The sequence below is a fragment of the Salarias fasciatus genome, chromosome 6 (assembly GCF_902148845.1).
Source record: "Salarias fasciatus chromosome 6, fSalaFa1.1, whole genome shotgun sequence".
NCBI lineage: Eukaryota > Metazoa > Chordata > Actinopteri > Blenniiformes > Blenniidae > Salarias > Salarias fasciatus.
Window position 1 is genome coordinate 30,468,385 of NC_043750.1, and position 63,437 is coordinate 30,531,821.

Sequence of the window (63,437 nt, forward strand, 5' to 3'; positions counted from 1 at the left end):
TTCGAACAGCATACTTACTTTTTTTGTGAGGGCGAGCTGTTGTTTATTCAGAGGTGAGTCGGGGAAGGTTTTCGGGATGGACACAATGGAAGTGGATGGTATTTTGGTTCCCCCTCGTCAAACTCATCAAATACACAATCCAACAACCCCAAAACACTTTGGTGGGCAAATTATAATCCGCACATTCACTACGCTGTGGAACACCAACAAATAATATTGTAGCGTTACGACACTGAAGCAAATACTAGGAACTACTTTTTCTTTTGAAATCACTACGCCCAGACAAGTAGTTCCGTCTTAGCAATCTTCGCATAAACAACTCAATCTCGTAATTTTGCATTAATATTTCACAGCGTAGTGAATGTGCGGATTATAATTTGCCCACCAAAGTGTTTTGGGGTTGTTGGATTGTGTATTTGATGAGTTTGACGAGGGGGAACCAAAATACCATCCACTTCCATTGTGTCCGTCCTGAAAACCTTCCCCGACTCAACTCTGAATAAACAACAGCTCGCCCTCACAAAAAAAGTAAGTATACTGTTCGAAATGACTAATGAATTTCGCTAAACGGGCCAATTTGCCAAAATGTTGAAGTATCGCTTTAAGAAATTCTAGCAGTAATGGAGGAGCAAGAAGAAGAAACAGTTGAACTACAAAAAATGCAGGTAGAAAACTTAACAAAGCAGCAAGAAATAGAAGAGCAGCGCAGAAAAATTGAACGCTTGGAAGAAGTCAAAAGGTTGAACGCTGCCAAAGCTCGAGCTAAGGTTTATGATGAGGCTGAAAATATTTCTGAAAATCGAAGTTCATTGCACAACATTAAACCAGCGAGTAACTTCCAAACAATCCCAATCACACCAATCACACTTCTGTGTTTTATTTTAACATGAAAGATTGTATCATTGAAGTATCATTGCATCACATAACTATATATTATTATATCGGAGAACCCAGTAATATTTTGCTGATACAACGTATAAGAAATGTAACTATTTGAGTACTCTGACTCTTCTGTGATGCTTTGAATATATTTCATGTTTTTTTTGTAATTGATGTTACAATGAAAATTCAATTAAAATATTGTTGATAAAAATCTTTCAAAGATTTTATTTGTTGTTCCATCAGACTGTCAATAGAATTCAGTCTAAAGGATTTCTCATGTGATTTTCCGTTTTTTTCTCCAAAGTGAAGTTTTTGTTTCTCTCCTGAAATCTTTCAGTCTGATGAGAAAAACAGGAAATATTCATTTCTTGCAGAAACCAGGAGAACGCTCTGCAACCGCGTTGGCTTGAGTTTATTCTTTAGGTTTGTTTTTACTTCACAGATGTGAAAAAAGCCATTTAACACTAACATCAGCTCTTCTTGAACCCTGAAACTGAAAACATTTGTTTGATTTTACAGTTTGCTTGTCTTAAATTCACAGTGAGTATGAAAATAAAATGAATTAAATCGAAAAATAATACATAAACTAATGAAAATAAAATGTTTTGACATTGTTCATTAGAAAAAATGTTTTTCCACATTTGTACATTTACATGATTTTTTCTTGCATTGAGGAAAAAAAATGTTATTGAGGTCTGCAAGAATAATATGGAAATGTTTACTAAAAAACAAATATATTTTCAAGAACAAAAATATAAATATGCATTTATACAATTATATGACTGAAGGAGTGATTAAATAATCCATCCTTCAGGTTAAAAATTTAAAAAAAAAAACATGAAAGAAGCCTTTTTGTAAAGAAAATGTGAACAGAAATGTCTCGTCTGCTGCTTTTAATAAAATAAAAAAGATCAATGAGCCTCAAGCAGAATGAACACAAACATTCTTGGTATTAATTTGACTTGATGCAACTTGTGACGCTTCTTCTGACTCATTTATTGTAAAAACTCACCGAAACAGAGGAAGAAGATCGATTCCTGAAGATCCATCATCGAGTCAGAGACTCAACAAGAGTTCACAACAAGAACTGAGGGAGAGAGAGAGAGAGAGAGTGTAGTCACCAGGAAATATGATCAGAGGTCTTCCTCTGCCCCCTCTGGACCGGGGCTTCCTGGTGTGGTGGCTGGGATCTGGAGCCGTTGTTGGATCTTTGTCCTCTCTCTCTTCTCTCGCTGTCTTCCTGTCCCTCTGTCAGGTCCAGCAAGATTATGTACAAGTATTCAAAGTCAATAAAATAAGGTAAGAAATCAGATGATCAAGAGGAGCCGTTCATTAACAAGCAAACAAAACAAACAAAAGAAGTACCGTATTGGCCCGAATATAAGACGATATTTTTTTCCAGAAATTGGATCCTAAAAAGTGGGGTCGTGTTATAATCGCGGACTTACGGTAGTTGGTCAATACGCATCCGCGCCGCTAGATGGAGCCAAAGTATCACTGAGCAGAGAGCGAGTGGAGCGATGAAATGAGATCAAATGATCTGATGAAAAATGGCGGATCATCTGGAACAAAGGGGCTGAACGCTGGACAACTGAGCAAACAACAGAGGCGAAGTTATGATACCAACTTTAAACTGATGGTGATCAACGCAGCAGAGTCATCAAACAACTGCCAAGCCGCCAGGAGATCTGGTGTAGCAGAGCCTCGTTCTGATTGGAGAGCACAGAAAAAAGCGCCTACAGATGCTAACACTATGAGAAAAGCTTTCCGTGGTCCCAAGAGCGACGCTTCAGAGAGACTGATAGAAGGGTGAGTGAATATGTCTCTGAAAAACGGAAAGATGGAATGTCCACCACCAGAGCCTGATTCAGCTGAAGGAGCTGGAAAGTTATTTACATCATTTATGCAGTTTTGACCCCTTGAGGCTTCTTGTTTGTTGCTTTCTTATTTTGAGAAAGAGAATATATTTTTTTCATTTTATATCTCGTGAAATGTTATCTCAGTTGTGAGTTTTTGAGTTTATAATAATTGTATAATAAAAAGTTGTTTTATGAGTGACCTTACTGTCTTCAGCATTTTTTTTTTTTTTTCACAAAATGATCTTTGAAAAATAGGGGTCGTCTTATAATCGGAGTCGTCTTATATTCGGGCCAATACGGTATAATAGACATTATTTTAGTGTGCAGCTATATTTCAGTCATAGACTCGATGCAGAAAAGGACTAAACTGTGAAATCTTGACTTCCAACAGTGTTTCAGTCCAGATCAGATCAGCTGCTGCTGTGTCTGTAGAGAAACACTGAAAACTGTCAGAAGAAACTTCAGTGATGTTCCTGCTGGTGACAGACGCAGTGTCCTCTGTGTAAACCACAGCCTGGTTTTTACCACGGTCAGGTAGAAAACAGCTTTTCCTGTCCTATTTAGAAGAAGCAGCTCTCTGGCCTCACACTTCACCACAGTGCTGAGAGGAATGAGTCATCAGGAGCGTCTTCAGAGCAGCGTTCATGCAGTCTGCAGCGTCTCACTTTGACTCTTAAAACTCTCAGGCTGAAGAAACTACTCACAGTTCAAACCTGCTGTTTGTGGCACAGCCTGTAAAATAAGTGTTTCTTTCCTGTTTTTAATATAAAACCACCTGGATGTAAATTCAGTGTGATCTAAACTCCTCCAAACCGCACCGACACAGGAAGCTGCTGTGATGAAGCGCTGACCGGTCCTGGTCCCCACAGGAGAAATCAGCAGGTTTCCTCACACTTTATACATCCGACACCTTCAGAGAGGAGAGACTCAACCATGAAGCTTCACCTCAGCATCCTCACCACATGTCAGCACTGGCTCAAAAAGCTCCAAAGACAGCAGGAATCAAACCTTTTTCAGTCTGGATGCATCTTTAATTCACACTTACTGCTTCATATCAAACCTCTTCTGAGGTGAGATCATTGAAAAGAGAGTTTTTATATGAATGAATGTTTTTATGACACAATACAGGGCCGTACGGTGGAACAGTGACCAGCACTCTCTCCTCACAGCGAGAAGGTACTGGGTTCAAATACCGGCCATGTTCTCCCCATGTGAGCACGGCTCTCCTCTGGGTACTCCAGCTTCCTCCCACGGTCCAAAAACATGAACGTGACGTTAACTGGTGACCCTGAACTACTCCTCAGTGTGAATATCAGTAAGTCTGTGTCTGTGTGTGTTTGCCCTGCAATGGACTGTCAGCCTGTCCAGTTAAATCCTGCCGTTCCCCATAAATGAGCTGGAACTGACTCCAGTGCTCTGCAGCCCTGAACAGGATCAGTGGTCCAGAATGTTAAAAGGACTAGAGTGCACTTCACATTCACCCAGTCACCCTCCAGTGGAGGCATCTGTACATGGTGAAGTAGGTGGAGAACTTGACGTTTTCAAGTGTAAAACTGATGGTTTTACATTCCACTAGTTCACTAATATGCTGTGTCTCCTCAGTAAAGTGTCCTGATGGATGGACAAATTTTGGCTGCAGCTGCTACCTTCTGGAAAACTCCAGAGACTCATGGGAGAGGAGCAGGATGCTGTGTCAAAGAAAAGGAGGAGATCTGGTGATCGTGACCAGTATGGAAGAAATGGTACAATGTGTGTGTGTGTGTGTGTGTGTGTGTGTGTGTGTGTGTGTGGGAAGACATTAAATTCCTTGTTCTTCCTGTTTCAGGTGTTTCTCAGTAAGTTCGGAGTTAATGGTACTGGATTGGTTTGAGTTCAACGACTGGTTTTTGGACATGGACCGATGGAAAACATCTAGAAAACTCGTGGGTGTTAAAACGTTTTTGTCAGAACGCTTGTTTAAAAAAAAAAAATCAACTGATACAGTGTCTCTGTCTATCAAGATCAGATTCACATAGTTAATGTGAAAAGCTGTCAAACAAGAAGCACACGTGTCCCAAATATTCCCAACATATCTACACAATAGATACTGATAATTATTCTTGTTTTTCGTTACTAGAATCATGGGCTGCTTCTGATGTTCAGTTTTATGCATGTTTGAAGTTGTAGATGTGCCTCTGACACCCACCAGGAGGCGCTGCAGCACCTTCAGCCTCTCCTGCTTCCCACAGCTTGAGCCATTGAACACAAACTTTACACACACGGTTTTTTCTTCTTTACTTTTTATTATTTATGTGATTTCAAAGAATTATTTACATCTTAAGATGAATAGGGGAGGCTTATTCCCATCACCAACAAGATCAATAACAGCAAAGGATGGAAAACATGAAACATTTTGAATGATGAATTGGAGAGATGATGACAGGTGGGGTTTCATGGTGGACTGGAAGTCTGTGCAGGGTGTAGTAGTGATGGGAATTCCGGCTCTTTTTAGGGAACCGGCTCTTTCAGTTCGGCTCACTAAAAAGAGTCGGCTCTTTTGGCTCCCAAACAGCTCTTCAGATTTTTTTTGTTGCTTTAATCGATATATTACCGATAATAATGTAACGTTATGCACAAAATGAATTAATAATTAATAAAAAAATGTATTATACTACTATATTATGATAACCTTTATTTTTTCACTCTGCAGTGAACTTTCAACTAATTTAACCTTTTAACTTTTTTATACTAAGCAACTTTAAAGTCAAGCAACACAGAATTCCTGAAAAACACATGACACAACAAAATGTAAATTACAAATATTGCAACAACAAATAAACTATGAAATACAAGAATAAACTTTTAGCTTTTTTATACTTAACAGATTTAAAGTGAAACACAGGATTCCTGAAAAACACACGAAATATAAATTTAAATGGTAAATGGTAAGTGGACTACACTTGTATAGTGCTTTTTACCCTGCATGACAGAGCCCAAAGCGCTTCACACTGCAATATCACATTAACCTGTTCACACCATACTCGGTGGTGGTAAGCTACTATTGTAGCCACAGCTGCTCTGGGGCAGACTGATTTACAGATCTACAAAAAATAAATTCTCAAATACAAACAATTTTAGCTTTTTATACACTCAACAAATTTAAAGTCAAACAACAACACAGAATCCCTGAAAAAAATTCAAAACAACAAAATAAAAATTACAAATATTAACTCTTCAATGCTATAAATAAACTATAAAATACAGGAACTTTTATCTATTTACAATTCAACTTTTGACCAATTTAGACTGAAACAACACAGAACCCCTGAAAAACACGCAAAAAAAAAAAAAAATTAAAATTAAAATGTGGAAAACAAAGAAAAAAATCAGCACTCTCGACTGAAGATTGGCATTTAGAAACGCCAAGTGCCTCAGCTTTGAGCAACTGATTCGGCTTCTTCCATCGGTGATTATCTGACCTGTTTAGAGAAGATTCTCTCAGAGGGGACTATATGACATTTTGGTCTTGCAGACAATGCACTCTGCTTTTGGAGCCATCAATATAATTAAAATGAGTCCAAATTTGGCTCCTTTTCCTGATATGACTAATTTCTTTTTTACTTTCTTTCTTTTTGTCCCCCATATTGCTCTCTCTCTCCTCTCTTGACCCGTTCCTGTGCTCACTGTGCTGCTGCTGTGTGTGTGCGCTCGGCTGCAGCCCCTCCCCCCTCTGCTCAGCACAGGAAGCAGCGCAGACAGAGAAAAAAAGCGTCTCGAAGGGAGCCGGCTCCTGATTGGTGGGGAGCCGGCTCCCGTCGTTCACTTCAAAGAGCCGGCTCATAGAGCCATTACGTTCGCGAACGACACATCACGAGGGTGTAGCAATAATGTCAACAGCAGTCAGTGTTGATCCTCTTCAGAGGCCAGATGCTGACACCAAGGCTACAGGAAGTAAAGGTGTTTTCAAGCTGTTGGTAAACCGAAGAAAGTTGAATGAAACCACATCAGACTGGACTCACAAGAATTAACAACACAAGTTCAATGTTGTTTTACTGACTGCAGCTCTGACAAATATTAATGGCAGCAGTCAGAACGACTGAAACCACTGGACCGCTGTGATCCACCGTCGTTAAACATGACTGATTTCCTGCTGCTGATCAGAACACTCAGCTCTGTCTGTGCTTCTCTGTCTTCAGCTGCAGGTTCATGTTGAAGTTCTGCAGAGTGTTGAACGCCGGCTTGTAGCAGACGGAGGTCAGGATGGGGTTTCCAGATTCTTTTGGTTCCTGTGAGATGTTCTCTGGAGGAAGAGAAGGAGGAGGAGGAGGAGGAGGAGGAGGAGGAGGAAGAGCAGCCAAACACAGCAGTTAATGATGGTGGTTCAGCTTCATGGTGACTCAGGTGAATCACCTCAGTTCACCTGGAGGAGTCACAGGAAGTGCTCACCTGAGAGAAGATGTTGATTTTGGTGTATTCTACCTGCAGAGACAGAAGGAGACAAACTTTAAAGGCTGCTGGGCTGTGACTGGAGCAGAAGAAGGAAACAAGCTCATAAAAAACTGTTAGTCTCTGTTTTTATTGCTCACTTTGTCACTTTCATGTTCAAACAGGAACTTCCTGGGAATGTGGGAGAGTTCTCAGAATCTAATGTCACATCACACAACTAGACTTCAGGACAGAACGTCGGTTTGAAACATTCACTATTGAGAAAATCAACTCCGAACACATGACTGTCACTGTTGCTCATCGAGCTGCTGAACAAGTGGGATTCATTCATTTACTGAGTTTATTTATCGCTGGACTCAGAATCACTGTGAAACTGTCACAAATCAAAGATCTTCAGTTTTAGATGACAAATTTTCTCACTGCGATCAGAAATCCACCAGGAGCAGAATTTAACAGTCCTGTTCAGAGGTGGACTGAATGTGAGCAGTGAGCTTTATGATGGAGAAAGTAACAGAAGAGGAGCCTGCCTGTCTGTCCTGCTGATGAATCCTGCTGACGACTAAACCTCCAGACGGCAGAAACACAGAGGATGAAGATGATACTACACACCATGGGGATGAGAATGATGAGGATCAGATCTGTTAAAACGACACAAAGACCACATTTTATAAACAACCATGATGACATGAGTCATTGTTCCAGGTCAGGGTCAGAGGTCACTCACGATGCCTGGAGTCTGTGGAGCTGCTGGGGTTCCCTCTATGGTTCAGTGGACAGACTGTCCTCACATCAACTGACACTGTTTTATTCTCTGCAGGGTTTTCAGCCACACATTGAAGAGGAGAGTCCAGGTCCTGCCAGTAGAATAAAGTCAGAGACAGAGAAGCAGCAGAGCGGTTCTTCTTCAGGATCTTCAGGTCTTTGGACCACAGCAGCGTGGTGTCCTCCTGAGCTGAGTCCACAGAGCAACTCAGAGAGCAGCTCTCAGAGCTGCTGTTCAATATGCTGACATTAGGAGTCTGTACAGAGTCTGCAGAGCAACGACACAGAATCACATCACAGTCAGGAAACAATGAGAACAATGATACAGTGAGAATAATGACAGAGTTTAATGAGAAGACGACATTAAAACTTGCTTAATGCACATGCTTTTTTATTGTGTGGATGTTTTTTTCCCAGTGAGATCGATATATTGCCAACATGCTTTACGTTGTTTTCTATTCAAGCAGAAAACTATCGAGCTGATATGGTCACAGAATGATTATTACACTGATCAATCATCGACACCAGTTCACCCAGCTGAGGGTCTCCTGGTGAGAAAGTTGATCGCTGCTCACAGGAAAAACCCAGAGAGACTCACATCACCAGACTGAACTCTGATCAAACCGTTCTGCTCGTTTGACTGATGAAGCCACAGATGAAGACTGGAGCCACATTCTGCCAGGAGCTGGAGGATTCTCTGCTGAGCCTGACTGGAGCTTCACATCCAGAGATTCCCAGAGTGATCCACTGGAGGAGCAGGCTTCACTGATTCTTCTGCCTCACCAGCTGTGTGGCGGCACAAATGAACACTGGCACACTGGGACTGATTAATAAAAGGCCCCAAACTGATCTGTGTGATTCAGACCTGTGTGTCCAAGAGCTTGTGTTCTGTGTCAATATTGATATTCAAGAACACTGGTTCTTAATCTAGTGTCTTCTGATATTTGTCCATTTAATATCATTCACAGATATCCACCTGTGCCTCGTTATTATACTGTATTAAATGGTTACATCCACATGTTTCTCTCTGTTGTTTTCTTTCTTCTTCTTGTCATTAGTTCATAAATGTGTTTTTTCCAAACTTCCTGAGTGAATCAGTTCTCAGACTGACCCACAGTGCTGACAGCTCAGTGAATGATAATTCTAACACTATAATACAGACATGTGCACACACTGAAAACACAGATCAAAGATAAGAAATGCAACGTACCGTACACCATCAGTTTATATTCTACTGAAGCACCTCTTCCTTCCTTCGAGTCAACTGTGTAGATCCCAGAGTCACTTTTCTGCAGCCTGGTGAGAGTAAAATATCCTGTGTTCTGGTTCCAGTGAAGTCTCTCCTTGTAAGTTTCTCCATATATATCCAACAGGTTCTTCTTGTCCACCTGAGCTAAATTGTTTCTTTCATATAACAGAAATCCTTTCTCCTTCACAGCATGGGGCAGAGTGATGTTTCCTCCTACAGAGGCTCTCAGGGTCTTCAGTGGATCAGCAGCAGCAGAGATTATCACTGTGGAATAAAAACACATTCACCCATCAGAAGGAACATCAGCTGCAAGCTAACGAGAACTGAATCAGACTGTCAGAAAAGCTCCATCAGCCTGGAAACTTCTGCAGGTCAAAGTGGAGCAAAGAACTTTCTTCATGTCTGAGAGAAGAAAATCCTCCATCAGAGGAGGTGAACTTATAAATATGATCCATTTCAGTCTGTTTCTGTCTGCCTGCTCTCTCTGAGTGAAGATACCTGAAGAACCTGAATCCTTCACAGCAGGAAGATCATCAACCTCTTTCTGTCAGCAAAACCTCACACATCACTTTATCTGCAGGAATCATGTCACAAACATTTGGTCAAAGTTTAAAGACATTAAAAACAAGTGAAACAGCAAAAGGAGAAACTGATTCCTGAAAAGCATGAGATTATAAACCTCAACAGTCAAAAAACTTTTGGGCTTCTGGCAGCACGCTAGATGGACACGTTTCACCTTCAGAAAATATTGGCAATTTAAAGTGCTTGACGACAAAACAGACAATAACATCACTTATGGTTCCAACAATTTGAAGACAGCCTTCTCCTCTGAGTAGTCTAATGAGACTGGACCTCAAGTTATTTTGACTGAACGCTAACTGGAAGGCCATAATGTAAATAATACTGATTAAATGTTCATCAATGTAAGCTTTTATATATAAGGAAAGTGGACAACTGCTGTAGCCTTAGAGAGAACAGGGAAACCAGATGTTTCTTTATGGTTCAGACAGATGTGTGCATGTCTACCAACATATTATCTCAAATACAAACTGGGAATATTTCAGACAGTGTGTGGAAGATTTAATCAACACATTGATCACAACGACCTGTCACGTTTGATCAACAAGTCTGTAGCGGATTAATGGCGCCCCCTGCAGGACCTGGACTTCATTGTGAATTATTGCCTGGACGCTCACACATTATTTATTCACGCGGACTCGAGCTGCCATGTTTTGAGTTTTGTTTCAAAGAGAAAGATTGTCTCATTGAAATATCATTGTATCACATAACTATACGTATATTGTAGCGGCTGCTGCAGCGGACTCGTGGGCCTGCCTGAGAGGCGTGAACCTTCGTGGAGGGACACTGGAGTCGTGGGTGTTTCCATGGTGAAAGGTTGTTCTGATTGTTCTTTTGTTGACAAGAAGTTATGCGTGTTCTGAACCGCACTGAGCTGAACCGTATATGCCAATAAACGAGTCAAAAATTGGATATTCGACTGAGCCTCTGTTTCCTGGAATACTACAATATTATTATGTCTGATAACCATGTCCCAGTAATGTTGTTGACATGACGTATAAGAAATGTAACTATTTGAGTACACTGACTTTTCTATGATGAATGCTTTGAATATATTTAATGTCTTTTTGTTGTTTTTGATGTCACAATGAAAATTCAATAAAAATACTGTTGATAAAAATCTTTCAAAGATTTTTTTGTTGTTGTTTTATCAATAGAAATAAATCCAAAGGAATTCTCATGTGATTCTCAGTTTTTTATCCAAAGTGAAGTATTTGTTTCTCTCCTGAAATAATCTTACCGTTTGATGATAAAAACAGGAAATATTCAGTTCTTGCATAAAGCAGGAGAACACTCTGCAGCCACGTTGGCTTGAATTTATTCTTTAGGTTTGTTTTTACTTCAGAGATGTGAAAAAGGTCATTTAACACTAACATCAGCTCTTCTTTAACCCTGAAACTGAAAACATTTGTTTGATTTTACAGTTTGTTTTTGTCAATTCACATTGAGCATAAAAATAAAATTAATTAAAATGAAAAGTAATATATAAAGTAATAAAAAGACATTTTTTGGCATTGTTCATTTTAAAAAGATGTTTTTTTTCCACATCTGTACATTTACATTTTTTTTCTTGCATTTAAGAAAAAAAATTGTTACAGAGGTCTGCAAGAATAGGAAATGATTACTAAATAAAAACAAACATACTTTTTAGAACAAAAACATAAATATGTATTTATAAAATTATATGACTGAATGAGTGATGAAATAATCCATCCTTCAGCTTGAAAAAAATTATAAATAAACATGACAGAAGCCTTTTTGTAAAGAAAATGTGAACATAAATATCTCGTCTGCTGCCTTTAATAAAATAAAAAATATCAATGAGCCTCAAGCAGAATGAACAAAAACGTTTTTGGTATTAATTTGACTTGATGCAACTTGTGAAGCTTCTTCTGACTCATTTATTGTAAAAACTCACCGAAACAGAGGAAGAAGATCGATTCCTGAAGATCCATCATCAAGTCAGAGACTCAACAAGAGAGAGAGAGAGAGAGAGAGAGAGAGAGAGAGAGAGAGAGAGAGAGAGAGAGAGAGAGAGAGAGAGAGAGAGAGAGAGAGAGAGAGTACTAGTACTCACCAAAAAACATGATCCTGGAGCAGTGATGGAGGGGGGACATTAGCAGACAGGGAAACATGCAGAAAACTGATTAATGTGTAAATGTAATGTATCAGCACCAAATCGGCATTAACAGAGCAGAAAGTTCCACAGTGGAGCTCTGTGCTCTGTATCCAGCAGGGTCCTCAGCTGCTGATCCTGGTCCTCCTGACTGCTGGGGGTCTGGCTGGGGTCTTCCTCTGCCCCCCTCTGGACCGGGGCTTCCTGGTGTGGTGGCTCGGATCTGGAGCTGTTGTTGGATCTTTGTCCTCTCTCTCTTCTCTTGCTGTCTTCCTGTCCCCCTGTCAGGTCCAGCAAGATTATGTACAAGTATTCAAAGTCAATAAAATAAGGTAAGAAATCAGATTATCAAGAGGAGCCGGTCATTAACAAACAAACAAAAGAAGTATAATAGACATTATTTTAGTGTGCAGCTGTATTTCAGTCGTGGACTCCATTAAATGATTAAACTGTGAAATCTTGACTTCCAACAGTGTTTCAGTCCAGATCAGGTCAGCTGCTGCTGTGTCTGTAGAGAAACACTGAAAACTGTCAGAAGAAACTTCAGTGATGTTCCTGCTGGTGACAGACGCAGTGTCCTCTGTGTAAACCACAGCCTGGTTTTTACCACAGTCAGGTAGAAAACAGCTTTTCCTGTCCTATTTAAAAGAAGCAGCTCTCTGGCCTCACACTTCACCACAGTGCTGAGAGGAATGAGTCATCAGGAGTGTCTTCAGAGCAGTGTTCATGCAGTCTGCAGCGTCTCACTTTGACTCTTAACACTCTCAGGCTGAAGAAACTACTCACAGTTCAAACCTGCTGTTTGTGGCACAGCCTGTAAAATATGTGGGGTTTTTTTCTTCTTTTTAATATAAAACCACCTGGATATAAATTCAGTGTGATCTAAACTCCTCAAACCTCCTGAAGAACAAGCTGCTCCTCCTCCCTGATATCACCACCAAACCGTACAGACACAGGAAGCCCGTGTGAGGAAACCTGCTGATCGGTCCTGGTCCCCACAGGAGAAATCAGCAGGTTTCCTCACACTTTATACATCCGACACCTTCAGAGAGGAGAGACTCAACCATGAAGCTTCACCTCAGCATCCTCACCACATGTCAGCACTGGCTCAAAAAGCTCCAAAGACAGCAGGAATCAAACCTTTTTCAGTCTGGATGCATCTTTAATTCACACTTACTGCTTCATATCAAACCTCTTCTGAGGTGAGATCATTGAAAAGAGAGTTTTTATATGAATGAATGTTTTTATGACACAATATAGGGCCGTACGGTGGAACAGTGACGAGCACTCTCTCCTCACAGCGAGAAGGTACTGGGTTCAAATACCGGCCATGTTCTCCCCATGTGAGCACGGCTCTCCTCTGGGTACTCCAGCTTCCTCCCACAGTCCAAAACATGAATGTGACCTTATGTGGTGACCCTGAACTACTCCTCGGTGTGAATATCAGTAAGTCTGTGTCTGTGTGTGTTTGCCCTGCAATGGACTGTCAGCCTGTCCAGTTAAATCCTGCCATTCCCCATAAATCAGCTGGAACTGACTCCAGTGCTCTGCAGCCCTGAACAGGATCAGTGGTCCAGAATGTTAAAAGGACTAGAGTGCACTTCACATTCACCCAGTCACCCTCCAGTGGAGGCATCTGTATCTACTGGAAGCAGTTAAGGGTTCAGTGTCTTGCTGAAGGGCAAAGTCTGGAAACAAACTAAAAACTAAACTAACAAACTAAAACTGAAAAAAACCCTGAGAAACTGGATTCTTCACTCTATTAACTTCTCAGCATTCTGAGAAGAACACCATGTGATCAGAGGTGAGCTATGTAAGCTTTGAAATCTGAGATGTGGGAGTGCATGGTGGAGTAGGTGCAGTGGGAACAGCAGAACTCGATGTTCTGCAGGTGGAGCTGATGTTCCTCATCTTCTTTGTCTCTGCTGATGGAAGCTGTGGTTGGATCTGACTTGTTTCAGTTCATGGAAAAGAAGCTTTGGATACCTGGATTTATTTTATTTGAACTCTTGGTTTCTTCCTGATTGATAAAATGCAATTTATAGAACCCCAAATATAAAGTAGCTTATCTTAAAGTAACATCAACATTTCCCGATGTTTTTTATGGTGACAGAAGAAAACACACAGAACATGAGAAAGAGTAGTGTGTTCTTTTATTATTGTTGTGCCTCTGCATGAAACTCTCTGGGTTCAACTTCTTCCAGTGTTATCTTTGACAGCGAAACACTGAATCAAATCAAATCAACATTGTTCCAGCTGAAGTTACCACAGAGAGCTAAACCACATCCTGAACCAAGAACAGTTCAATAACCAGGTTAACATGAACAGTGTTTACTGAACCTACACAAGTACAAACAAATAAAAAAGCCACAACAGACATAAGCTTACATTTTTATGTTTTCACACAAATTAAACCAAAAAGACATTTTTTTGACAGATGGATGAATGCTCTGCTTCAAATGGGAGACACACAAACAAGTGTATTTTTCTCCTCTGTAACCCTGTACATCAGATTCACACCAATCTGTTCCCACTTTTACAAGGATACCATTAAGTCTCATCAATAAACATCATGCTGATGATGTGTGTTAAATAAAACATGAGCCATTATGAAATAGAACTGAAATCATCATCCATCCATCTGATATTTTTATTCTAATCTTTTTGATTTTGCTTTGAAAAAGAGCGATTTTTTTTTCGTTCTTGATTTGCAGTTTTATGCCTGTTCTGAGCGGTACATGTGCAGGTCCTCTGACATCCACCAGGAGGCGCTGCAGCACCTTCAGCCTCTGCTGCTTCATTCAGCTCCTTCCAACAAAACTTTACACACAGCAGTTAATTCCATCAGAATCATCTCAGCTGTTTCACCTCAGTGAGGCTTGGAAGGAAAAATGCTCAAACAGAAACACAATAATAGTAAATATGTATAAAAATGATAACTGGATGAAAAAATAAAACGACCATCAAAAGGTCCAAAGCATGACTGATCCCTCAGTCTGAGCGTTGCTGTCTGCTGATCAGTTCTGGCCCGCAGCCCATATGTTTGATATCCATGAATTATACAGATTTCTTTAAAACATAATCAGGTGTAACACGTGCACCACATGAACACAGGTGAATGTGAGTCTGCATTTGCGTGTGACCTCATATCAAAGATTCGCTTCCTCTTTCCTGTGAGGAAAACTGAACTCAGCTTATCTCCTCCACCTGCCCAGTAGATTATCAGTCAGCAGGTGGTGAACAGTTCAAACAGACCAGTGAGCACAAGTACAAAGAAAAGCTTTTTGTTGTCAGACGTTGGGGTTGGGTTCTTAACGAATATTATATTGCATCATCACGAAGGAATGAGCATGTGCAGAACAACCGGAGTGAAGTTATCAATTAAACCTAATTCCAAATAAAGATTTCAGGGGTTTACATGGTCATCTCAGAGCAAAACTGACTTTTATTCAGACTTAAAGAGGAATTAAAAGCCCCATGTCAACAGACCCATTCAGGAGTGGAATTATATGTAAATTGGACATGACTTCATTTCGGTCGTCTGTTTACTTCCAGTAGAGGTCAGTATGTCATTTCCGCCCTCTGTCCAATCAGAATGCTTCGCAACTCCCAGTATGAAAGTGGATTTAATGCTTTGATTTTCCCATGTAAATATGAAGCCAATAATTGCAACTCAGAATTATTTCATTCGGAATAAAATAATTTTTAATTAAAAACACCATGTAACCGTGGCCACTGTCCAGTGTTTGGATCCTTTGGCCCAATCCTATTTCTCTTTCTAGCCCTCCCCCTTAGCCCTCCCCCTTGCCCCTACCCCTTTGAAATGGAGTGCTCAGGGGTAGGGCTGAAAGTAAACCCCTCCGAATTGGGACACCCCTTCGACAATCGCGTACGTCATCAGGAGTCGCTGCTGCTGATGACGTAGGCAGATGCCACAATTGTTTGCCGAAGAAGAATGTTTTTCTTACATGTTGAAACTTTACTCATTGAGAAAATACTCACATTTCTGAACTTCTTTCGTTACAGACGCCGCCATCTTGCCGATCTTGCAAGGCTTTCTGGGAAATCTGTCATACCCCTCCATTTGGAGTGTGCCTCGGGAGAATCTCCGTTTGGAGGGGTGCATAGCCCTACCACTTCCCCCCCGCCCCTCCGTCATAATGACAATTGGGACCCCCCCGCCCCCCACGTGAACATGCAAAATGGAGGGGTAGGGCCAAGGGGGAGGGCTCAGGGATGAAATGGGATTCAGCCTTTGTCAGTTTAACGCCATACATGTTCAGCAGTCTGTGCGACTGAAGGTCAGCTCATCATAAATGGTCGTCAGAGTTGGGCGCTCCGATTCTGATGGTCGTCGTGGGAGCTGAGGAGGAGGAAGAGGAGGAGGAGGAGGAATTAAATTAAAACAGACAACTTGAGTTTGCTTTGGTAAAACGGCAGCAATGTATGTGTGTGTGTGTGTGTGTGTACGGGTTTTTCTATGCTTGTGGGGACCAAATGTCCCCACAAGGATAGGAAAACCTGACCCGACCTGCCTCGTGGGGACATTTTTTGGGTCCCCATGGGGGGAAACAGTGTTTTCTTGACCATGTTGTTGTTACTAAAAAAAGTAAAAGAGCAAAAACATTTCTTTAGGACTGCGCTTTGTTTTGGTGTGGGTTAGGGTTAGGGTTAGGAGTTACACATGAATGGGAGTCAATGGAAGGTCCCCACAAGGATATAAATACAAACATGTGTGTGTGTGTGTGTGTGTGTGTGTGTGTGTGTGTGTGTGTGTGTGTGTGTGTGTGTGTGTGTGTGTGTGTGTGTGTGTGTCAATGAGACAATGTGCTCAGCAATGACTTTCTAGGTGGAGTGAAAATAAACAGAGCAGCTATAGACGGAGGTATGAGGCTCTTAGTTACATATTTACAAGGTAATGACCACAGTCACACATTCCTCTGAAGGCGTTAGAGAAATCCCCACCTCAGTGTATCTGTTGTCACGGATCTGGACGTCAGCGTACTCTACTTCTGTAGAAACTGGAAGACAGTAAAAGATGAGAGGAGTTCAGTGTTCACTGCAGTCTTTAAAGAAAGGTTCTCAGTATGAAATGTGACTGCTGGAGTTGAAGTCTGGAGCAGGTGAAGCTGGTGAATTAGCAGCTAATCTGAAACCAGCTCATGAGTCACTGATTAAAACTTCCACAATCTGTTTCACTTCCTGTCTGATTCATGTCGTTTCCTGCAGTCCGTATCAGCAAATTCTTGTGAACAATGTTCAAGACTCAGTGACAGAGTTGAAGTTGCGCCGGGGCTAGATACTTCAACACGCCAACGACCCGAAACACTGCTCAAACTCTACTAAGGCATTCATGCAGAAGAACAACTACAACGTTCTGGAATGGCCATCTCAGTCCCCAGACCTGAATATTATTGAAAATCTGTGGTGTGATTTAAAGCGGGCTGTCTTTGCTCGGAAACCATCACACCTGACTGAACTGGAGATGTTTTGTAAAGAAGAATTGTCAAAAATACCTTCAACCAGAAACCAGACCCTCATTGGAAGCTACAGGAAGCATTTAGAGGCTGTTATTTCTGCAAAAGGAGGATCTACTAAATATTGAAGAATTTTTTCTGTTGTGCTGCCCAAACCTGCCTACTGTTGTTTAAGTAATTATTACACACTTTCTGTTAATCTTATACACTTCATTTCACTTCTCAAACATCACTGTTTGTCTGCTGTATGATGTATTTCACTGAAATTGCTGATCTGAACAACCAATGATTTATAAAGGAAAATCTTGAAAATGATCACGAGTGCCCAAACTGTTTCATACCACTGTACATATAAATAGTGTTAAAGTACAAATCAGCGTACAGAAAGAAGACATGTATAGAGAGGAGGTGGTAGATATTAATTGTAAGAAGTATCATGTTTGCCACAAGTTTGTTCATCAGAAAGTTTTTTTTTTGTGTCTGTACAGGTCATCACTCTCAGCTCAGCCTTTAAGCATGTGACTGGTTTTATATTTCACATTATTCAACTCTGGAAAGCACCAAAGAAACCAAATGCTATGAGATATATCATGTCACTAGTCTGTTCTTTTGTTTTGTTATGACTGAACACGACTCCAGTCACACAAAAGACGAGCCAGCGGCAGATCAGAAGATCAAATCACTATGTTGAGCTCGACTTTTGTTCATGAAGAGGCAAACAGTGAGAACAGCTGCAAACTTAAAGGTGCTGCAGGCAGGATTTTGCTCGTCAATGCTAATTTTTCTGTGTTTTCTTTGGATTAAATGTTAGAGTATCCACTGGTAATCCTTAAGGAGTGTAGCATAATTGCTCTACCACGAGGGCGCAGCGTTTCCATCTGTCTCTGTTCTGAGCTGAAAAGGAATCTCGACAGCTCCAGGTATCTTTGACCAATCAGACGAGCCCCTGAGGCTCTAACCGTGATTGGTCGAGGGGCGTTCGTCGCACGTTCTTGTGGGAGGGGCTTAACTTGCGTAAGGGCGTGATGTCAGAGAAAACAGGACAGGATTGGCTGTGCTGGGTTTCAAATGGCCATCTTAGATGGGTCAATTCGCCATCTTGCTTAGGTAAACCTAAGCAAGATGGCGGAGATGCGGAATCCTGCCAACAGCACCTTTAAATGGATGAGTGTTCAATAAAAAAAACCCCATCTATTTAAGAGAGTTGAATCAATGTGTGAATAATGTCAAACATTTAAAGTTAATGAAGATCTGTCAATGTGTTTTGTGATGAAGAAAAAAGTGAAGGGTACCTGCCTTCTGTTTGTCTTACTGTCACATTTTTTGGGTGAGAAAACCTCCAGATGACAACAGAAAGTAATAAGATGAGACCACACACTGTGGGGATGATAGTGATGAGGATCAAATCTGTTAAAAAACACAAACACCACATTCAGTGAACAAGCTTTAAAAATATGAGTTATTGTTCCATGTCGGGGTCAGAGGTCACTCACGATGCCGGAAGTATGTGGAGCTGCGGGTCTTCCCTCTCTGTTTCAGTGGACAGACTGTCCTCACATCAACTGACACTGTTTTATTCTCTACAGGGTTTTTAGCCACACATTGAAGAGAAAAGTTCAGGTCTTGCCAGTACCATAAATTCAGAGACAGAGAAGCAGCAGAGCGCTTCTTCTTCAGGATCTTCAGGTCTTTGGACCACAGCAGCGTGGTGTCCTCCTGAGCTGAGTCCACAGAGCAGCTCAGAGAGCAGCTCTCAGAGCTTCTGTTCAATATGCTGACATTAGGAGTCTGTACAGCGTCTGTAGAGCAACGACACAGAGAATCACATCACAGTCAGGAAACAATGAGAATACAGTGAGAATAATGACAGTGTGTCATGATGATACTCTTTCCTCTAATTGAGTAAAGCCACGTTTAGACCGAACGCGTTTTTTGCGTCAAAAAACGCCAAAAATGTGTTCAGTCTGAACGCAGCTTTACGGTCTTCACTATTCATATCCTTCCAGATCTCAAAGAGAGCATCAAGAGTGAGGCACTGAATTAACTAATACTATCTCCATTGCACTTCACACAACCCACCTACCCCTTAGCACTCAGTTTCAAAGGGGTAGGGCTAAGGGGTCGGGATGGAAAGAGAAATGAGATTGAGCCTAAATACTGGAATCCTCCTCCGAAGTCTGCTGACCTACAGCTGCACACCTTCAACCAGCTCCAAAGACTTCAAGTCTACGGACAACATGACTGTAGTGGTTCAGTAGTTTCTCTTTGGTCTTTGACATGTGAGCTGACTTACCCTTGAGTCTTTATCAACGTACGCTGGTGTCGGGGTGGTGCTGCATGCAACGGTTTGGAGCAGATGGTGACAAGTGGTTTGAGATCTGTTATCACAGTGAACGACTTTCCGTATATATAAGTATGGTACCTCTGCATTCCATATACTACTGCGAGCATCTCACGTTCAGTGTTGCTGTACTTTGATTGGCAGTCTGTCAGGGTTTTTGATCCAAATGCAATAGGTTCTCCCACAGGGCAAGTTAGGTACAGCTCCAAACCCCTTTTAAAGACTTTACTGTATTTATTCATTGTGACTATAGCATGCCGGGGAGTAAAGCGGTCGGGTTAGCGCCGTCCTCCAGAACGACCTGCAGTCCCTGCCAGGTTTGTGGTGATTGTGGTCCTTCGTAGTGATGCCTCCTGTACAGGGTGACAGCGTGTCTGTTCTGAGTGTCGTGCCTTCAGCTGTAAGTTTAGTCCTGTTCAGTGTGTGGTGGGGTCATAGTGGGAAGTGTTGAGAATCCAGTGCGGTGCAGTGGTTACTTCCCACCGTTACTCCCTTTTTATGTGTTTCTTCTGATTTATGTTTATTATTAAAGGTCCATTTATTGTTAATTGAACAGTGCTTGTGGTCATTTTCTAAGGTCCTGATAGATTGGCAGAGATTTCCTGCCAGGTTACAAAAAGAACTAAATTCATTAAAAATGCAACATAAATTACAGTTTCGATAAATACAGCAGAATTTTATATATTTTCTCTATTGTTTTGTTTTCATTCAGATGTTCAAATATTTTTCATGGCACGAAAGAAATTTATTTGGGAGAATAGAAACTATTAACGTAACGATGATCTTTTTTTTTTTTGATGAAGTAAAGGTCAATTAAACAAAATCTTGCCAATGTGTTATACATTATTTTAGCCAACAACTGTCTTGCCAATAATTTCTTAAGTTTAGCATAATATAATTAACTATATGATTAAAAAAATATGATCAAATGTCAGTGTCATTATTTGCAGTGTTGGGCAAGTTACTTTGAACAAGTAATTAGTTATAGTTACTTCCACAAAAATATAACTAAGTCGGTAGCAGAGTATATGAGAATATTTTAAAAGTAATTACTATGCAAAGTAACAATTGTGTTTCTTTAAAAATGTGTTTAAATATGTCAAAGAATTTAAATCCCTTTTTATATAACTTAATGATGCATATTCAGCTGTTATAACACTGAATAAATAATTACATTAAATTAAAATTAAATTAAATTAATAAATGGATATTTGACAGAATAAATTACAAATAGAACACACTACACTAATCTAATTTATTGAAATGTTGCTTTGTGTTAAAATAGGAGACAAGATACCAATCAAATTTGATTTGTAGATGTAGATTGCAATTCTACATTTGGAAAAAAAACTTAACAAAAACCCCCCACATTAATAATTATAATTAATAAGATGAATTATGAAATAGCCTGGAGTTATTGTGGCTGCTGTCTTCAATCACCAACCCGTTACTGTCAGAACTGGAGATGGACCCAAACACAGAGTCAAACAGAAGATGGCTTTTCAGAAGTTTATTAAAATCTTGATTCAATAACAGAGACAGAAGAGGCTACAGGGAGTCCGGAGCACATGAGGGTGGGTACAGACATGCAATGATCTGACGAGGCTAAATACGCCTAGGAGGGAAGGAGTTGGTAGGGGATTGGCTAATGGGAAGATTAAAACAACATTTTGACAGACAGACCACAGGTGGAAGTAAAGACACACAAAGGAACGAAGGAGAGACAAGAACAGGAGAAGGATGGGAGGCCTGCAACACACTGAAAGAAAAGACTGGATCCTGAAGGCCAGTTCATACTCCACACCAAAACAAACTTCATCTGGCCAAGGAGTCTGTGAGCAAAATTTTGATCATGCAGCTCCTCCTGAAAGAACGTTCCCTCACCTGTCACCCTCGTCCTGCACGACCTTTCTTTGGCTGGGTGGTCTCTGAAGTCCTTCGTCACATTTTCCTGGTTTACTTCTGCATCCTGTCATTAACACCCAGGTAGTGTTTGTGCTGGTTAGATTTTGCTCAGTCTTCTGTTAGTTCAACACCTGGCCTGTAATTTTTTTCTTGTAGTGTTTGCCAGTGTTATCTGCCAGTGTCCTTGGCTAGCTATCAGTTTTTGTCCCTTAAATCTAGTATCTGTCCCAGGCAAGTTTGAGTTTTGACCCTGATTTTGCTGTGTTGGATTCGTTCTTCGTAAAATATTCTTTCAAAGCTGCTGATCTGCTGTGTCTCTGTTCACGCCTGAGTCTCTGAGTCTGAACTGTGGCGTAAGTTCACCACCAGCCCTGTACGCAATGTTGCAGTGGCGAGACAAACACATGACACAATGTCCCATAACCACAAATATGACTATTCAACAGGATGAGGCAAACAGTGCTGGCTGGAGAATAATCCAGAAGAATGTTGCAATAATTACTATTTTGACATGCTCATACAATCATACCCAGAATTATTCTAACATTTTACATAACATAGAAACATTTTTTTCAGTCTAGCAAGTGCAAACATTGTTTATATGGATGTTTACCTATTTTGGAGCTCATTAATGAGTCAGACCCTGGTGAAGGTCCATCAGTCACCTCATTGAGCCATGCAGGCCATTAACTGCCAGCCAGGAGTTTTCCACTATAAGCATAGAAGAATCTGGCAGTTCCCACCGGCCTCTCCATCCCCACTTACATCTACATCAGGACCACTTCCATCTTCTGCTGAAGCCTCACACACACCACCACCTGTTGCACACACTCCCAGGAAGAGGCCGAGTGGGAGGCTGTAATGGAGGCTGCATGGCAGAGACGGGAGAACATCCTCCAACTGCACGATGATCCCTGCAGCAGATGAGCCCTGCGCAAACTCAAATAAGCACTGTTCTCTACGAAATGGAGCAGAAAGCTGACGAATTTGCAAAGAACTGATCATAACTTCAGCAGCATGTAGATATTTGCAAATTGATGCAAATACATTGATTCTGTTTGAGTTCTCATTTGTCACAATTTGATTTTCATTAACAACTTGCAAATCTCACTGTTCAATTTCATTTTGCTGGTGTTCAATAAAGAATGGCCTCTTTTGGTTATTTATACATTGCAAATTAATTCTGGATTTTGTTTACTGGCCAAGAGAATGAAAAGCAGAATTTTTTAAAGGACAGATGTAATGACTTTGATAACATTCTTCTTAAACATGTCATCTTTATACTACCAACATAACAAAAACAAATACTGTAATAAATAAATAATTCCAGAAAACAATACATTGACTTTCTATTCCTCAGATTTAAGAAATTAACTAATCACTACTAAACAGAAAAACATTTCCAAATGAAATTACTCTACAGAGCAAGACAAAGTATTGACAATTAAAAACAATACAAAACAAAACAAACAAAAACCTGATTAGCAATATTTTCATTTGATTCTTAATTCTTTCATCAATACAACCCCTCCTCAAATTTCCCTCCTGGCATGTCACAAGTCTTTGCTGTGGGTGGAAAAACTCCATAAAGTCATCTCATGTGGCCCGGGCTGCTTGATATGTTTCGACTCTGAGAGTCTCTCTGGGTCCTGGAGGTTGTTGAGTCTCTCCACCGGTCTTCTCCACTCTCCAGGCTGCGACTCGCCAGAAGCAGCTGTGGAGTCTGGGAAGTTTGCTGGGATGCATCTGGTGCGTTTGCTCCACCTGTACGAGCAAGGTAATGTAAATTAATGTGAAATGTTACACATATAATTTCTACACTGGAATATGCATATTTACACAGATTACTTCTTCGGAGAAATAATTAAAAAAGATTACACACATAATGAAGGTATGCGAAGTAATATCGGACCGACATACTTTTTAATGCTGCATGTCAATTTATAGTAGGTATAATTTTTGGCTATTTAGCTAACAAGCTCCTTGTGTCCTTTAAAATAATGAGGATAATAATGAATGATGCTCATTTTGGGATCAAAATGTTAAAGGTGCTGTAGGCAGGATTCCGCATCTCCGCCATCTTGCTTAGGTTTACCTGAGCAAGATGGCGATTTGACCCATCTAAGATGGCCATTTGAAACCCAGCACAGCCAATCCTGTCCTGTTTTCTCTGACATAACGCCCTTACGCAAGTTAAGCCCCTCCCACAAGAACCCGTGATGAACGCCCCTCGACCAATCACGGTTAGAGCCTTGTGGGCTCTTCTGATTGGTCAAAGATACCTGGAGCTGTTGAGATTCCTTTTCAGCTCAGAACAGAGACAGATGGAAACGCTGCGCCCTCGCAGTAGTGCAATTATGCTTCACTCCTAAAGGATTATCAATGGATACTCTAACATTTAATCCAAAGAAAACACAGAAAAATTAGCATTGACTAGCAAAATCCTGCCTATAGCAGCTTTAAATAGGCGAATATTGCAAAATTGAAGATTAAAAAAGCAACATAAAAACTAAAGATTCACCTAAGATCAATTCTGCACCTGTCTGATGTATTTGCAATTGAGAAAACAGCCTTGCCTCGAGCCATCAAAAAGACTTATTATTATTAAGAACTTACTTACACATGTCGAGAAGTAAAAATGGGGAACCTCAACTTCCTTGTTGGTTTCTTTGCTTATTTCTCTTTCTTTCATGTAAAGATTCATATCTTACAAGCGATTCATGGATCGATGACATACCTGAACAAGGATATATGAGGTTTATGTGAAGAGGGAAAGCTGCGTCTCCCACAAAGACATGAGGGGTCTGGATGAAGGTGCCAGGGAGCGGAGCTGGAGGAGGTGAAGTAAGATGTCTGTTCTTCAGAGCTGAGCCAAAAGAGCTCTGTTCAGACAATCCATTACTCTGTTTGCTGTAGGGCCCGATGTCCACCATAGTGAAGTGGTGCCTGGCATCGACCACAGCCATCAGAACAATAGAATGCTGGCCTTCATGGTTAAAAAAGTCACTTCCAGCTCTCGGTGGTGTTCTCTGATTGTTACGTGTTTGCCATCAATAGCACCGACACAGCTGCGAAAGTTCCACAGTTCCCAGAAGTCTTGTGTGATGTCCACCATCTGTGCCGGTGATGGGAAGGCAACAAAAACTCGTCCTTCAGAGCTCTCCAGGTGGCATCGGTCACTTCAGAGACAATAGAGCACAACCGAAAGTCCCGTTTTACAGCTGGCTGCCACACTGTTCTGAGAGCTCCTCCAAGATAAAACGCGAAGTGTGACTGATAACCTCTCTGGATGGAGATCAGTGTGTCGGCGCATGCTGGATGAAGGGCGCGTTCTGTTGAACAAAGTGGAACTGCTGACACCCTAACAGAGGAGAATGTCATTGTCCATGTCATGCATCTGCTTCACCAGGAGACTGTATTCGCTGGACTCAGCTCTGGTGATGATGAGCGTCATCCATTCCATCTACTGTACATCATCTTTTCTTCTTTTGCTCATGTCTGCCAAGCCTCAATAACAAACCCTCCTCCTCCTCAGCTTCATACTTCTCTTCTTCCATCAATTCATTCACCACAAACGCCATGGTCACACCGTCTGGCTATGCTGTGTTGTCATGAGGGCATTAATGACTTCAATTTTTTCCAGGTCGACTTGTCTGTCAATAAAGTCGAGGTCGAGTCGACAAGTCGTGATGACGTCGTCACACTGACAGCGGAGAACAACACGGACACACAGCTGTCCAGCAATCAGCAACTTGTATTAAAGTTCACTGCACCGTAACAATGTACATTTTAACCCCTACAAAACAAAGGCTAACACCTTGAGTTTTCTTTTAAATTTAACTGCACAGCATATAGTGCAAAAAAACTTAAGGCAGCAGCAGCCAAGATGCACACCATGCGTGTCTGCATCATGTTTGGAAAAAAAAGAGTGTGTTGTCTTAATGAAATAAAAAACCAAATAATCAAAACCCAATGCTGTCGCGATTATAATTCAATAATGGTTTTGCTTGCATGGTTCATAAAATTACTTAAACAATAGTTTTCAATGTGAAATAAATGTAAATTAAATACTTTAATACTTTTACTTCAGAAACGAACTTCAGCTTGCAATAAAAATAAAAAAATAGAACTCACCAGACTCTAAAGACAAAGGGTAAAAAAAAGTAATCCTTATTGCTGTAATATTCTTACATCACAATCAGTTTAGTAATCCTACTCTGGGTCATCTTCCCTCACATTCTTGAGCTCCATGTTTTCATGCAGAAAGATGAGCACATCGACATGCGCTGGATGAAGGCTTGCGCGCTGTCGGGTAATGGTGTTCCCCGCCAGAGAGAACCCCCTTTCACTGGGTGCGCTGGTGGCTGGAACAGCCAAGCAGCGACGAGCCAGTTTGGCCAGATGTGGAAACTCGCAGTGGTTGCGGGCCCACCACTGCAGGGGATTCTCCATCGTCGGGGAGGGAGAGAAAGAACAACCTCAGACTTGTCGACTCCTCCAAATTTACGTTGACTTGTGTGACGGGAGTCGACTCGTCGACGTTTCTGTTAATGCCCTTGTTGTCACCACGAAAAGTTCCAGACAAGCTGAGCCTGCGGTGAGGGGGCGTGGCCTTGGAGGACCGTGGCTTCTGAGTTCATGTAGCTTCTACTGCAGTATGAAATGTCAGCCAACAGGCAAAGTTTCTTCGGCTGCTGACTGACTTTGTTCAGCTTCACGTGGAGTATGTAGTTACACATCTGTTAAGAAGCGAATGTGTGTGAAATGTGGACAGCAAATTATAACAAAATTCTCCAAAGCTATGTTCCCCCTTTCCATCCAATTCAGCAACATTTCAGTTTTGTGAGTGACCACTGCTCCTTTGACAAGAACATATAGAAGCTCTGACTACATGGACTTAGGAATGTTTAATGGAGTTTCTGATCTGAAAAGCTGATTTTTACGTTGGAACTTGAACACACCACTGCACAGGACGAGTTGTTTTGAACCAATACAGTTCCTGCTTTGTGTACCCAAACATGATGCTCTGCTGCTTTAATGTGACAGCTGGACTCTGGAGGAAGAAATAAACCAAGCTGAAAGTGTGCTGAGTGATAGTAATGGACCCGTAGGACTGTGACCGCGGCCCCAGAAACATGAGATACCCCTCCCGGAGGTAGAACCAAACACAACATAGTTTTTCCTCATCTCGAAGGCCCCCTGAGAGATGAATATTGAAATGGATTTTTGTATAAAAATATTTTAGAGCATAGATTTCCTTCTTGAGAGGTGCTGACATGTCGGAAGTTTATCTCATCTGTTTAGTTGCTACTCCTTCTCGTCACTGGTCCTCTAAGAAACTCTGACATCCAGATTATAGAGCATCTTCCTCCCACTACATTGTCTGTTTATGCATCAGTTGTAACTTCAGTTGAACTTCCTGAGTGAATCAGTTCTCAGACTGACCCACAGTGCTGACAGCTCAGTGAATGATAATTCTAACAATACGACAAGTGCACACACTGAACACACAGATCAAAGTTAAGAAGAATAAATTCAACCTACCGTACACCATCAGTTTATAATCTACAAAAACGACTCTTCCTTTCTTCGAGTCAACTGCATAGATCCCAGAGTCATACTTCTGCAGCCTGGTGAGAGTAAAACGTCCTGTGTTCTGGTTCCAGTGAAGTCTCTCCTTGTAATTGTCTCCATAAATCTTAAACAGTTTCTTCTCGTCCACCTGAGCTAAAATCTTTCCTCCATATACCAGAAATCCTTCCTCCTCCACAGTGTCGGGCAGAGTGACGCTTCTTCCTACAGAGGCTCTCAGGGTCTTCAGTGGATCAGCAGCAGCAGAGATTATCACTGTGGAATAAAAACACATTGACCTATCAGAAGGAAATCAGCTGCAGTCTAACAAGAACTGAATCAGACTGTCAGAAAAGCTCCATCAGCCTCGAAATTTCTACAGGTCAAAGTGGAGCAAAGAACTTTCTTCATGTCTGAGAGAAGAAAATCCTCCATCAGAGGAGGTGAACTTACAAATATGATCCATTTCAGTCTGTTTCTGTCTGCCTGCTCTCTCTGAGTGAAGATACCTGAAGCTGGGAGTTAATTTGCATAAAAAAATGTTTTAAATTAGTTTTATCTTTGTCCTTTTTGAGTTTATGATAAACACGCTGAAAGCAGGTTGTGTATGGATTTACAGTCACAACAGATAAGCTGCTGTTTACATCAAAAACTCACACAATATCAGCAGCCTGCAGCTGTGATTATTGTATGTGACCTTTTTGCTTCTTCTGTCTTGACTTTGTTATTTTTTATTTTTTATTTAACCAGGAGAATCCCGTTGAGATTAAAAACCTCTTTTTCAAGTGAGTCCTGGCCAAGAGGCAGCAAAGTTACAACTGTTACAATAAAAACATCAAACAAAATCCATAACAAATTACATAAAACAATGACAATTTAAAGAGTCCATTTCAAGTGCTTTCAGTCTGGCTTTAAATTTGTTCAATGGGATAAGCTCAGTTAATCTCCAGTTTTTTTGTAATGTATTCCATGTAGTGGGAGCAGAGTGGATGAAAGCTCTTTTTCCCAGTTCTGTTCTGGCAAAAGGAACACAGAGCAACAAATGATCATTTGAACGCAAGCCGTAAGAATCAACACTTCTTTGTGTGATTAATTTACATATGTAGGAGGGCAGTAGACCAAGCATGGCCTTGTAAATAAAAATGTACCGATGTCCCAACGTCCTGGTGGACAAGGGCGGCCATCCCACACGACAATACAAATCACAATGATGAGTCAAAGCTCTACAGTTGGTAATAAACCTCAATGATGCATGATAAACAGTGTCAATCTTCCGAAGACATTGAGCTGAGGCATTCATGTACAGCAGGTCTCCATAATCTAAAACTGTTACTATCAAGCTTTCATTTGAAGTTCCACAGTTCAGACTGTCTCTGCTGTTTTATAAAGAGCAAAAGTGTTGCAGTGAGCCACTTGAGCACCCAGTCAGTCTGCTGTGTCCGGAGGTTGGGTCCTCTGTTCGAGTCTATGATAGTCTGAACTGGTCACACACGGATCCAGCTGACATGGTTCATACTGTCAATGTTCGGTCACATGAGTCAGGCTTATTACGAAATAGTTTAGCAAATTTAGTGAAAATGCGACTTTACGCATGTTTCCATTTGTTATTATTTTGCGGTTACTGAGAGGAGAGTGCGCCATGAGATGATGCCATCAGAGAGCGTCTCTCTGCCACAAAACAAACAACACACTTGCACATTGTTTGCTTCATTTATTAATTCCAGAAATATTTCTGGATCTTTGTCCTCCCAAAAATGTCTCACTTTACCATCCACTGCCATTTTTTTGTGTCCACTGGACAGGCTGGTGGGGCGCTTCATTATTATTCAATATTTAGGATTATTTGCGAGGGGGGCTGCAATGTGTATGTGTGACGTGATATCCGGTCCAGTCATTTTATCTGTTTCTATAGCAAAAAGTCAAACTTTCTTTTTATCTATACACAGAAAAGTCCACCTCCTTTAAGTGTAAAAACTTTTTTGCTAATTTTCTGCCTTTTTCCGAATTTCTAGCTTTTCCATTAATATTTATTTTCACTATTTTTTGGAAAAACCTATAAGAATAGATTGACGTTTTTCTGATCGTAACTAAAGGGGGTCTCCCTGTTTGAAACTCTAAAACATAAAACTCTTTAGAAGACACTTTGCTGAACGAACACTGTTCTGTTTATGTTGTGATTGTCAGAAATATCTGCTGTGAATTTGTTCAAGTTTATTCAGTCATTTGTCGCCATCTACTGGCCAAGGTTGGCATAACACCCTTTTTGTGTATCGTCTCCTGTTGATGACATCATCTTTGGGCGATTTGGGTTTGCGGTGAGCCAGAAGCATGAAGCTCAGCTTTTGATAAGTCTTTCCAGTAAATATAAAGATGTCAAATACCTTCCAGTGTTTCAAGGTAGCTTTGAAGGCATCGTCGGTGAGTTTTAAGTTACAGATATGGACTTTGGAACTCATAAATACTGCATTTGTAACATGAAGATAAGTCATATTGTATTTTATTTGAGCTAAGCTTGTAACTTTCTTTTGTATACATTTTATGTCACATTCTGTATGTGCTGTATTTTATGTTGTAGTTTTACCCTACTTCACTGGACCATAAAGACTTGAACCAAATCAAGTGCCTACGTGGTTTATTGAAGAGGAGTTATCTTGCTGTTTACCTTGGCAAGGCGTTGAGGGAGAACAGTACAGTAAAACGACGTCTTCTGGCCGGCTAATCTTCACACCTGGAAGAGGACAACGTCTGGACCTCACGACTTAATCATCTCAAGTAAGCACTATGTGATCAAGTGAAGATGCAGGCAGAAAAGGCTTCTAACCCAAGATCAGTAAAAACCAGATCTCGTGTCTCCAGTTCATCCAAGAGCTCTAAAAACTCAAGCAGGTTAGCTGCTGCTAATGCACGGGCTGAGGCAGAGGTTGCAAGGACCGAAGTAGCATTCGCTACACAGGAGAATGAACTGAAATTAAAACAAGCAGAATTAGATCTGGAGAAAAAACGTGTGGAAAAAACACTGGATAAAGTTCGGCTTGAAAAACGTGCTGCAGCTACAGCAGCCAGGGCAGACGTGTTGGAGGCAGCAGTACAACAGGAATTTGAACAGGAATTTGATCAGGAATTCAGTGATATTGATGTTCCAATTGATGATTCTAAAAAACGCACTAAAGAATATGTTGAAAAACTGTCCCAAAATAGCGCAGCAGAGCACACAGAGAACGCTCCTGAATTCAAGCCGGATGTCCAGACTCCTGAAGGTGCCCACACTGCTTCTTCGTACCATTCTGTAGCTCGAGACAACCAAACCCGAAATCTGCAGGTACAGAATGAACAGCATGTGCAACAACCACATCGCCTTAACCACGTGCCTTTGAAATCTCACTCGGAGAAGATGTTCATACCAAAGGGCTACAGTGACGCCGCATTTGACAAGCCAGTACATAGTTCCAGTTTTGCTCCCAGTGCCCCAGCCACGTACCTGCAGCAAAGCCCTATGTACACCCAGATTAATGAAAACAGAGCCATGTCAGACCTCGTCAGATTTATGGCCCGACGCGAGCTCATCTCTACTGGGCTTGTGCAGTTCAATGATCGTCCCGAATCCTTCAGAGCGTGGAGAGCCTCCTTTGTGAACTCCATCAGAGACCTCAACCTATCTGCTAGCGAGCAGCTTGACCTCCTTGTGAAGTGGTTAGGCAAAGACTCAGCTGAACATGCTAAGCGCATAAGGACAGTCTATGTGAACCACCCAGAACATGGACTAAGAGCTGTGTGGGATCGACTGTATGAGTGCTATGGCGCATCAGAGGTGATCGAAAGCTCTCTCTTTAAAAGACTAGAGAACTTCCCCAAAGTCCAAAATAAAGATGGCCGCAAGCTGCGAGAATTGGGGGACTTACTGATGGAAATACAGGCTGCAAAGGAGGATGGAGATCTATTTGGACTGAACTACATGGACACACCCCGAGGAATAAATCCTATTGTGCAGAAACTGCCATTTTACCTGCAAGAAAAGTGGCTCACTCAAGGTTTCAACTACAAGCTACAACACGAGGCTCCCTATCCCCCATTCAGCTTCTTTGTGGACTTTGTATGTCAGCAGGCAAGAATGCGTAATGATCCGGGATTCTCACTGGCATCTCCCAACAATGAACTGCTTGGTCCACACAAGCCTATATTCAAGTCTGAAGGCCAGAGGGCAGTAGCTGTTCTCAAGACTGGAGTGTCTTCTCATACATGTCCTATGCCTTCCGAATCTCCATCTGCTGTCAAACAGGACCCGTCCAAACACTGTCTGCTACATAACAAACCCCACCCTCTCTACAAGTGCCGTGGATTTAGAGACAAGCCAATAGAGGAAAGAAAGTCGCTCCTAAAGAAACACGGAGTGTGCTACAAGTGTTGCAAGGCTTTACATTTGGCAAAGAACTGCACTGAAGAGATAACATGCGCTGAGTGTGGAAGCAACACGCACGTAGCAGCCTTACACGCTGGTCCAGCAGTGAAACCCAGCAGCTCAGTGGACCCTGCGCCAGAGGATGGCGGGGAGATCGCTGTCTCAGCCTCCTGCACTGAGGTATGTGGGAAAGACGTCCCAGGGCGGTCCTGTTCAAAGATTTGCCTCGTGAAAGTATATCCAGCCACTAACCCTGAGGCATCAGTCCGTATGTACGCCATATTGGACGACCAAAGTAACCGATCTCTCGTGCGGTCTGAGTTCTTCAGCATTTTCAACGTCTCAGGTTGTCCCTTGCCCTACTATCTGAAAACATGTGCAGGTACAATAGAGACAAAAGGCCGGCAAGCTCGTGACTTTGTGGTGGAGGCCATCGATGGTACTGTTGCACTCACTCTGCCACCATTGGTCGAATGCAACGAAATTCCAAACAATCGTTCAGAAATCCCAACACCTGAGGTTGCCTCCAGCCACGCCCATTTGAAACACCTGTCGAAGCACATTCCCGACCTCGATCCACAGGCTCCCATCCTACTCTTGCTAGGTCGGGACATCATCAGAGTCCACAAAGTACGGAAACAGGTTAACGGCCCACACAACGCCCCTTACGCTCAGAAGCTAGACCTGGGCTGGGTAATCGTGGGCGAAGTTTGCCTTGGAAGTGCACATAAGCCTCCCGTTGTTCACTCCTACTACACCAACGTACTCAAAAATGGACGCCCAACCCTTTTCCAGCCGTGCTCGAACAGCTACATGGTGAAGGAGAAATACTGTGACACTGATTCAAACTCCCTCTCACACAGACACGGTCACACCAATACTTCGGAGAATGACGTGTTCCAAACAACCAAGAATGATGATGCAGAAGCCCCGTCTATGGAGGATCTGCAGTTCCTGAGCATTATGGACCACGAGGTCTACAAGGACAAGGAAAACAGCTGGGTCGCACCTCTGCCCTTCCGAGCCCATCGTCCCCAGCTGCCAGACAATCGAGCTCAAGCCCAAGAACGTCTCAGTTCACTTCAGCGCTCGTTCAAAAGAAAGCCAGAAATGAAAGATCAGTTCGTCACATTCATGGAGAAGATATTCCTCAATGGACATGCAGAGTTAGCTCCAGTACTGAAACCCGAGGAGGAACACTGGTACCTGCCGTGTTTTGGAGTTTACCATCCAAAGAAACCCTCTCAGATCAGGGTAGTTTTTGACTCCAGTGCACAACACAAAGGACTGTCGCTCAATCAAGTGCTATTAACGGGACCGGACCTCAACAACAGCCTTATTGGCGTTCTCCTACGTTTCCAGAAAGACCAAATAGCCTTCTCTGTGGACATACAGCAGATGTTCCACTGCTTCAAAGTCAAGCCTGAAGACCGCAACTTTCTCCGATTCCTTTGGTTCAGAGACAATGACCCAGACAAAGAGGTTGTGGAATATCGCATGAATGTCCATGTGTTTGGAAACAGCCCGTCTCCTGCCGTGGCTACTTACTGTCTCAGGCGTGCGGCTCAAGAAGGTCAAAGCGAGTATGGAGAAGACGCAGAACGGTTCGTGAGTAGAGATTTTTACGTAGACGATGGACTGAAATCTCTCCCTTCAGCAGAACAAGCCATCAGCCTGCTGAAAAGAGCTCAAAAAATGCTCGCTCGCTCAAATCTACGACTGCACAAGCTGGTCTCGAACAACAAAGAAGTTATGGAGGCCTTCCCCTGCGAGGATCGTGCCACAGAACTAAAAGACTTGGATCTGGCTTCTGATGATTTACCAGTCCAACGAAGTCTCGGCTTACACTGGGATTTGGAGTCAGATAGTTTCACTTACCGTGTGGAAGATGAGAAAAAGCCATACACTCGACGAGGAGTCCTCTCAACAGTGAACCGCTTGTACGATCCCCTCGGTTTCGTCTCTCCAGTGACAGTTGAAGGAAAGGCACTCCTTCGCGAACTCTCCACTGTCTCTCCTGATTGGGATGCTCCACTGCCCGCGGAAAAGGAGAAATCGTGGAAAAGTTGGAGAGATTCTCGGTAACGCTTCCTTTTACAGTACGGTAATTACCATGTATTAACATGGTAATTGCAAGGTAAGTACCATGTAATAAGGAGAAGTTACTGTAGAATTACCATGTAATTACAGGGTAACTATGTTGCTAATTACCTAGTACTTTTAGAGTAATCACCAAGCCAATTCCAGGCAAATACCAAGTAACTACCTGGTAGTAAGTATTAATTACTGGGTAATTATAATGTATATAGCAACTATGTCGGTAATTGCCAAGTACTTACTAAGTAATTGCTAAGTAATTACCATGTAATCGTTGGGAAATGTAGACTTTTTACTAGGTATTACTAGGTACTGCTAGGTGTGTACGCTATGTATTTCCCTATTAGTCAAGTGTTTTTTACTACTTACCTGGTAACTTCTTAGTATTTCCCAGTAACTACAACATTTACCTGGTAATTACGGTTGAACTGTAGACTACTGCAAAAGGAAGTGAGGCCTGCTTCCACACTATTACCTGGTAACTACTTATTCATTACCCAGGAACTGCAAAAATACCTACCTGGAAATTACATAGTCATTAAAGTGGATTTGTACTGTAAAAGGAAGTGAGGTCTGTTTCCATGTTATTACATGGTAATTACTCACTTATTACCCAGTAAATAGAAAAATATCTACCTGGAAATTACACAGTTATTAAAGTGGATTTGTACTGTAAAAGGAAGTGAGGTCTGTTTCCATGTTATTACATGGTAATTACTCATTTGTTACCCAGTAAATAGAAAAATATTTACCTGGAAATTACATAGTTATTAAAGTGGATTTGTACTGTAAAAGGAAGCGAGGTCTGTTTCCATGTTATTACATGGTAATTACTCAGTATTTAGCCTGTTACTCGGAAACTTTCACATTACCCCACACACTTATACCAAAAATGCAGCAAACCCCATCAGTGTCTGTGATACAGTGTCTGAACAGCACACTGTGTCTGTCAGGAGATCAGAGTTTCCATCAAAACCACCATCACCAGCTATCAAATTACATTAAGATGAACGCATTATTATTACACTTCCTCACTACGAACACCTCACTGTGACAGACATGCAAAAACAAGAGAGCTGCCAAAGATAAACATTTTAATCAAATGGAGTTCAACTTCTTATAAAACAATTTACAAAACAGTGCACATTTTTAGCAGTCAGGCACTTTTTTTTTTTTTTTAAGAAACAGAACAGATTTCTTTTGCAAAAAACAAAATACAAATAACAGTGATAAACAATCACTATAAATCAACATTAATAAGTACACTGCTCCAGTCTTGTGAATTCACATCATCATGTGTTTTCTGCAGACCCGTCTGGTCTACAGGAACCCTTGATCTCCATCATCCCGAATACCCAGGACCGCCGTCGCCAGGTGTTGTCACGTTGTCCACGTCCAGACTTGTACCTCCCTCGGCGTGATGGAAACGAGGACAGCACAACTGTTCCTTCTTAATGCTCAGGGTTTATTCACTTTAACACCCAAACCCCAAACGTGAGAGCTGAAAACATACAAATATACATATTAATAAACAGAAACTTACACAATAAACAAATATACACATTGCACAAAACACAAATATCTTTAAACCTTCAAACATACACATGAAACCGACATTACAACCGAATCATTCACCCAAGCCTGAACCACAGCCACCCAGCACCAGCTGCAGAGCTCCACACTACCACCACGATAATGATCAGTAAAACACCAAGCAAAAGGAAATATACTCACCTCACTGGCTGCATCACATTGTAAGCCGTTTGTTTTTGCTCTTTTTACATACTTTTTGGAGCGTTTCCTTTCTCTCCACGTTTGTGTGCACCACTTAATGTGGTCCTACCTGGAACGTCTGCAGAGGGTTAGTTCTGCCACTCGGTGATATTTATATTTAATAAATTTCGGTTCTGCCTCGACTGAGAGAAAGCTTATTTATGGCAGAACGTCTGCAAACACTTGGTGATATAGTGTTATTTATATTTAATTAAATTTCGGTTCCTACTCTAATGACAGAAAGCGTGTTTACGGCGGAACGTTCCGGGTAGGACCACATTAAGTGATGCACAGATAAACGCGGAGAGAGAAAATAAGAACAAAAAACTCCGTGAAAAGAGCAAAAACAAACGGCTTACCTCCTTTACAATGTGAAGCAGCCAGTGAGGTGTGTATGTTTCCGTTTTTCTTGGTGTTTTATTGATCATTATCGTGGTGGTAGCCTGGTGGCTCTGCAGCTGGTGCTGGGTGGCTGTGGTTCAGGCTTGGGTGAATGATTCGGTTGTAATGTCGGTTTCATGTGTATGTTTGAAGGTTTAAAGATATTTGTGTTTTGTGCAATGTGTATATTTGTTTATTGTGTAAGTTTCTGTTTATTAATATGTATATTTGTATGTTTTCAGCTCTCACGTTTGGGGTTTGGGTGTTAAAGTGAATAAACCCTGAGCATTAAGAAGGAACAGTTGTGCTGTCCTCGTTTCCATCACGCCGAGGGAGGTACAAGTCTGGACGTGGACAACGTGACAACACCTGGCAACGGCGGTCCTGGGTATTCGGGATGATGGAGATCAAGGGTTCCTGTAGATGGGTCTGCAGAAAACACATGATGTGAATTCACAAGACTGGAGCAGTGCACTTATTAATGTTGATTTATAGTGATTGTTTATCAATGTTTTTTGTATTTTGTTTTTTGCAAAAGAAATCTGTTCTGTTTCTTAAAGAAAAAAGGTGCCTGACTTCTAAAAATGTGCACTGTTTTGTAAATTGTTTTATAAGAAGTTGAACTCCATTTGATTAAAACGTTTATCTTTGGCAGCTCTCTTGTTTTTGCATGTCTGTCACAGTGAGGTGTTCGTAGTGAGGAAATGTAATAATAATGCGTTCATCTTAATGTAATTTGATAGCTGATGATGGTGGTTTTGATGGAAACTCTGATCTCCTGACAGACACAGTGTGCTGTTCAGACACTGTATCACAGACACTGATGGGGTTTGATGCATTTTTGGCGCAAGTGTGTGGAGTAATGTGAAAGTTTCCAAGTAACGGGCTAAATACTGAGTAATTACCATGTAATAACATGGAAACAGACCTCGCTTCCTTTTACAGTACAAATCCACTTTAATAACTATGTAATTTCCAGGTAAATATTTTTCTATTTACTGGGTAACAAATGAGTAATTACCAGGTAATAACATGGAAACAGACCTCGCTTCCTTTTACAGTACAATTCCACTTTAATAACTATGTAATTTCCAGGTAGATATTTTTCTATTTACTGGGTAATAAATGAGTAATTACCATGTAATAACATGGAAACAGACCTCACTTCCTTTTACAGTACAAATCCACTTTAATAACTATGTAATTTCCAGGTAGATATTTTTCTATTTACTGGGTAATAAATGAGTAATTACCATGTAATAACATGGAAACAGACCTCACTTCCTTTTACAGTACAAATCCACTTTAATGACTATGTAATTTCCAGGTAGGTATTTTTGCAGTTCCTGGGTAATGAATAAGTAGTTACCAGGTAATAGTGTGGAAGCAGGCCTCACTTCCTTTTGCAGTAGTCTACAGTTCAACCGTAATTACCAGGTAAATGTTGTAGTTACTGGGTAATACTAAGAAGTTACCAGGTAAGTAGTAAAAAACACTTGACTAATAGGGAAATACATAGCGTACACACCTAGCAGTACCTAGTAATACCTAGTAAAAAGTCGACATTTCCCAACGATTACATGGTAATTACTTAGCAATTACTTAGTAAGTACTTGGCAATTACCGACATAGTTGCTATATACATTATAATTACCCAGTAATTAATACTTACTACCAGGTAGTTACTTGGTATTTGCCTGGAATTGGCTTGGTGATTACTCTAAAAGTACTAGGTAATTAGCAACATAGTTATCCTGTAATTACATGGTAATTCTACAGTAACTTCTCCTTATTACATGGTACTTACCTTGCAATTACCATGTTAATACATGGTAATTACCGTACTGTAAAAGGAAGCGTTACCAGATTCTCTTCAAGAACTCGAACAATTGACAATTCCCCGAGCCTACACTCCCGTGTCCTTGTCTACAGCCAAGCGAGTGGAGCTATGTGTCTTTTCAGATGCATCAGAAAGAGCAGTTGCAGCAGTTGCCTATTTAAGAACTGCAGTACCAGATGGACAATACCACACAGGACTGATTTCAAGTAAAACCAGACTCGCACCTCGCCCAGAGCACACCATCCCTCGTTTGGAGCTATGCGGCGCAGTCATGGCAGTGAATCTGGCAGAAGCTATCATCTCGGAAATGGACACCAAGTTTGATGCAGTTACATTCTACACTGACAGCAGGATTGTACTTGGGTACATCTTTAACGAGAAAAGAAGATTCCACGTCTACGTAAGCAATCGCGTTCTACGCATCAGACGAAGTACAACACCGCAACAGTGGAGGTATGTGCACACACAGCACAATCCGGCAGACATCGCCACCAGATCAGTTCCAGCAGGTCGCCTGAAAGACACTATGTGGTTTACTGGGCCAGAGTTCTTGTGTCAACCTGACAACATGCTGCCTACTGAGCAGACGTTCGAACTCCTACATCCAGAGCAGGATCCTGAAATCCGGCCACAAGTCACCACTTTGTCCACAACGGTGCACAACCATCTCAGCTCACAACGTTTCAGCCGCTTCTCACGTTGGAGCTCACTCGTAAGGGCTATCGGTACCCTCATCCACATCATCCAGTGTTTTAAAAGTGATAAGAGCAATGGACAGTGTCAGAAATGGCATGTTTGCCACTCTGTAACAGTGGATGTTCTAATCCAAAGCGCAATGGTCATCATAAAAACAGCCCAGTACGAAGCCTTTGGAAACGAACTTCAATGTCTCTCACGCAACGCTGAGATTCCTAAGAGCAGTCCACTCTGGTCTTTGGATCCGTTTCTGGACTCGACAAGCCTCCTGAGAGTCGGGGGACGTCTTGCAGCTGCTGACTTAGGACCTAACGAAAAGAGACCACTGATCTTACCTGGACGTCACGACGTAACTACCCTCATTGTGCGTCACTTCCATGAACAGACACGACACCAAGGGCGCCACTTCACCGAGGGTGCTGTCAGATCTGCTGGATACTGGATATTGGGCGGCAAGAGATGTATCAACAAAGTAATCTTTGAATGCATTGTCTGCCGTAAACAGAGGGGAAAATGTGAAGTTCAGAAAATGGCTGACCTGCCACCAGATAGACTCAGCACGGAACCCCCCTTCACTAATGTTGGCATGGACGTGTTCGGTCCTTGGTCTGTGGCTGCACGCCGTACAAGAGGAGGCCACGCCGAAAGCAAGAGATGGGCAGTTCTTTTCACCTGCTTATCTGTCAGAGCTATCCACATCGAAGTAATTGAGTCCATGGATTCTTCAAGCCTGATCAACGCACTCCGGAGATTCCAAGCACTCCGAGGACCTGTGAAACACCTGCGCTCTGACAGAGGGACAAATTTCATTGGAGCTTCTAAAGAGCTGGGAATTCCCTCCATTGCTGATGAAAGAGCAGTAGGAAGATTTCTCTTGGACCAAGGCACCACCTGGACCTTTAATCCCCCGCATTCCTCGCACATGGGAGGTGCCTGGGAGAGGATGATTGGTGTCACACGCCGTATCCTGGATTCGATGTTCATGCAGATGGGCTCTTCCAAACTTACACATGAAGTGCTCATTACCTTATTAGCAGAGGTCACTGCTATCGTGAACAACCGCCCTCTTGTGCCTGTGTCCACTGACCCATCCGACCCTTTCATCCTCACACCTGCATCACTGCTGACTCAGAAGGTAGGCCCTTGTCCTCCTCCGGCTGGGGGATTTGACAACAAGGACTTATACAAGCAACAATGGCGAAGAGTTCAAAGCCTGTCTAACACATTCTGGGACAGGTGGCGGAAGCAGTACCTGGCTACACTTCAGCCACGCAGGAAATGGTTGTCCGACCAACCAAATCTCACAGTTGGCAGTTTGGTACTTCTCAAAGACAGTCAAAGCAAAAGAAATGACTGGCCTCTTGGCATCATCACTGAAGTGTTCCCCAGCAAAGATGGAAGAGTACGCAAGGTCCAGCTGAGAGTCGCTGGAAAGGATGGAACCAGAGTACTTCTCAGACCTGTGAATGAACTGATCTTACTCATTCCTCATGATAAATAAGTGTTAAGCATCAGTGATGTACATGTATGTTGAAACGTTAACAATTGCTGAGGCTAAATTAACATTGAAGTTTTCTGGGTTGATTGCAATTTATTTGGAAGAAAACAATAGTGATACCCCTGGTATCAGACGGGGAGTGTTCTGTTTATGTTGTGATTGTCAGAAATATCTGCTGTGAATTTGTTCAAGTTTATTCAGTCATTTGTCGCCATCTACTGGCCAAGGTTGGCATAACACCCTTTTTGTGTATCGTCTCCTGTTGATGACATCATCTTTGGGCGATTTGGGTTTGCGGTGAGCCAGAAGCATGAAGCTCAGCTTTTGATAAGTCTTTCCAGTAAATATAAAGATGTCAAATACCTTCCAGTGTTTCAAGGTAGCTTTGAAGGCATCGTCGGTGAGTTTTAAGTTACAGATATGGACTTTGGAACTCATAAATACTGCATTTGTAACATGAAGATAAGTCATATTGTATTTTATTTGAGCTAAGCTTGTAACTTTCTTTTGTATACATTTTATGTCACATTCTGTATGTGCTGTATTTTATGTTGTAGTTTTACCCTACTTCACTGGACCATAAAGACTTGAACCAAATCAAGTGCCTACGTGGTTTATTGAAGAGGAGTTATCTTGCTGTTTACCTTGGCAAGGCGTTGAGGGAGAACAGTACAAACACGGTGCGCTCGACATCAGTGGTAGATGGGTCAACACAACTGAGCCAGTGTCAGGTCCAACCAATACCCCTTTCCCACTGGCCAAAAAACCCGTTTAAACCCGCTAAATCATGGCAGTGGGAAAAGGTTTGACCCGGGATTTCGACCCCGGTCGTTGACCCTGCAATCGACCCGGTAAATTCCTGGGTGAGTTTGTAGCGGCTTGTAGTGGGAGGGACACATCCGGGAACTTACATGATGACGTTGACGCAGCGCGGCTAAGTTAGCGCGCTAGTTGTTGTTTCTGGACACAGCGTGAGATTTCCTTCGTCAACATGACCCAGCAATGGCAAGATAGCGAGACCAGAGAGCTTCCCCTGATCCATGGGGAAGAGGAGATTCGTCTACAGGTAACAGGGACTGTTTTCCGCTGCATTGTTTACTTTCGTTTTGCTCCGTCGCGCTGATGATGTCATCAACGTGGGACACCATCAGTGCGGGAAAACGCAGCGACGCGGCTCGCCAGCAGGAGGTGAAACGCGGGTCTGCAGGCGGTGGGAAAGGTGTCTAAGGCGATAGTTAGCGGGTGGCAGACATGGGACGACCCGCTAGTTGCAGTGGGAAAGGGGTACAAGTTACAGACGGACAGGGAACAGCGGGGGGTCAACGTAACCTTACTTCCTCTTAGAGATGTTCCGATACCATTTTTTTTGCCTCCCGATACCGATTCCGGTGCTTTTACTGTGCACTGTAAGAAATTTCACTGTAAAATTACAGTAAATTATTGGTTAATAATTGCATTACTTTCACAGCAATTACCTGTAAATATTTTCACAACAATTTACAGTAATTAATTCACAGCACTTCAGTGTAATTATTCCACAGTAATTTGCAATAAAACAGCAACACTTTACTGTAAATTCGTGGTTGCCATGCCCAAGGAATTACCGTGATATAGCAGTAATTAACTGTGGACTTACTGTAAACTAATGTGAAATAAGTACAGTAAATTGCTGTGAAAATATTTATGTTGAATTACTGTAAAAGTAATGCAATTATTAACCAATAATTTACTGTAAATTTACAATTTAATTATTCATTCTCTACCGCTTCTCTCTTTCGGGGTCGCGGGTGGCTGGAGCCAATTCCAGCTGCTGTGGGCGAAGGCGGGGTCACCCTGGACAGGTCGCCGCTCTGTCGCGACATACAACCATTCACACACACATTCACACCTTGGGGGCAATTTAGGGTGACCAATTAACCTGACATGCATGTTTTTGGACCGTGGGAGAAGCCAGAGAACCCACGCACACACAGGGAGAACATACAAACTCCACACAGAAAGGCCTGAGCCCCGGCTGGTATTTACACCCAGGACCTTTTTGCTGTCAGGCACGAGCACTAACCACTGCACCACCGTGTGGCCCTAATTTAATTATCAGTCTAATATACTGAAAAATCCATGTGTTAATTGTAGTTTTACTGCACCCTCTCACTTTAAGCACAACAAAGAAAACAGAACAAAATGACTTTTTTCACTTTTTATTCCACCTTGCTATAAGAGCAAAGTGCAATATTACATTTAACAGGAAATTTTACAGGGCAAATATGCTTCCAACATATTCAGAACAAGCATACAAGCTCCTTTATAAAATGTATAAAATTTGCAACAGCTGCATGGTCCCAACACCACTCTTTCCTCAATCGACAACGTCCACGCCCATGGCTTCATCAGGTCACCTGAAATAAGCAGATGTATGCTGTCATAAAGATGTGGAATGCTGAACGTGTCACTGAGATGGTGAGGAACTTTAAATGCTCAAAGGAAAAATGATCAGAAACGATCACAATCAGAAGAGATGGAGATAAGACACAGAATTTAGCAAAAACATTTTCAAAACATCAGTCAGCCAGTTACAGTCAGTAGACATATGTAATGAATTTATAATCATTTATAAAATATTCACAGTTTTCACATTTTTCCTACCAATATAAAGTTAAAATCAAAGTAACAATACCTTGTACAATCAAGCAGGGGGTGCTCAGCAGCTCCTGTGTCCTTTGCACATCAGCAGCAGTGGCACATGGCTGTAAAATAGGATCCCTGTATCATACATCTGTTGCAGCAAATTTTATACTTACTTATGCAATCACTACATGCTTATTTATCTTTTTAACAACTTAAATCAGTCCCAAGCATGATGAAGGTTTTGGGGTCTTGGAAGTATGCCATCAGGAGCAGAAGGCCTAAAAGACAAACACCCTGCAAGCCGTTCATGGATCAAGAAATACTTTGAAAAAAAAAAAAAAAAAACAACGCTTGACATTATATTAGCCTAGGTGCTGTTCTACAGAGAATTTCACATGCAAGATGAAAGAGAAACGTAAGCTAACGTTAGCGTGGGTGTTTTGGACCAAATCAAACCAACTTGCTAACATTACCGCGGCCACAGCCTCAAATCAAAATGTGGTGCAAACAGTGACACTCAACGTCCCTTTAGCTCACACAAACAGTTCATCAAGCCAAGTAACCTGTTAATCCTCCGTGTGGTTGTCCCTCGCAGCCTTCGGTGAGGTGGGTGTCACACTCATTTTAAATGTCGATATAGTGAATGCAATGGTGGAAAACAAGGCTAAATTATCTTCTCTTGTTCTCCATGGGGGTGGTATCAAGTCCATATACCAATAGTTAATCATATTTGAAAAAAGCCGCGGCACGTTCCACAATTCAGTGCGGTTCTTGTAATTTGCTGTGTTTTTGCGTGGAGAGTCTTAATACAGTATTTTCCACTGAAATAACACAATAAAATGCTGTGAAATCACAGTAATAATTAAAACAACAAATAATACAATAGTTTACTGTGATGGCACTGTTTTTACAGTAAACTTCTAAATTACAGTGTCATACTGTGAACATTAAAGTTAAATCCTGTAAAGTAATAATACTGCAATTTAGAGTGCAATTTTACAGTTGACTATTGTGAAATCCTGGTAATTTCTTACAGTGTGGGTATCGGCCGATACCGAGTACCGATCTGATACCAGTATATTATAAAATAATACCATGCCTCGCCTGCACGACTGTTACATGATTATCACTGTGGTGAGGCCTGGCTCAGGTTAAACCCTCTAAAACATGAATCAATACAGCAAATTCAAGCCATTTATTTTTAAATAGGACAGTATAAAAAACACCAGTGCCAATACAATTGAACTAAATCATGTAGGAATAATTATTTTCAATAACAAAATGCAGCCCCAATATTTTTAAATTAAAGGGAATTTAAATAGAACAATATAAAACAGTAGTGCAACGACAACTTAAATAAATCTAGAAATATATGTTGTTGCATTTTTAAATTAAAGTGCAGACACAATATTGTAAAATGAAGTTATTTAGATAAAACAGTATAAATAACAGTAGTGCAACAGTAACTTAATAAACAAATCTAGGGTTTTTTTTTTTAATTACGGTGCAAACATAACATAGTAAAATGAACAAGGCATTTAAATAGAACAGTAAAAAAATAGTTCAACAGCAATTTAAAATATTACTTTCCAAAATGTTATAGTCCAAAACCAACCTATGAAGTCACATTCAAAAAATAAAAATCCAAAGAGCAGAAGCCCTACTCTAAATATCGGCAAACGGCTTCTTTAAAGGTGCTGTCGGCAGGATTCCGCATCTCCGCCACCGATTTGACCCATCTAAGATGGCCATTTGAAACCCAGCACAGCCAATCCTGTCCTGTTTTCTCTGACATCACGCCCTTACGCAAGTTAAGCCCCTCCCACAAGAACGTGCGACGAACGCCCCTCGACCAATCACAGTTAGAGCCTCATGGGCTCTTCTGATTGGTCAAAGATACCGGGAGCTGTCGAGATTCCTTTTCAGCTCAGAACAGAAACAGATGGAAATGCTGCACCCTCGCGGTAGTGCAATTATGCTACACTCCTAAAGGATTATCAATGGATACTCTAACATTTAATCCAAAGAAAACACAGAAAAATTAGCATTGACTAGCAAAATCCTGCCTACAGCACCTTTAACAGGCGCTGTACTTCTGTCACGTGATCCATTCTTCTTCTCAAGAACAGCAGCTGCAGCAGTGGAGCGGCAAAGAACTGTGTCAGAGCTAACGACCAGCAGATGGCGGTAGTGCAACCAATGGGACGCAGGCTGCCTTAAAACATTACAGAAGAAGAAGTGTCAGCGCTAACGGAGCTAAAAGGAGCTAACGGAACTGACCAGTAAATAGATAACTAATTTAATTAATTATGTGGTATCAGATCGGTGCCTGGACTCCAGTACTTGCCGATACCGATGCCAGTATTTTCGGCAGTATCGGCGCAATTTCCGATACTGGTATCGGAATTCGAACATCTCTACTTCCTCTTCCAGATGGGGTCCAGGCTTCATGTCTGAGTTGTGTTGGATGTTTTCCTTCATATCAGTGTCCTGTGTGGTGTTGTGCTCCCTGTGTTTCCTCTCAGTGATGCATCGTGACTCCACTGCAGCATGTTTGTGTCCTGAGTCTCTTCCTGCTACTGAGAGAATGTTCCTTCCTGCTGAGTCAGAGTCTGATTGGTTTAATGTCTCTGGTCAGACTCCAGTGGTCTGTCTGCTATGTGATTCATCTGGACATCCGGTCTGATTCCCTGAAGACAACAGCATCACTGAAAATGAACAGCATCAACTCAGCAGCTCCAGAAGCATCTAAAAGAGAAATAGATCTGTCTTTCTTAGCATATGGGTGAATTCATGAAGTCTGAAATAATTCACTAAATGCTTTGGTTTATTCTTCAGGTTTCTTTTTAACTTCACAAATGTAAAAAAAAAAAAAAAAAATCAAACATCAGAGTTCTTCTTCAACTCTGAAACTGAAAACATTTGACGTTATGGTTTGTGTGACAAACAAGTAGCTTGTGATCCACACACTCTCAGCACTTTCAGTTTTCACAAAGCTTTCACTGTGTTTTGCACTCAGCACTTTATAGACCTGCATCAACAGCGCTCTCGTCTTGGTGCAGTGGAGTATCACTAAAGTCATGAAAGATGCTGGACTTTTCTGCTGCGTTCAGTTTTTCCATCTCATGAAATCAAATGACCAAATGCCAAGAAATAACATTTCACAACTGTGCCAGACATGCTCTGCCTCTCGGCGCTGCTCAACGTCACGCCTCAACGTCACGCCTCAACCTGTCAACCTGACTCTGATGTTCCTGATCAACACTTCACTGAGACACAAGATGGTATCGACAACCATCACCACTGTTTGATTACCTTAGTGATCTCCACCTTTCATAAATTCAGGCAGCATCACATAATTAAAGTGCAGATAAGCAGCAGATAAGGTGGTTCAACCAGCAGGACCCAGTCCCCCCCTTGGTTTTCAGCCGCTTCAAACAAAGTTTTGTTCAATAAAGTATCCAAACCAACAGAGAGGCCCCCAGCATGATAGTGTGGTGTCTTCACTTTATTCAGGCACTCAGTGAAAACGAGCCCCGTGGTGGCTGCTGTACATTGGAGGCTGTAAAGTGAATCATTGCCGTTTCTTCTGTTTCAGATGTCATCTCTACTGGTTCATCTGAGTAAAATACAAGAGGCTTGAAGTGTGGTGACTAATTAGACGTCTTATGACTTCTTTAACCAACATTATGAAACAGCTTACAAAACACTTTTTTGCAATATAAAACATGCTGATATTTGCTGTGGACAATCTGGTGAATGCATATTAGGCTGCAATACCACTGTTTATGTAAGCTGTTGATATGGCAACTTGAAAGGTTTTTTTTCAACAATTTTATCAATTACTCAAAGAAATGTTTCCCACACCGAACTTAAACAGACTTGCCTCTCATAGGATTTTGCTTTTACAGTGCTTTAACATTCTCGACGTTTTATGTCCTTTGGAAAGACGTGAAAGGAGATATTCCCTCATTCTTCAGATTGTGGTTTGAACAACAAAAGGTAAAGCATTAAAGCATATTCTTTCTCACTTTCACTTTCTTTACAGATGCTTTTGCATCCATCATACACAAGCGCCAACTTCTGCTGTTAAAACAAAGATAATGGGGAAGTGCAAAAAGCTGTAATGCCAGGGAAATTCCAGCCGACGGCGATGATGCTGGTTTCAAAAAGAGTTGGGTCATTCACAAATGTAGATTTTCATAGTGCAAGTAAACACATAACGCGGCTGGTTTCAGAACATGTTCTGGTCTTGATCACTAGTTTCTACAACCCTGGCTTCACCAGACTCTGATTTTCACATAAGTCATCTGTTCATTTTATTTCATGAGTTAAAGTTTTGCATGAATTGCCCGATCACAGTGTCTCCTTTGTCCACGTCATGTGACAGCCTGGACCAATGACATTTACATCCTGTTTCAAATGTTCACTATGGAGACGTCCTGCTGAACTCACTGAAATCTTCAGAACTGGATTTTGGAACGCTGTGGGAGACTCACGAAAGAAAAATCCATTGTATTTACTACCTATACACAGACACTGTGTGTGTTTCCATCAGAACACTCGAGAACAGCGCCACCAAGTGTATATGAGTGTGTTCAGTAGCTCTCCACTATCCATCTGTATTCGCTTGATGTGCAGGGCAACCAATATAAAGATCCGCCCTCTGACTTTGATGTTTGAGTTTGACAGATAAAATAAATTCATGAAGTGCTGAAACACTGAACCATTAAATACTGCATTCAACAGTGAAATAATTTGAAGATTTATATATATATATATGTATATATACTACGAATTGTTACTATAACCAATTAATTACACAATGAAGTATTTAATTTTTAATAATTACACATTTAAGTAATCATTTAATGGTGCATCTATTTCTTCAATAGTTTATTTATTAATTTATTTCATTTTGGTTTGTTTAGTCCTCCGACTAAAATGATTCTTCGACGGGGTCACTAAACTGTTCATGTATACTGGTCACTGCAGTGGACAGCTGTTCAAAATATTTTTCGGGCATTCCTTTGATGCATGTGTAACAGGTGCGCTGCCCATCGCCCCTCCTACTCCCGCACAGGTGTTTGTCATTTCACTGATTGTGGGTCGGGCTGGATCTCTCTCTCCCCTCCTCTGGGATCACTCATCCGCGGTGACGTTTTGCGGCGTGATCAGCTGAGACGGAGGCATTGGTTGCGCGTGCTGTGAACGTGTCAGTTGTTGTGGTGCACCTTCTTCCTGCAGCTGAAAGGTAGGTGCACAGCTGTACCCAATGACGTATAGAATTACTATAATTCTATACGTCATTGGCTGTACCCCCACCACTTGGCGTGCCATATTGCGCAATCCTGACAGCCCGTTCCCTGCTCCAGGCTGCTGGCCGCTGCTGCTGCGGCTGGATCGCCCCGCTGTTGATTCCCGCGTGCGGGTGATGGTTCCTCGGGGCTGGGCTGCCCCGCTGGAGACTACCGTGGGTGGTTTGTGCGTGTCCTCGTGGTGAGTGCCATTGTCCGTTCTCCCTCCTGGGCGGACACTGTGCGATTTTAGAAATCTGACTGTTGGGGAAATGCTCCCACTGCACGATCGGGTTCGTCACTCGTGCTCTATCTGACCCGACCACATGTGCACTCATACTGTACGACTGCTGTCGGTCAAGATTATTGACAACCACGGCGTCAGTCGGCGTGTGACGGCACGACGTGCTCGAGTGTAAACAACGAAAAACCAAGGTTCCGCGTTCCTATGACAACCACAGCGTGCATGACAACAAGACGGCGAGCAGGCAGCAAGTTGTTGCAGTTGTGTGCGCTGTCTTCTGTGCTGAAACTGAAAAAAAAGAAAAGGATTTGGGTATGTGAATGGCTGAGGAGACGTGGTCGTTATGGGATGTCCATCCTTCATCAGGAGCTTGAGGTAACGTTAATGTAAACTATATATTGTTTTACTGTAGCTATGATAGTTTCACGTTAGCATTAGCATTAGCGTTGAGCCACAGTGAACCAGCCAATGTTGCTTTAAACACTATACTGCCTAGGCAAATTCCTCATCTGTAGCCAATAACGTTATGATGAGTATAGTTAGCTCCACCAGTGTCTTCTGCGCAGGTGCGAACGTAGAATCGTGACGTAACACCACTCACACTGTACGGGCTACAGCGAAAATTTCTGACGTGCCAGAAGTTTGATCGGGAGGTCGCAGCATTATCGTTAGAACGTAGCAGCAATTAATCCTTCCTCGTGAGTGTTCTCACACTGTACGGCTCACGACCTCCCGACCTGACGTCCCGACGCTACGATGTTGCCACCATGACGCAGCGTGGTCTGCGACGGCAAAATCATGGTGAAATCCCCTCGAAATCGCACAGTGTCCCCCCGGACACTCACTTCCCGACTAATAGATAATATGTGCCATAGATTGTACCAAACCTTTCCACGGCCTGACCTGCTGTGACGCTGCAGTGAGATCCTTGCAGAGCGTAATTGGCTGAAACAGCTCTTTGGGCGACACTGCTGTTTTTTGGTTATTGGCTTGATTTTATGTTATTTTGTTTTAAAGGTGCTGGAGGCAGGATTCCGCATCTCCGCCATCTTCCTTAGGGTTACCTAAGCAAGATGGCGATTTGACCCATCTAAGATGGCGATTTGAAACCCAGCACAGCCAATCCTGTCCTGTTTTCTCTGACATCACGCCCTTACGCAAGTTAAGCCTCTCCCACAAGAACCTGTGACAAACGCCCCTCGACCAATCACGGTTAGAGCCTCAGGGGCTCTTCTGATTGGTCAAAGATACCTGGAGCTGTCGAGATTTCGTTTCAGCTCAGAACAGAGAGAACAGAGACAGATGGAAACGCTGCGCCCTCGCGGTAGTGCAATTATGCTACACTCCTAAAGGATTATCAATGGTTCTAACATTTAATCCAAAGAAAACAGAAAAATTTGCATTGACTTGCAAAATCCTGCCTACAGCACCTTTAACCTGCGGGTTCCACCGTTCGATTGATGCTGTTTGGTTTATTGTTGATTTATTGATTATTAGCTACTTGTACTTTGTTTCATTTCATCTGATTTCTGTGTACTGCTTTTGTTTCCTGTGTGTGTGTGTGTATGTGTGCGGGTGTGCCACTTACCAACTGGCATAATACAGTCATTTTATTATATTTCTTTGTGGACAGGTGCAGTGGGCTCCAGACGGCGACCCTCCCACTGGTGGCGGTTTTTTCACTTTTCAGTTCGTGTGTGTGCGGTGACACAGGTGATATTTGTTGATTCCCCTCCCTCAATTTATTTTGTCGTGCAAAGGTACCCAACACAGTCCATCCCCACTCCATTCAGTGCTGTATCTATGTGTGGTGCCCCCACAATATTTTGGAACCTCATTTTAACAATTGTTTAATAAATTCGTTCCTTTAAACTTGAATACTGTCTCATGCCTCTTGGTGATCCGAACCGGTGTAGCCTCTTAGCAGTTTTAGTTTATTTCCTGGGGTGAAATTCCCCAGGTGGCGTTGTCCAGCAACATACATAATATTTATAACCCCTGCTTTGCCACACATTGCTTTATTTTAGCCTCCACAGTGAACAATACATCACTACATGACCACTTCTTCATCTGCGATACGTTTTTTTTTTTGTAAATCAATTGAATAATGTTATTTCACTTTTATTCGATTTCATTTTCTGTTGTTTTATTGTATTTTAATTATATTATTGTTTTAATACTGCAAAATAATTTAAAAGAAACATTTATTTTCTTGCCAAAAGATAAGTAAAATATGGAAGATTCACTAAATTACACATCTTATCTCTTAATTAGGAGATCCTGGTTCTGTCTGATGCCTTTAATAAAATAAATGAGTTCAGTGAGCAGAATGAACAGGAGTTAAAAATCCTGTTTTAATTAATATTTGTTTGACTTTGTGCAGCTTCTGAAGCTTCTATTGACTCGATTATTCTATAAAAACAGTCGTGTTTTCCACACTGTCTTTCAGAAGAGGGAAGCTGGAGGCTCTTTTTTTTGTTATCAGATTAAAAACGTTTGGATCAAAACTCACCGAAACAGAGGAAGAAGATCGATTCCTGACGATCCATCATCGAGTTAAAGATTCAACAACATGGCGAGTTCACAGCAAGACCTGAGGGTCGCAGAAAGGCTGTAAATCCAAAAATCCCCCAAAACACCCAAAACAAGACGAAACCACCCAGAGAGCAGCCTGTTGCCTGTATGCAGAGGAAATATGAGCCTCGGGGAGCATGAAGGGAGGAGTGAGGAAATAGGAAGTAGAACACAAGAGACAGAAAATCAATTGATGGAAAAATGTAATGTGCTCCCTTCTCCTCTCCAGTGAACGTTTAAATCTCTGACTGGAAACTCCAGACAATCCAGGACTGGCTGGGTTTTATTTTGTTAGAATTATTATTTGTTAGTTCTTGGTTGTAAAAACTCAGTGGAGGTAGGAGCTGAGAGCAGGACGAGAGACAAAGAGGAAGAGGAGAAATTAAAGTGAGCAGTTTGAAAACAGCTCAGTCAGAAAAACTATTAAATACGAGAGAGAGAGAGAGAGAGAGAGAGAGAGATTTTGATTTTTAAAAACACTTTTATTTACACAGTTTACAGTGATACAGTGTGTGTCAGACTCTTAAAAACCATTCATACTTTCAAATTAAAAAATGCGCAAAATGAAGTTCATTGTTTTCCAAACAGCACAGAATGTCCTTAAAACACCAGACCTCTTTAAAAGCGTTTAAATCATTTTTTTTGTTTAAAAAAACCGGTATTCGAGCCAGAGTCTGGATTTGACGTTGACCTGCCACACTTCTCTGACGTCCTGTCCTTCTCTGCCCTCCACCTTGTTCCTCCTGCTGACATAAATCGCCATCTTGGCTTCTCCTGAGATAAAATTTAGGAGCTGCTACTTGTTTTTTTCTTTTTGTTTGTCGCCAGCTCCCATGAAAAAAGTTCTCTCATTAAAAGCAACACTAAAAAGACTAAAAACCGCCATTAAAAGAGTGAAGAAGCCTGTGAGCCTCTTGCACTCAGTAAAAATGTGGTAGACAGTCTCTCTCTGATGGCAGAAGGGGCATGTGTTTAAAACAGCAGGGTTGAGGACAGAGATAAAAGCATTGGAGGCGATGGCACCGTGTAAAATCCTCCACTGGAGGTCTCCAGTCCGTTTTCTCAAGGGGGGCTTGTATAAAATCCTCCACTGTGGGCCGGGTCCAGGTCCAGCCTGTCCCAGTCTCTGTGACCACACAGTGGGGGGCCTGTTGCTCAGTCCACCCTTGTGGATGCTCTTCACACAGTTCCTGTAAAATATTTTTTTGTCTGCTTTGTGCAAAGTCTCTCAGGCTGTGTGGTCTTCAGGAGGGGGCCGGACAGATCCCCCAGCTCCAGGCTCAGCAGGACCTCGGGGAAGGGGTCGTCAGCATCCGGGGAGAGTTCTCCTTGGCTGTATCTCCTCAGCAGGCTCCTGTCTCTGGGCGTCAGCACACTCCTCCATTTCTCCAGGAGCTCCTGGGAGACCCGGATGGACTGCATCCCCAGCAGAGAGCCCAGAGCTTGGGCGTCATTCAGGTCCGGCCCCACAGCATCCACAAGCTGACCCACGGTGAGGGTCCCAGACTGGATCAGCCTTCCGGTCAGGCCGGGGGTCGAGGCTCCGCTGATGTCCAGTCTGGATCCGTGGATCAGGGGTTCTTTCAACAGCCAGTGCAGAGAGTCGGCTTTCAGGCACCTTCTGCGTGAAAACAAGGCCCAGCATTTAAATAAACCCTGGTAAAATGGAGGCAGCCCCTTGAGATTTAGAAATTTGGGATCAGTTAAAAACAGAACATTATCCAACCCCAACTTATTGGCCCGCCTCAGGATGCAGCTGGCCACGCCTCTCCACACCAGATCCGCCGGTCCTGTGCAGGAACTGGAGTCTAAAAGTGGCGGTCCGGCTGGCCAAGTGGACCAGGCCCTGGCCCCCCTCCTCTCTGTCTAAAAACAGCACCCCCTGTGGCACCCAGTGCAGACCATCCCAGAAGAAATCAACCATTTTCTTTTGAATTTGAGCCAGGAGACCTGGAGGAGGGTCCGCACTGGTGAGTCGATGCCACAGCTGGGATGCAACCAGGTTGTTTAAAACCAAGACTCTGCCCTGAAGTGACATTTTTAGGAGGAGCCTCCTCCACTTGGAGAGCTTAGCCTCCACCTTTTCCATGACGGTCTCCCAGTTCTTCTGAACAAAATGTTCCTTGCCGACATAAATGCCCAGATATTTGAGGCCCTCCCTCCTCCATGTTAAATTTTGGGGAAGAACTGGGAGACCGCCATGCCACCTGCCGACAGCAAGGGCCTCGCTCTTCCCCCAGTTGACCCTTGCTGCGGATGCCACATTACAATCTTTAATAATATTAACTAAAATATCTACGTGCCCTTGATTCCTTATAAAAACAATAAGATCGTCTGCATAGGCCGATAAAATCATGCTTTCACTAAAACCCGGTAAAAACAGACCCTGCAGACTGGAACGTAGCTTAGAGAGGATGGGCTCCAGGGAGAGCGCATAGAGCATCCCAGACAGAGCACAGCCCTGCCTGACACCTCTACACACCCTAAAAGGAGCACACAGACTGCCGTTGATCTTCAGCACACTCTCAATGTCCCTGTACAGCACCTGGATCTTAGCTATGAAACCAGCGCTGAACCCAAAACTTTCCATGACCCTCCAAAGGAAGTTGTGTTCAACACGATCAAAAGCCTTTTCCTGGTCTACTGAAATCAGACCAGCATCGATGTCCAAAGAACTAGAGACTTCCAAAACATCCCGAATCAGGTGGACGTTGTCCACCATGGACCTGCCGGGGACACAGTAGGTCTGATCACGGTGGATGACCTGCTCCATAGCCCTCCCCAGCCTGGAGGCCAAGACCTTGGACAGGAGTTTGTAATCCACACAGAGCAAGGACACGGGGCGCCAGTTCTTGATGTCCTGCAGGTTCTCCTTCTTGGGGAGCAGAGTGAGAACTGCTCTCCTGCAGGACACTGGCAAGGAACCAGAGGCCAGACACTCATTGTATACGTCCAGGACATCCCTACCCAGGATGTCCCAGAATGCCTTGTAGAACTCGGCGGTGAGCCCGTCGATCCCAGGAGACCTGCCCATTGGTATCGCCTGCAGCGCTGCCCGCAGCTCCTGCATGTCCAGGCAGGCCTCCAGTTGTTCGTTGGTCTTCTCAGAGACCCGAGGCAGTCCCCTCAGGAACCTCTCCAGGAGCTCCTGCTCCTCCTTGAACTCACTCCCGTACAGGGAGGAGTAAAAGCCCACCGCCGTCCTCCGTATCTGGCATGGTTCGGTGATCTCCTCCCCCGTGTCTGAGAGCAGTACGTGGATCACTCTCCCTGTCCGGCCTTTTTCTCCAGGCTAAAGAAGAAGCTAGAGGGAGCATCCATCCCGGTGATGGTCTGGTACCGGAACCGAACCAGTGCGCCCTGCACTTTAACGTTCAGCAGGTCGGCTAAAGCCATTTTTTTCCTTTTGAGGTTTTCAAAGTCACCTCGATTTCCTGTGGACTCACTTAAATGCTCCAGCTCCACTATCTCGGTCTCTAGATCCTTCATAGATCTGGTGATATCACTTGTGACATTGAGGATGTGCTGCTGACACAGGAGTTTGATCTGCGTCTTACCGTGGTCCCACCACTGCCTAAGACTGCTAAAATCTCCCTTCCTCTGTCTAAAACCCTGCCAAAAAAACACTAAAGCCTCCCTAAAACTTCTATCAAAGGTTAAAACAGAGTTAAAATGCCAGTAAGCGCTCCCTGGCCTCACATCCCTGATAAAAATACTGCTTAAAAGTAGACAATGATCAGTAAAACCAACCAGTAAAATATCACACCTCCTAAAAACATTAAAATGATGCTTAAAACAATAAATATGATCCAGCATGGCTGAGGAGACCCTGCTCTCTCTACAGTGGGACCAGGTGTACTGTTGACAGTCAGGATGCATCCTTCTCCAGACGTCCACAACGCCCTGAGAGTGGACCAGCTGCTTCAAGACGTGCTGAGAGGCTGGATGAGGCTCTGCATGGTTGCGATCTAAAGTCGCGTCTTCCGTGCAGTTAAAATCCCCCCCCCACAAACAAATAGTCCTCCGACCCACACCCACTGACCACCTCAGACAGTTTGAGGAAAAACTGCTTCCTCTCTGCACCGGCTGTTGGAGCATAAATGTTAATAAATACAAGTTTAAAATGGTGGAACTGAGCTTTGACTAAAAGCAGCCTCCCCTGTACACAATGCTGGACCTCCAGGGAGTCGGGGTTAAAAGCCCTGGAGAAGAGGAGGTCCACTCCTCCACTGAGAGGAGTGAGGTGGCTGAAGATGGCCTCCCCCCTCCATTCCCTCCTCCATTCAGCTTCAATGTTAAAATCACTGTGAGTTTCTTGAAGGAACAGGATGTCGATCTTCTTAAGTGTGGCTGTCTCATAAACTGACTGTCTCTTTCTCAGATCTCTGGCTCCCTTTATGTTTAAAACACCCAGCTTAAAAACATCCATGGTAAATGAGATGTCTAAAACCAGGATAAGAACAAATAAATTAATTAAAAAACACTTGGCTGCCACCTCCATCATTTAATTGTTTTTTGGCTTTTGGCACCAGTTTTTTTAAACGATAGCATTCCTGCTCAGTGAGGCCAGACTCCTGTCTGTTGCTCATATGGAGCCTGGCCGATAGAATAAAACCATTCAGGTCAGGGAAATGATCCCCCACCTTCACCCTGTGCTGGTTTTTGGTCTGGTGTAAAAACATTTTAAGTTTGTCTGCACTGTATGAAGACCTGTTTTTCTGTGAGCTGCTAAAAGAAACGTCACTGCCGTCTGACACACACTCACTGTCACTGTCTGACAGCCGCCCCTCCACACAACTTTTCTTTGCGTCTGCATTGTTGCCTTTTTTCTTTCTTTTCCCTGGTTTTACCCTGTCCACTCTGTCCTCTTCCATCTCCTCCTCCTCCACCTGTTCAGCCCAGGAGGCGCTCCTGCCTGCTTCCCCTCCGCCCTCCTCCATCGCTTTTCCTCCCTTCTCCCTTTCCACCTGCTCCTCCTCCACTACTTTCTCCCCCTGTCCCTCCTCCACCCGCTCCTCCACCACTGTCTCCCCCTGATCCCGCTCCACCTGTCCCTCCACCTCACCTTGCTTCTCCTCCCCTCCCTCACCCACTTTTTTTTCATGTTTTTGATCTTTTTTCCCCTCCACCTCCGCAGTGTTATTTACAGTAGTGTCAGTGTCCCTCCACCCGGCAGACTCGCTCTCCTCTCCCCTGCCGCCACCCGCAGCTTCACCCAGTGCATTTACACTACTCACCCCGTGCTCGGTGCTCTCCTGTGGGGCCACGACAGATCGCCTCCTCGGGAAGGTCCGAGGAGCCGCAGTCGGCCGCTCGGACTGAGCCGGGGCCACCGCGTCCCCCGGGAGCCCGGAGCGCGGAGCCGCCGCCGGTGGGGGGAGCCCCCAGGCGTTGGCCCGTGGCGCCGGGGCGGCCGCGGCCGCGGCGGCAGCGCCGGGTCCCCCGGAACCCGGTCCCGCCAGGTCCGCCTCCGCCGAGCCAGACTCAGCAGAGCCAGATCCTGCTGAACCAGATGGAGCAGACGTGGCCGGGCAGGCCCTGATGGTGTGTCCCTCCTGTCCACAGCCGAAGCACTTCATGCCAGCTGAGCTCGCGAAAACAACGTAATCATAATCATTTACTCTCACGCGGAATTGGAGGTTCAGCTCCTCGCTCCGGTTATTGAGTATCATAAATACGTGTCTTCTGTGGCACACGGCGTTCTTCAGCAGCTGAGACTTACATCCAGACAGGATGTCCTTCACCGAGGACACCACCTTTCCAAATCTGGACAGCTCGCGGATCAGAAGCTCATCTGGCACGAAGGGAGGGACGTTGGACAGGACGACCCGGTGTTCCATATCAACCTGTGACCATTTTAACTGGTGACCGAACGCCTCTAGCGTCCGTTGTTACTGCTAGCAACAGCAGATGCGGAGAGACCCGACTGAAGCCTATAGCTGTCCTGGTGAATGCCTTTCCACAAAATGTACAATGAAGTTCCAAAGCGTATTACCTTTTGTGACTGTTTATCCTTGTTTGATGAACTTGTTTCAGGTCGTGACTGTCACCCAGCTGCTTCTGCTGCTGCGTGCGCTCATATTAGCATGATTGAAACGGGAGCATCGGGGTCCTGACACGTCACCGAGGGGGCGGGGCCACACCTCGGTCACATCTTGACATGAAGGGTGCAGACAGACGGTCACAAGCCATTATAAGCTGGTATTATTGGCCTGGCATGGCTGCTGCACTCATGTACACACTGCCTCTTTCAATAAACATCGCTGTGACTCATATCTTTTGGCAGTCGCTTGATTACTGAGCAGTGTGAGCATTGTTTTTAGCTGCGAAGCTAGCTAGCTTCGGGATCCCGTGACGTCACCGAAGGGGCGGGGCCACACCTCGGTCACATCTTGACATGGAGTGCAGGCAGACAGTCACAAGCCTTTATAAGCTGGTATTATTGGCCTGGCATTTCAACAGCACTCATGTACGTACTGATTCTTTCAATAAACATCACTGTGACTCATATCCATTGTCATTCCTTTGGTTGTTGAGCAGATTCAGCATTGTTTGTAGCGACAAAGCTAGCTAGCATCGGGATCACGTGACGTCATTGAGGGGGCGGGGCCACACTTCGGTCACATCTTGACATGGAGTGTGCAGACAGTCACATCTGCCCTGAAGCTGGATCAACCTGTGACTACTGTCAGTGTGGTGATCTGTTAGTAGCTGTCACCTGAAGAGAAACGGCCCAAAGGAGGAAGAACCTTTTGCCAGTAAAATGATGACAGAAATAATTCATCCAATGTCTTTATTTTGTAGTTTGATCCCCCCCTACTGTCCAACTTGTGCTACCAATGTGGGGGAGAGTGACATTCTAAGGGGTCCTATGGCTGACTGGGCGTGTAAATTTGATTACAACTTCTTGAAATGTATGACTCCAACTATCTGTATTTCTCTCCTGAGGCTGAATGCTCAAATTGCAGCAAATGGTGCCACTGCCCCTGTTGGGGAACCTCACACAGGACTGGACTTCTTCTGTCCTGTGTTATTTCATATTTCAGTTTTTCATGTCATGTTTTTTTTTTTTTCATTTTGTCAGTCCTGTCCTTATCCCCTCACCCAGACCAGAATGGCAGAAAGTCACCCTCTCTGAGCCTGGTTCTGCAAAGGCTTCTTCCTGTAAAAAGGGAGTTTTTCCTTTCCAGAGTCACCTATGTTTGCACATGTGGATCTGTTGGGTTTTTTGTCTATAACAGTGCCAATACATTTTTTTGGTGTGAATAAACTTTTTCTTTTTTGAACAACATCGTGCTGTATGATATTTGTGGGTGTTACATCGACCAACATGATGTCTTGTTACTTCGACATGACTTCCCATTGATGCTGGATCTCACAAAGTGGTTCTCACATGGGGTCATTGTACCCCTGGGGGTACAATGGTATGCCAGTGGCTATAAAACTAGCAACAATTTAAAAACACATTTATTAAATAATACTGAAATAAGCTATGAACGTAATTTCATCGACTGAATTTCATAACAAGTAAGTGCTTCTAGAGAGAGAGAGAGAGACAGAGAGAGAGAGAGAGAGAGAGAGAGAGAGAGAGAGAGTACTCTCCAGGAAATATGATGTATCAGCACCACATCGGCATTAAAAGAGCAGAAAGTTCCACAGTGGAGCTCTGTGCTCTGTGCCCAGCAGGGTCCTCAGCTGCTGATCCTGGTCCTCCTGACTGCTGGGGGTCTGGCTGGGGTCTTCCTCTCTGGTGTGGTGGCTGGGATCTGGAGCCGTTGTTGGATCTTTGTCCTCTCTCTCTTCTCTCGCTGTCTTCCTGTCCCCCTGTCAGGTCCAGCAATATCATGTACAAGTATTCAAAGTCAATAAAATAAGGGAAGAAATCAGATTATCAAGAGGAGCCTTTCATTAACAAACAAACAAACAAACAAACAAACAAACAAACAAAATACATTATTTTAGTGTGCAGCTATATTTCAGTCATGGACTCCATACAGAAAAGGACTAAACTGTGAAATCTTGACTTCCAACAGTGTTTCAGTCCAGATCAGGTCAGCTGCTGCTGTGTCTGTAGAGAAACACTGAAAACTGTCAGAAGAAACTTCAGTGATGTTCCTGCTGGTGACAGACACAGTGTCCTATGTGTAAACCACAGCCTGGTTTTTACCACGGTCAGGTAGAAAACAGCTTTTCCTGTCCTATTTAAAAGAAGCAGCTCTCTGGCCTCACACTTCACCACAGTGCTGAAAGGAATGAGTCATCAGGAGTGTCTTCAGAGCAGCGTTCATGCAGTCTGCAGCGTCTCACTTTGACTCTTAAAACTCTCAGGCTGAAGAAACTACTCACAGTTCAAACCTGCTGTTTGTGGCACAGCCTGTAAAATAAGTGTTTCTTTCCTGTTTTTAATATAAAACCACCTGGATATAAATTCATTGTGATCTAAACTCCTCCAAACCTCCTGAAGAACAAGCTCCTCCTCCTCCCTGATATCACCACCAAACCGTACCGACACAGGAAGCTGCTGTGATGAAGCGCTGATCGGTCCTGGTCCCCACAGGAGAAATCAGCAGGTTTCCTCACACTTTATACATCCGACACCTTCAGAGAGGAGAGACTCAACCATGAAGCTTCACCTCAGCATCCTCACCACATGTCAGCACTGGCTCAAAAAGCTCCAAAGACAGCAGGAATCAAACCTTTTTCAGTCTGGATGCATCTTTAATTCACACTTACTGCTTCATATCAAACCTCTTCTGAGGTGAGATCATTGAAAAGAGAGTTTTTATATGAATGAATGTTTTTATGACACAATACAGGGCCGTACGGTGGAACAGTGACTAGCACTCTCTCCTCACAGCGAGAAGGTACTGGGTTCAAATACCGGCCATGTTCTCCCCATGTGAGCACGGCTCTCCTCTGGGTACTCCAGCTTCCTCCCACGGTCCAAAAACATGAATGTGACGTTAACTGGTGACCCTGAACTACTCCTCAGTGTGAATATCAGTAAGTCTGTGTCTGTGTGTGTTTGCCCTGCAACGGACTGTCAGCCTGTCCAGTTGAATCCTGCCGTTCCCCATAAATCAGCTGGAACTGACTCCAGTGCTCTGCAGCCCTGAACAGGATCAGTGGTCCAGAATGTTAAAAGAACTAGAGTGCACTTCACATTCACCCAGTCACCCTCCAGTGGAGGCATCTGTATCTACTGGAAGCAGTTAAGGGTTCAGTGTCTTGCTGAAGGACAAAGTCTGAAAACAAACTAAAACTGAAAAAAACCCTGAGAAACTGGATTCTTCGCTCTATTAACTTCTCGGTATTCTGAAAAGAACAACATGTGATCAGAGGTGAGCTATGTAAGCTTTGAAACGTGAGATGTGGGAGTGCATGGTGGAGTAGATGGAGTGGGAACAGCAGAACTCGATGTTCTGCAGGTGGAGCTGATGTTCCTCATCTTCTGTGTCTCTGCTGATGGAAGCTGTGGTCGGATCTGACTCATTTAGGCTCATGGAAAACAAGTTTTCCATGAGTCCATAATTTATAGAACCCCAAATGTAAAGTAGCTTATCTTAAAGTAACATCAACATTTCCTGATACTTTTTATGCTGACAGAAGAAAACACACAGAACATGATAATAAGTGGTGTGTTCTTTTATTACTGTTGTGTCTCTGCATGAAACTCTGGGCTGAACTTCTTCCACTGTTATCTTTGACAGAGAAACACTGAATCAAATCAAATCAACATTGTTCCAGCTGAAGTTACCACAGAGAGCTAAACCACATCCTGAACCAAGAACAGTTCAACAACCAGGTTAACATGAACAGTGTTTACTGAACCTACACAAGTACAAACAAATGAAAAGCCACAACAGACATAAGCTTACACTTTTATTTTTTTTGACAGATGGATGAATGCTCTGCTTCAAATGGGAGAAACACACAAACAAGGGTATTTTTCTCCTCTGTAACCCTGTACATCAGATTCACAACAATCTGTTCCCACTTTTACAAGGATACCATTAAGTTTCATCAATAAACATCATGGTGATGATGTGTGTTAAATATAACATGAGCCATTATGAAACAGAACTGAAATCATCATCCATCCATCTGATATTTTTATTCTAATCTTATTGATTTTGTTTTGAAAAAGAGCGATTTTTTTGTTCTTGATTTGCAGTTCAGTGCATGTGGAGTTGGGAGTTGTAGATGTGCAGGTCCTCTGACATCCACCAGGAGGCGCTGCAGCACCTTCAGCCTCTGCTGCTTCCTTCAGCTCCATCCAACAAAAACTACACACAGCAGTTAGTTGAGTCAGAATCATCTCAGCTGTTTCACCTCAGTGAGGTTTGGAAGGAAAAATGCTCAAATGGAAACACAATAATAATAAATATGTATAAAAATGATAACTGGATGAAAAGATAAAACGACCATCAAAAGGTCTAAAGCAGGGCTACTCAACTTACCATTGCTCGAGGGCCACATAGAAAAACATTTCTGTTTGCGTGGGCCTCAACCTAGGTTTGCTAATTTATATGACTGAATTATGTAAAAGACATTTAAATAATGTAATTAATATTCAATAATGAAATTTTAAATGCATTACAATAGAAAGACAACTACATTAGTCGTTTGTAAAACTAAAATAAGACTTTGTTGAAAATATATTACATTAAGCCTTATAGATCTATTTGTGGCTGTTTTCTGCATTTCCAATAAAAAGCAAAAAGGTGAAATGGCATGACATTTAAAAAAAGTCAGATATCAAATTATAAAATGGGGCTTTATTCACAAAATATGAATATACTTACTACACATATGAGCACTTTTTGTAACAAAACATGAAGTATTTTAAATATTTTTCAAGCAATGCGTTTGAGAAATTCACTAAATTACAACAAAAAAGCAGGTCTTTTTCCACAAAAAAGTAAATAAATTAAGGGATTCTTTACAAAAATAACTGGCCTACTCCTGCAAAAAATAAATGAAGTAAAAATTAAATCTTGTGCATCACAAAAAAGATCACCGGTGGCAAAAAAAAAAAACAACAAAAAAAAAACAATCATTGTAAAGCATACAAACATAGCTCTGCAGGTGATTACTTTTTGGAGAACAGTGACAGAAGAAAAACACAGGTGTGCATTACTCACAGAAACTGTGCACAACAGCAGCCCTACAGAAGGTCACAGCTAAAACAATTACCCTCACCTGAAATCAGGACGATGTATCACATTTCTTAGCAAAGTCAAATTCACGTAGTATTTATAATAAGGAAAACAAAACTTTCGGAAGTGTCTCAGTGACAGAACAGTGGCAGTGTTGTCACAGGTTGAGCGGTGCAGTCCTACTGTAATAAATTCCTGACAGCTGTCGTGGCGACGCTGAAGATTCGCTCGTTTAGGAATGGACGGTTTTTGGCAAAGAAGGCACACACACTGGCTTGTTATTTACCTCCAGAAAAGCAAATTCTTCCTCCCATGACGGTTGAACTTTCCTGTGTTCATCACATAACTTTAGTTTAACTTTACCGGCGGCAGCCATGAACTCCACTGCGATCGGTCTTCTTCGAGTCTTTTGTTTTCGGCAGTGAGCAAACAGCCTATTGGCGCATTACCGCCACCAGCTGGTACAGCCCCGCAGTTGCAACACTTATCTGTCTGTTGTCAGCAGGTCAAACACACTGCCCTCTGGTGTCCGCATATCAGAAACGTTTTTTTCCTCATTAAAAGTCGATTTTTTTTTCACTGCTTACAATCAGCCGTGGGCCGCACCGTTACAGCTTGCGGGCCGCATGCGGCCCGCGGGCCGCGGGTTGAGTAGCCCAGGTCTAAAGCATGACTGATCCCTCAGTCTGAGCGTTGCTGTCTGCTGATCAGTTCTGGCCCGCAGGCCATATGTTTGATGTCATTGAATTATACAGACTTCTTTAAAACATAATCAGGTGTACCACGAGCATCACATGAACACAGGTGAATGTGAGTCTGCATTTGTGTGTGACCTCGTATCAAAGATTCATGCTTCCTCTTTCCTGTGGAAAAAACTGAACTCAGTTTATCTCCTCCACCTGCTCAGTAGATTATCAGTCAGCAGGTGGTGAACAGTTCAAACAGACCAGTGAGCACAAGTACAAAGAAAAGCTTTTTGTTGGGGACGTTGGGGTTGGGTTCTTAAGTACATTTAAAATAACAATGAGAGGTATCACAGAAATCTGAAATGCGTCAAAGGACTGGGACTGAAATTTTAAGAATTCACAAAATTTAGTTTCTTGGTGTGATACTGGATTCAAACAGATTAACTGGAGAAAGAGTAAAAAAAACTCACTTCTTCCTGTTCGTTTTTGAGCATGTTTAGTTTTTGTTTTCATTATAGTCATTTCATTATCAAATAAAGCGATAAACATCTGAAACTGCTTGGACAGCACCTGTTAAATGAATGACATGAAAAAAGAAATGTAGCAACTGAAGCTGCTGGGATCAGAGCTCTGAGCTCTGTGTGGTTCTGTCATCAAGTACAGTTTGAAGAACTGGACCTTTTGCTGCTCTTTCCTCCACTGACTCAGTAACAAGGGAACTTTTAAAAACATGAAGTAAAACAATGATTAACATAAAACTGCTGAAATTCTCCGACTACTCAGACATCAACCTTTTGAATTTAAATGCCTTGAAAATAAATTGAAATGACTGACATAGAAATCAATTATTCAGTCGATTAATGACTTGTCAGAAAATGTAACACAGGCGAAAGGTTTTCTTTTCTTTCCACCATGCAGTAAGAATTTTGGCCACACCTCTCATCACTATGAACAAAACCAACGTTAGAAATAAGCCACTCTCAGAAACTGATGCAGATCTCAAAA

General features: G+C 42.7%; 1 protein-coding gene and 2 long non-coding RNA genes across 3 annotated transcripts; 1 reads left to right on the plus strand and 2 right to left on the minus strand.

Annotated features, from left to right (window-relative positions):
* Positions 1-7,658: 7,658 nt before the first annotated feature.
* On the minus strand, positions 7,659-9,514 carry LOC115389702 (uncharacterized). The gene is made up of 3 exons (XR_003931623.1): positions 9,139-9,514; positions 7,891-8,196; positions 7,659-7,804 (listed from the first exon to the last, which is right to left on the minus strand). It is a non-coding gene; the product is annotated as an uncharacterized LOC115389702 (long non-coding RNA).
* A 6,587-nt stretch (positions 9,515-16,101) lies between these two features.
* On the minus strand, positions 16,102-50,681 carry LOC115389688 (uncharacterized). Its single transcript, XM_030093221.1, has 6 exons — positions 50,526-50,681; positions 27,140-27,442; positions 18,843-19,148; positions 18,646-18,756; positions 16,838-16,893; positions 16,102-16,235 (listed from the first exon to the last, which is right to left on the minus strand). The coding sequence occupies exons 1-6, from the start codon at positions 50,563-50,565 to the stop codon at positions 16,152-16,154; spliced, it is 900 nt and encodes a 299-aa protein (XP_029949081.1). The 5' UTR covers positions 50,566-50,681; the 3' UTR covers positions 16,102-16,151.
* Positions 27,887-53,087, plus strand: LOC115389700 (uncharacterized). Its single transcript, XR_003931621.1, has 3 exons — positions 27,887-27,986; positions 36,309-36,313; positions 53,078-53,087. It is a non-coding gene; the product is annotated as an uncharacterized LOC115389700 (long non-coding RNA).
* The last annotated feature ends 10,350 nt before the right edge of the window (positions 53,088-63,437 follow it).

Excerpts from the sequence above, each read along its gene's own strand:
- LOC115389688 (XM_030093221.1), bottom strand. The coding sequence starts at position 50,565 with ATGATGGATCGTCAGGAATCGATCTTCTTCCTCTGTTTCG. Across the intron at positions 18,757-18,842 it reads CTCCACATACTTCCGGCATC|ATTTGATCCTCATCACTATC; the intron begins GTGAGTGACCTC and ends GTTTTTTAACAG. Across the intron at positions 16,236-16,837 it reads GTGACAACAGATACACTGAG|CTCCCACGACGACCATCAGA; the intron begins GTGGGGATTTCT and ends CCTCCTCCTCAG.